At 42.6% G+C, this 62840-nt stretch overlaps 1 protein-coding gene and 1 long non-coding RNA gene across 2 annotated transcripts; both read right to left on the bottom strand.

Moving 5' to 3' along the window:
- Nucleotides 1–11170: 11170 nt before the first annotated feature.
- Nucleotides 11171–33768, bottom strand: LOC135113832 (protein lin-54 homolog). Its single transcript, XM_064029454.1, has 21 exons — nt 33648–33768; nt 30209–30413; nt 29550–29718; nt 29163–29365; nt 28498–28731; nt 27936–28124; nt 27118–27237; nt 25535–25630; nt 25179–25307; nt 24362–24532; nt 23956–24125; nt 23486–23723; nt 23120–23319; nt 22468–22646; nt 14489–14607; nt 14113–14249; nt 13758–13872; nt 13160–13349; nt 12800–12970; nt 12326–12501; nt 11171–11960 (listed from the first exon to the last, which is right to left on the bottom strand). Exons 2-21 carry the CDS (start codon nt 30356–30358, stop codon nt 11802–11804), a joined length of 3315 nt encoding a protein of 1104 aa, XP_063885524.1. The 5' UTR covers nt 30359–30413; nt 33648–33768; the 3' UTR covers nt 11171–11801.
- LOC135113834 (uncharacterized) lies at nt 21780–22454 on the bottom strand. Its single transcript, XR_010275089.1, has 2 exons — nt 22338–22454; nt 21780–22169 (listed from the first exon to the last, which is right to left on the bottom strand). It is a non-coding gene; the product is annotated as an uncharacterized LOC135113834 (long non-coding RNA).
- Nucleotides 33769–62840: the final 29072 nt, after the last annotated feature.

Here is a 62840-nt window from a genome sequence, read left to right as displayed (position 1 = left end):
TTTTGGCAGAGAAGTAAGTAAAAGATTCTCCGGAAGTTACAAGCAACAACAACAACAACAACAACAACAACAACAACAACAACAACAACAACAACATAAACAACATAAACAACATAAACAACAACAACAACAACAACAACAAGAGAGAGAGAGAGAGAGAGAGAGAGAGAGAGAGAGAGAGAGAGAGAGAGAGAGAGAGAGAGAGAGAGAGAGAGAGAGAACAGCGCGCACTTCACCCAAGCATGAAAGAAAGCAAGACAATGTGGCGCATCGATAATTTCGCAGACACTCCCCGTATCACTCTCGTCCTGCACTTTACCCTTACCGCAGAGTACACGGGAGCCCGCCGAGCCTCCCCTCCCGCCCTGGGCCCGCCAACATACAGGAGCACACGGCAAGGCGACACAAAGGCCGGGAAGAGCACCGCACTCAAAGAAGGAAAGATAGAAGAGTCGATACTACAGGAATGCAATCAGGAAGGCGCAACAAAGCTCCCGATAACACAGGAAAGCTTGCAAATATAGCTGCGTACATTGCCATACATCGCTGTACTATAAAAATTAACATGAGGGAGGAACAAACATTAACAGACCTGTATGATATGGTTTGATTTACTGTTTCAATTAAGCATGAACTATTGATATGGAAGGCGCGATGTAAATTCTATTAACTATTATACTTTGGGTTACTCCCGCTAGGTGTGGTCACAGCGAATTATTCGTCTCCATCTTACTCTGTCTGTTGCGTCTTCAGTTATATTCATCATCCGCTTGTCTTCCTTCAGTGCATCCAATAAATTTATCTTTGGTCTTCCCTCAGCTTAGTTGGTTTATAACCAGCACCCTCCTCCCCAGGTCTCTCCTCTGCACACCAGCCACTCTCAATCTCGTCTCTCTACTCTTGCCCTAATTGACGCACGGGCACGGGTTCTATGAACATTATACATGGAGGTATTTTAAGCGTGTTTTCTTACATAACAATAACGACAGAGTAACTTTTAATTGATATTTCATAATAAGCTTCCTCTTCAAATAGAATTATCTGCCGATAACTTTTCATAGAGCGGGAATATTTGAAGTTCCCTTGATTATCTCGTGGATTATCAACCATTCTGCGCTGAGTGGTGTTGCTTTTGTCCGCAAATTAGGTCTCATTGCTGTGAAAACGTGAAGTAGATAAACCCAGCTCTCCTAGTAATATAGATTATTCCATGTAACCTCGCATAATCCCGTGTTATCCACCTTAATGTATCGTGATGTTTTGGTCTTGCCTCTGCCCTGATCCGCCTCGCCTCAGTATGTCACTGTACAGATGGGAACAGCTGGTGTAAGCCTCCCCTTGCAAAACAATTCATATTTCAAAGATCAAAACGTTAACAGCATAATATAGCTGATTTGTACACATGAAGGACTATATAATAGCAAAGGTGTTACCCTCAGACTATTACCTCCATGACCCCTTGAACACACAACACAACCCCAGCGGCCCATTAATGTGGCGTGACAAAACTCCTATACATAAAGGGATAACAGATACATCACCCTAGACCAATATTTCCACAACTACTTAAAGCCACCAAACAACTCTTGCGGTCCACTCATGCAGCATAAACAAAACCCTTATAGCATTATATAATATATTACAGAATGCTACACATTAGGAGACAACAAATACATCACCATTGCACCAATATCCCCACGATTTCTCAATACCACCGGCAACGCAGCCGTCCACTGAAGCGACCATAGCAGAAGCCTTGCACTCCATTCCACCCACAATTTTGGCAGAGGTACTATCTGCTCCGCCACGCTGGCTGAGTATTCCCGCCTTGATGTGAGGAAAGGAACAGGTAAAAATGGCCGCATGCTGGAAATGTGGAAATGTTGATGAGGTGGCGGGCCTTCACAGGGTCCTGATAACACTGGTGTCAAAGGAAGGGCAAAATTGCACCCCACGTGACCACGCCTGTTTTGACACGCCGCGCTGGGAGGACTCAGGGACGAGCCGCTGTGGCGTTATGGAGCCTGGCCCCCTTCATTGCCGGCACCTGTGATTGTGTCTCCATCACACATACACACACATGCACAGGCGGCAGAATAACATTGGTTCATCAGTTGAAGGGAGGAAGGAGCGCCGCGGGACATGCCACTCGAGCACTCCTCTGATATTAATGTTATTATGGAACGAGAGAGAGAGAGAGAGAGAGAGAGAGGAGAGAGAGAGAGAGAGAGAGAGAGAGAGAGAGAGAGAGAGAGAGAGGGATGAGGATAAGGTAAGTTAACTATTGTTTTTTAACGCCAAATGTTAATCTGTTAGCAAATTTTTTTCCTAAAATGTTCTCTCTCTCTCTCTCTCTCTCTCTCTCTCTCTCTCTCTCTCTCTCTCTCTCTCTCTCTCTCTCTCTCTCCTCTCTCTCTCTCTCTCTCTCTCTCTCTCTCTCTCTCTCTCTCTCTCTCTCTCCACACACACACACACACACACACACAGGGACGGTGAACGTATAATATAAGAAAGGGAATATACCAACTCTCTCTCTCTCTCTCTCTCTCTCTCTCTCTCTCTCTCCAGCTTCTTTCATCCCATTAAGTACTCGCTCGACGGGAAAGACGTGGATTATAATAGCTAATGAAAGATCCCCTGAGCCGCCTCCAGCGTGTCTTGCTGCTCAGGCTAAGGAGAGACACAGTGGCCGCTGGACCTCGGAGTATTCAGACAGCCAAGAGGGTTAGTATTATTCATGTTAGGGTATGTCTCTTGTCTGTCTGTCTGCCTATCTGTCTCTTTTTTGTCTGTCTGTCTGTCTGTCTCTGTATTTACGTCTCATCTCCTTGACTCTCTCTCTCTCTCTCTCTCTCTCTCTCTCTCTCTCTCTCTCTCTCTCTCTCTCTCTCTCTGAAACCGTGCCTCCTTTTGTCAAACTCATAGATTCTTTCATTCAGCATGTTTATGTATCAAATCATCTGTTTATCTGTCTATCTATCTACCAATCTGTCTATTTATCTATCTATTTATCAATCTGTCTATCCATCTATCTATATACCTATCTATCTATCTATCTTTCTATCCATCTATTTATCTATCTATTTTATCTACCTATCTACCTGGCTACCCATCCATCTGTTCCCCCCCCCCCGACCCACCTGCCTGCCTGCCTCAAGTAATAACTAGTAGTAGTGTGCCAAGCAGTAACAAGGAGACTCCACTCCCCGCTGGGGCTCGCATCAACCCGGAGATAAAAGTAATAAACAGTAGTGTGTAATTTCTTAAAAAGCTTCAGCGTAACAGGTGGGAGTGGAAAGACAATTAAGGAAGAAGGATAGATCTCATGGTGGCCATCTACATGTGTGTGTGTGTGTGTGTGTGTGTGTGTGTGTGTGTGTGTGTGTGTGTGTGTGTGTGTGTGTGTGTGTGTGTGTGTGTGTGTGTGTGTGTGTGTGTCCGTTTGTTTGTCTTGTGGTGAAATGTTTAACTCGTTAGTGACATAAAATTGACATTGATGCAAATAGAAAAAATAATAATGCTGAGAGAGAGAGAGAGAGAGAGAGGAGAGAGAGAGAGAGAGAGAGAGAGAGAGAGAAGAGAGAGAGAGAGAGAGAGAGAGAGAGAGAGAGAGAGAGAGAGAGAGAGAGAGAATGTTATTTGCTGCACAATGTTTAATATATCAGCTGGTGTTTTTTTCTTTTTTCTTCTTCTCAGTGTTCTTCCATGAAAACATGAGATAATAAGGGAAGCTGCAAGAAGCCATCAGGCCTACACGTGGCAGCCCCTGTATGAAATACACCTACCTATCTCTACCTATCATCCCGATCCATAAATTTGTCTAATCTTCTTTTAAAGCTCCCTATTGACTCAACACTACAAACCTGATTATTGAGGTTGTTCCATTCATATACCACTCTATTTCAGAACTAATTCCTTCCTATCTCTTTCTTGAACCTAAATTTTTCAAGTCTGAAACCGTTATTTCTTGTTATATCCTGATTATTGATCATAAGAATTTTGTTTACGTCCCCCTTGTTATAATCCCTAAACCACTTAAAGACTAGTAGTTTGTTTTTGTTCCGTTCTTCATTGTTTTTCCTATGTGTCCCTTTGAAATCTATATAGACGCTCCCACAACATGCAGGTGAAAAAAAAAAAAAACTGTGCCGGAAATTCCATATCGTGTGTCCCCTTGATGACGCCGTGCGAGCCTCAGCCGTGCGTGACGCAATTGTCTGTCCCAAAAACACGAGCTCGAAACAAACCAAGAAAAAAAAAGGAAGGGATGAAAATAAAGTACTGCATCTAGGCGCTCTTATATTTCTTTTATTTTTCTTCGTAGTTCGTGAATTGTATTCTAAAATGTTTCCATGTCTTCTTATTTCCACTGGTTGTGACAGCTCTAGTGGAAGTTATTGGGATTTTTATGATTTTGCTGATAATTTAACAAATATTCAGCATCATCAGTGGAAAAAAAGATCCATGAGGACCAGGCTAATTATCTTTGTGACCTCTGAAAATACGGCACCCCCCCTCCTCTCTCTCTCTCTCTCTCTCTCTCTCTCTCTCTCTCTCTCTCTCTCTCCTGCCCTCCCACCCTCCAACCTATCCTTCCTCCCTGCCTTCCCTCCCTCCCTCCCAACGCCCACACTCGTCCCTTTGTCCGCGGCTGGTTTCCCCTATTGACAAATTTTCCAAGAGCTGAGTGGTTCTTTCGTATTTCCACATCCTCCAATCAAGAGTTAACGTGGCTTCCTGGTCAGCCAATGAGAATAGCAGTCCGCCTTGCCAGGATATTAGTGAGGCTTCCTTTTTAATCAATAAAGAAAGTAGCATCTCTTAAAAAAAAAAAAAAAAAAAAAAAAAATATATATATATATATATATATATATATATATATATATATATATATATATATATATATATATATATATATATATATATATATATATATATATATATATATATATATATATATATATATATATATATATGTAGCGGGACACAAGTCACCGCTCCTAGCACTCCGTTTTCTATTTCATTATCACCCTTCCGTTTTCACTCTCTCTACTGCACACGCTCTTGTCTTTCATATCTTTATACATTTCTCTTACTTGTCACATTCTTTGCACGCTCTTTAACACATGTGTTACACATCTTCTCAACACATCTTACTACTCCTTTCTTCACACAGACATACACACACACATACACTCTTTTTTTCCATAATTTTGTATGTGTCGTTTGTTGTGTTTAGTGATTGCGAGGCCAGGGCTGCCCTCATCGTCCGCCACACGCCCACAGACCTGATGCTGCGAGTTCTCAGGGCAGCGCCCCCGCCCCGCTGAACAGGTCGCAGCTCCTTTCCTAACCGGCGAGCAGCACTCCTCGCCGCGCCACCGCACCGCCCACCACCGGGCCCCAAGACTCCCCCACCTGCGGGCTGGTGCCCGCTTTGTGTATTATGTACATTCATGTATATTTTTTCCTTTGTGCAATATGTATATATGTATATGTTGACATAATACTCAATAAACCTTTAATAATAATTGTTGAATAAATAGAGAATACCCAGGCTAAGTTTCCTTTGCCAGAGCTACAATGTTGTAACACTGGAAACTGTTACCCTTAAAGGACTAAACACTGCTATGACCAAGAGGCATAGTTGGGAGCCTAAACTTCTCGCTTGAGCGACTCCCGGGCGGCCAAGTAGCACTTCACCTTCGCTACATATATATATATATATATATATATATATATATATATATATATATATATATATATATATATATATATATATATATATATATATATATATATATGGTACGTGCTCTCTACTTTTTCACTCCCTCTTTTTCTACTCAGAAAGTAAGTAAGATCAAGTTAGGTAGCTCAGGAAGCCTCGGGGGTAAGCTTGTTATGCAGCTGTTCCTTATTGTTTGAAATTAAATGTCCTTCCCCCGACTATTTGAATGTAGCCTATAGGGAGAAATACTTAGTTACGGAAGGTAGGGCCTGGCACCTCAGTGGGGTTGTTGTCTTTCTTTTGTCTCCCTTTGCCAGAGCCCCTCTTACATCCAAAAGAGTATAAAGTGAGTTACATAGCGCGCTATTAGTAAAAGTGACAGAATAACGGGTGATTGTAACAGAAAACTAAGTGAGGATAAAGATTAAGATGACTCATGAATATGCACCATTCATAAATTTGCATGTTTCTCTACATAGATTAATCCGAAAAGCAAGAGATGAAAAATGGAATCTAACTTTCTTTTTTCAAAGTATTGGATTATGCATCAATTAAAGTGTGTCACGACCTACACTGGTTTTATTCAATATCTCTCTCTCTCTCTCTCTCTCTCTCTCTCTCTCTCTCTCTCTCTCTCTCTTAGCGACATATGACATCACTGTTGCATCACATTAAGCCAGTCGGAAAATCAGTCTTTGTTAGGCCAAGTCGAAGGAATGGCGGAGAACGATCACTAGTTGAAGTCATCAGTCACTCAAAGAAAAGAAGTAAAATCGGTGATCTTTCTCTATCCATCATTGCCTCCGTCTTCCTCCTGCCTTTTGCCCGACGACTGGGTGGCAGCATTCAAGAATAGCACGCTGGAGTACCGCGGTGAAGCTCGCCATGCTCAGTGATACATGACAAGACAAGACCAAAGGCAAGTGGTTTTTGATAAAAACGAGGCTGCAACGAAGACAGCGAGACTGATGACCGTGTGTGTGTGTGTGTGTGTGTGTGTGTGTGTGTGTGTGTGTGTGTGTGTGTGTGTGTGTGTGTGTGTGTGTGTGTGTGTGTGTGTGTGTGTGTGTGTGTGTGTGTGAAGACTAACTTAAATCAGTGTGCTCTCTGTGAAGGGGAGGACTGTGTGTATGTATGTGCGTATGTCAAGACTACTTATAACTGACGTGCTGTCTCTAAAGGGAAGTAGTGTCGCTACTATGTTGGTGAAACCTCCACTCACCGCCTGGCAGCTTACCTCTACACAGTCATCAGTCCTCAGGTGTAATAATACTTTAAGTCCCCCCATTCCAGTTACCCATAAATCCACAAACCCACCAGTCCTTCAGTCCACCAACCTACCAATACCCAGTCTAACACAAAAGTTCACTAATCCAGCCCAGCCCCAGTGATCCACCATCCCACAGACACATCAGCTCACTGCCCACCAAGACACCACGCCGCCAGCAAACCACAACCCTGCCCACTAGACTCTCAAGCTAAGCCACACCCCAGTCCGTCATCCCTGCCAGTCTCGTCTACCATCCACTGAGCCGCCAGCACAGATCATCCCCGCCCGCTAGACCCACGAGCTACGCCACACCCCTGGCCGTTATCCCTGCCCTGTCAGAGCCTCGAGGATCTGACGCAGTAGGACGTCAGGGAAGCAGCTTGTCATCTTTGTGCCTTGAATACATTGTATAAAAATGTTGCTAAACGCTCGACATGCCTTGCCATTAGTTGGCACCCAGCAGCCGCGGGCCACGAGGGGCGGCCTTTGTTAGCTTCGTTATTATGATTCTGTGCTAGAGGTCCTGGCTGCGTTAGTGGCAGTAGTAGTACTGGTAGTGGTGGTGGTGGTGGTGATAGTAGTAGTGAAGGTAGCGGTAATGATGGTGGTGACGGTGGTAATTGAGATACACGTAGTGGCAGTGGCATTAATAAAACTAGTAGTAGTAGTAGTAGTAGTAGTGGTGGTGGTGATGGTGGTAGTAGTAGTAGTAGTAGTAGTAGTAGTAGTAGTAGTAGTAGTAGTAGTAGTAATAGTACTAGTAGTAGTAGCAGTAGTGGTGGTGGTGGTAGTAGTAGTTGTAGTAGTAGTAATAGTAGTAGTAGTAGTAGTAGTAGTAGTAGTAGTAGTAGTAATAGTAGTAGTAGTAGTTCTTGTTGTTGTTGTTATTGTTTAGCGGCAGCAGCAGCAAAAGCAGTACGGTGGTGGTTGTAGTAGTAGTAGCAGCAGTAGTAGCAGTAGTAACAGTAACAGTAGTAGGAGTGATAGTGACATCTGACGCACGAGAAGGGAGTACTGACAGGGACACCTCTGTACCTCCTCTATTTTCTTCCCAGTAAGATGACGCGACCACTGAGACGGGACCCGTGCCTGACCGGGGCACCGTACGCAGCGGTGGAATGACCTGCGTAAGGCGCGTGTGGGTGGTGGGGAGTGGGCGGGGCTGCATGTGTTTGGGGGAGACTGCTAAGGCGGGGTGCTACGTGGATGAGCGGGTGAGTGGGTAGACAGTGTGTGTGTGTGTGTGTGTGTAGGAGATCGGGCTGGAGTTTAATGGGTGGTTGGGTGGTTAGGTCGGTTGAGTGAGTCGATGGATGCTCTGTGTGTGTGTGTGTGTGTGTGTGTGTGTGTGTGTGTGTGTGTGTGTGTGTGTGTGTGTGTGTGTGTGTGTGTGTGTGTTCTTGAAGCTGTACCTGTATCACTAAAACTCTCGCGACTACCAGTGACATCGCATTTCTTTCGATTATAATAAAACTTAAACAATAATGATAATAATAATAATAATAGTAATAATAATAATAAAACAGGAAAATTTTTCCTTCTTGCCTTATATCCTATTAATCAGTAATTAATATGTACAAACACAAGCCTTAGTTTGTACTCACAAGGACAAAACCACTGCTGCCGTTGGGGTATTGTTGTGTTCGGCGAGGGTGTGAGGGAGGCGCGGGTGGTGTTTGCGAGGGGCGGTGTGGCGCGCGTCAGAGGCTCGCTCCCCTGGTGCCCGTCTCAACCCGAGAGCTCCAACTGTCCCGCCTGAAGCTGGAAGCTGCCGCCAGTGTGGACTGAGGTAAGATAAGTGAATCAAGGTAAGTATGTATTGTCGGTTGGACTGTTAGTAAATTGGTGTGGGTGTAGTGCTACATGCCTGCAGGCTGCTTGGGTAGTCACGGTGGTACTTGTCTATTTGGTTTAGTTTGTCTTTAAGGGCTTGGTAGGTTGGTATTTCTAGTTCTTCTATTCTGTTCCATATTGTCTTGGCTCTGTGGTGTAGGCGTATGTTAAGAGGTGTTGTTCTAGTGTGTGTGTGTATTTGTTCTGTTGTCATAGTGTACGGGTGTTTCTGGTTGGTGGCGAATCTCAGTGCTTTGTTTTGTACTTTTTGTAGTTTGCTTATCTGGTGTTTACTCATAGTGTGCGTTGGGATTGGTGGATAGTTAGTATAGGTAGGATTAGTGCTTTAACTAAGTGAATTTTTATTTTTTCTGGCAATTTATACAGTTTATATAGTTTCTGTAGTGCAACATCTGCTATATTCTTTCGTTCCTGAATGTGTTTGTAATAACCAGTGGTGGTAATGGATAGACCTAGACATTTGCCATTATTTTTAAATTCTATTTCTTCGTCGTTGATGATTAAGGGAAAGGTTTTTTTGGCTCCGAGGTGGAGAGGCGTGAATTTAATCATGTTTGTTTTAATTTTCCATTTTCTTTCATAGTTATTAATTACTCTGATTGTTCTTTCAATTTTTATGTTTAACATATTGTGGACTGAGGCTCGTATTATTTCTCTTATATAGTCACCTGTTGCTAAGGTTGCCACATCTCGCTTCATTCTCCACTCTGGGAAGAGTTTGCGAGTCACTCCCCTCTTGGAGGGTGTGCGAATAGTATGGTAATTGAGGCGTTCACGCACCGGCAGGATGGTGATGAAAGGCCTCTCTTGCCCTGTGTCGAGCACCTGGTGGTGAGACGCATCACTCACCACCCCCGACTAGCCACGTGAGAGGTTCCACTCTCTTGCACGGTCCACATGAACGTTTGTGAGTGAAAGATTTTGTTGGCTTAATTTGTTATCATAATAGAATATTGCCACAATCGTTGCCACATTACATTACATTAATATATACATTATGAATTGTGCCATCTATACAGTGGTTAAGAAATTAAGGGGCTGCAATTAAAGTGCAAATTTATAGAACACGACAAAAGATGTGCTGAATACAGGACCCTCAGACTGACTACCTCACTGGAAGGAAGAGAAAGGTATACGCAAACACGAGGGATAGAGTGAATCTGTAATGATGGAGTGCACAGGGAGCCCTGCGTCCTGGCATAAGGGACGGGCACTATTAGAGATAGTAGGTGGATAAGCCAGCTGAAAGGTAAGTAGAGTCTACTTGTGGGAAGCCCTTACAACACTCAATTGAAAAATAATAGAAAATTAAATTACAAAAATAAACAAATATAACAGATGAAATGCTATAAGCGCAGTAGATGGTAGGAAAATGTGTGTGTGTGTGTGTGTGTGTGTGTATCATCATCATCAGGTCGTTGCCGATTCCTTAAGATTAAGAATACGGCCTTCAGTGTTAATCTGGCGTCACCAAAGCAAGTAATAGCATCGGGTCATACGGCAAACACCTAACTTCTTGAATCATTTACCTGGCAGTGTCGCAGCTCCACGACCATTATTCTGAAAAACTTCTGTGCCGCACCTCCACTACATTCAAAGGACCTAGTTTAAGTTACATGGGTTGTTAAGTTTTTTTTTTTTTTTAACGGCTATAATGACAGATTATCATGATTTCTATTTTCCAAAGGTCTAGTTGAAGCTACATTGTTTTTTAAGGGTCTTTTTACGGTTCTAGTGACAGATTAATAAGACTTCTACATTTAAAAGGCTCTAATTGAAGATGTGTTTTTTCTACGGTTCGAGTGACAGATTAATTCCACTTTCACACATTTCGATTTTTTACTGTCCATGACCCGGCACCGTGTATGCTACACACGTGTGCCAAGTCTAGAAAGCCTTGCTCACGTGGGGAAACCACCTTTCTCAGTGCACGTACCATAAGACACCAATTAAGACTTTATACCTTCCTCGTGAGACGCAGAGCCTGAGTCCCGGGACTGATGGTACAGAGAAAGGCAAAGGGAAGGCATCAGTACATCCCACAGGATCAGTCAATCCCACCGAGCCATCTCGCTCTCCCACCCGCCTAATAAGCCTTCCTAGCCTTCACCCTCTGTCTTGCCTGCTTCCATGGTCTGCCTCCTGATGCTTCTTGAAGTACTTTTTTTTTCTTCTTCTTTCTCTCTTCCCTTAGTTATACTATGGCTACTTTTCGGAGAACATTTTCTTTCCCCTGCGAAAGTTTGCAGGGTTACGCTTCATTAGGACCACCCGCAGCAGATTTATGAAAGGGTTGCCTCTCATTAGCATATTCACTGTAATCAGCATTCTTTAATTACATCACCTTGACAGTAAAGTAGTGAACATCACATTTACAACACTGACTGGAGGAAGATGGTGAGAGGAGCATGGCAACTTTCAAAAACGCACCTTTCACCTTGCCAGATCACGCTGGTGCAAGCGCGCATGCACACACACATACATTTAACACCGAGCACACAGCATCCTACATCTTGCTGCTGGATTAGAAGGTAAGTAACAGAACAAGTCACCTGTAAGTACCATCAGTTTGTGGAGCCTACAAGGGTCAGTTGTGAGAGTAGACATGTATGTACACCAGACCACATGCAGGTGATGGGAGGTAGGACAGACAGGATGAAGGGGCAAAAGGTATGACCGTGGTAATGATGGGCTGATAACCTTAAAGTCTTCCTGTCCAACCTGTATCATAGGCATTAGCTGTAGTTAAGAGGATGAATTTTATGGTTCAATAATTTTATTGAGCTTCTTTATCTTGCACTTCAAATATTCTGTAATTTTCTTACATCTATCTTTAGTGTAATACTCAAAAATGTAAACCAGAACACATGTTGCAAATTCACATGCCATAACTCTTGATCCTGCATACTTACTGGAACAAATTATAACACTAGTCTGGAATTTGTTCTATCATTGCATCATTTGTTCATCCATAACCTTAGCCACCCATTCTGGATGTGCAATATTGGTTTTTTCAATGATGCCATTCACTTGGAAACAGAGAGACTGGATCTGCTTATCCCACTGAGGAAGGACATCACGTGCCTCAAAGTGGAGGATGCCATCAATCTGAGAAGGAGAGAACTTATCTATATCTGATCTATATCTGACACTGGTTTTTATGAACTCTCCAAAAGGAAATGGCTACAACAAATGTCACCTTTCATTCCTATCCTGGCATTTTTTCCTTGCATGCTTTAATCTTATTTTCCCCTCACTCATTTTTCTACCAACGGCTGATGATCCTAAGAGTGTGAATGAGTGCATGAGTGTGTGGTGCTTTGTCTGGGTCACCCCATGTGAGATTACCTGCCTGGTATAAAGACAGACGGAGAACTAAAAATAAGGATTCCTAAGGAAAAAGATTTCTGTCTTCAACATTAATTCAATCTTGTTGTGTTCTGTGTTCTTAAAGATAAAACAACTTTCCTTACCTGATCAATGTACCCATTCATGCGTCCCTCAGTAATCATCTGGCTGGCTATTTTCTCAGCTTTTGCTGGAGATATTTGAAGGAGAGCCCCAAGTTCAGAGAATGTTATGTTGTTATAAAGCTTGCTAGCTGCCAGCAGGTTGTGTTCTGTAACAGCTCTGTCCAGAATGGTAGACCCTAGAATTGTGGAAAAATTACATGAGTATATTCCTGCATTGTCTCAGGCTTTCCAAACACACATGTCTACCAGTGATATCACTGCTATGTGACCTTGATTCCATCACTCTGTAGGCTACTAATATGCAAGTTTTTTTTCTGACACACTTCATGAAATGCCACAATCACATATATAATGATGAACTGTTATTAGCTGGACAAGCCTGACACAAGCAAGCATGTATGTTCCCTTTCAAAATGATGATGAAAGAGATCATGATAAACTAATTTTCATCTTGGCAGCACAACTCCTACCAACCATCTGATGTGGTGGCCTGCTGATGTGGCTGCAGCATGTTCTGAAATTCTGTGAGTTCATTGTGGCGGATGATCCTGTCAAGGTGCATCTTCTCCAGGATATGATAACAGGGCAGCTTTTGGCAACGCTCATCCTTGAACAGCGTCCCCAGCATCCTGGATCGCTGCTGGCCTGCAACAAGACACACTGCTCTATCTTTCTCTCAAACTGACCTGGGCTTTCAGATTTCATTCTTCTTTCCTGAACCAGGATGAACAAATCCTTGAATGTTCAAACTACTGAACCATGCTAGTGGGCCATTAAATTTATTGAAAAGATCATCCTAAAAGCATGAGAATATGTCACAAGTCTTATACATACCTGCTGAAGCTAAGACAGTACAGATGAGAGCCTTCTTCAAAGCTTCCATCCTCTCATCCTCATGAATGATGGGTCGGTAAGACAACTCATTGTACCTCTGGGCTGCCTCTATGAACTTCCGTCGGTAATCCAAAACTCTTGCATAACAAACTTTGTAGTAGATGAGCAGCTGTTCATTCTTGGACTCTGCCTGGAATGATGCAATCACTGAGTATCAATGACCTTACATAATTCCAAGTTTAGGAAATGAACATTGAATAAAAATGACTTATACTTAATAAAGAGAAAAGGGCTAAGGCATGATGGAATGCTGAAGTTGAAATGAAGGATGCATGAGAGTATGGTTGTAAAGATATGACTGGAGATATTTGCCCAGGCCACACCCATAATGGAAGTCTTTGTCAGAAGGAAATGCAAGGACTAACACAAGAGCAGTGATTTCAGTGCCATGTCATATCACCATGGAGCAGGAAACATTAGTGCTCTTCTACAACTCTAATGGTGATACAGTGTCCTGGTTGTCTAGCTCTCATGATTCCTTTGAAAATCTGTTGTGCTTGCCCAGCACAGCAGAAGCTGGAGTGCTGGCCTGACTCACCTGCAGGATGCTGGCTCTGTTAATATATGCCTCTCCCTGCACTGGGTCATCATCCTCCAGATAGAGGCGGGCAATCTTGAGGTAGGTTTCCAGCTTATAGTCAACACTGTACTGCCTGAAGAATACATAAACATGATTCAAATAACAACAACAACTCTTCTTGTCTTCTTGAGAAAATATACAAATAACTACAGCTAATACAAATTGTGGATTAAATGTTTGCCTACTGCATGCATGCAGCTTCTAGATTATGATATGCAACCAAACTAGAATGGAAATCTTTAAGATAAACATTCCTGAATATCACAGTATTTGCAGTTCATATCAGTTAAGCAGAAATTCTATTTGTGCTTACTTCTGTCCTGTTTCGAGAGGAATTCCAGTAAGAACAGCTGCTGCTTCTCTCCAGGAACTCTCCCTCTCATATATGTCAGCAAGGTGTTGCCTGATGCTGGCCACTTGTTCCTTAAAGCTGATGACTTGAGGCTGAACCTGAAGGTATTCAAATGAGTGAGGCTTCTTTCAGATGTGTGGAGAAAACACACATACAGAAATTCATTAATAGTGAATCAATGTACATTACAAATACTTTGTTATTATGTTGTTTCTTTTCTTTCCAGCTTCTTCCTTAAATGCTACATCACATGTTTGAAATAATCCAAGCTGAATAAAAGAAAACTACTGCTACCAATGAGCAGCTGGTAGGTGAGAAATGTTCATGCATGACTTACTTTATCAAGAGTGAAGTGGGCTACTGTCTTTGCCACACCATCAGCCATGGATGTGAGTTGCGTAGAGACGTCTGAGAGCAGCTGGCGAGATATTACCAGACTGACATTCTCCTTCACAACTGAACAGAAATAACATAACACATCAATGATGATAAATGGTGTTGATGAATGAGATATATGTAAAATGTTTACAATAAGGAAAAAATACTAAGACAGAATGAACGTCATAAAATGACATTTAGCTCCGTGAGAGAGAGAGAGAGAGAGAGAGAGAGAGAGAGAGAGAGAGAGAGAGAGAGAGAGAGAGAGAGAGAGAGAGAGAGAGAGAGAGAGAGAGAGAGAGAGAGAGAGAGAGAGAGAGAGAGAGATTACTACACACATAAGTTTTCTGCTGCTATGTATCTAACACCTGCCTACTGCATAACTAAATGTATGTGTTCTCAGCTGAAGACCAACACCTCAGGATCAAGACAATGTATAGCTTATTCTCTTTGATAAAGGAGGCAGTATTAGGTTTAATCACTCAAAGTTAAAGTAACTTCATTGTTCATTAAATAAGGTTTATTTTCACCAATTAAATTCTGTACATAATTTCCTAAAGCCTTACTTGCTTCAATAAAAGCTTGGTGAGCCTGTAGTGTTGACTGTGCTGAGTTATTTAGCTGTTATTTTACCCTCATCCCTCAGAATTTGTCACTTGTTACCCCCTTACTGGGCCAAGAGAGTGAAATACACCGTGTTTACAGGGTAGCTGACCAGGTGACTCTTCTCATTAAAGATCTTACCGTAATTTGAAATATAGATATACATATAGATGTTGTTGTGGCTACGTAGGCCAGGTAGGCCTGGCTGCTCTCGCTACTCTCAGCCTGCCAGTGCCCTCACTATTACGTCTCATTGATAGATTGAAGTTGAGGTAGAAGCATCAGTAGAATATTGAGCAAAATAAGAGAAGGATGGACCAGGAAGCTAAGATGGAGGCTACCACATCAGCTGATGTAAACAACAGAGCCCAAAGTAAGACTGATATTTACCCATGTACAAAATGCCAAAAACATTGCAATATGGGTATTAAGTGCAATAACTGCAGCATGTGGACTCACTACCTATGCACAGAGCTGCCAACCTATTATGTAGTGGTGCTGACTAAATCCAATAGGAGATACACATGTCTATCCTGTGTAAAACTTAACTATTCAGATTATGACACTCAGGCAGAAGAAATAGAAGACAGCAAGAAAAATGAAAACACTCCTTTAGGCTCCCAAGATTTACCTAGTTCAGAAACAACACAAAGCACTGGAAAAGGGGAGAGTACAGAATCTAAGGATCAGAAAGGTGATGAAGCTAGGCCAAGCACCATAACTACTGAATCCACTACTATTACTCCTCCTCCTCCTGCCGACGCCACCCAGGTAGACAACCCCATAAGGCATCTCAAGACCTGCAGATACTATAGGAAGAATATTTGCAAATTTGGAGTTAGGGGAGAAGGCTGTAGCCACAACCATCCAAGAGCATGCACCAAGCTTTTTAAGGCATGGCCTGGATAAGAAATTAGGATGCACGCTTGGCAGGAGGTGTCAGGACTACCACCCAATCATCTGCCGAAATGCCATCCGGACCCAAACTTGCTTCGAAGAAAAATGTCGGTACCCGCACCCAAAAGGAACAACACGAAAGAGAGAGGACGACATCATAACTCATCCTCAGCAGAACAACACCCCAAAGGAGCAAGTAAAGGTGAACCCTACAATGGAAAAGCAGCAGGATAGACAGAATGCCACAGCAAACCAGTCCCAAACCATGGAGACAGAACAGAATCTTTTTTTAGACAAAGTCTTCCAGAAAATAACAGAAATGGAGAAACAACAACAGAAAACCATAGGCTACCTAATGGACAGACTGGAAAGACTGGAGATGAGGGACAGGGGGTGCAACCGAATGTACCACTAATCTCTTTCTCTTATGCAAACATCAGAGGTCTCTGTCCAAAGTCAAACCAGGTCAAACTCCCAATGCTAAAGGAACTAGCCCATCAAGAAAATTCAGTGTTTCTAGCACTAACAGAGACCCACTTGACCAGAGATCACCTGGATGCAGAAATCGCCTTTGACGGCTACACCATCTTCAGAGCTGACAGAATAAACAGAAGCCACGGAGGAGTCATAAATTATATCAGGAATGACATGGCGGCAAGTGCCGAGAATATGGGCACATTTTCCAACGGAACAACAGAGCTACTGACAATCTACCTGAAAAAGCTAGATCAGCTGGTAATTACAGCATATAGACCTCCAAACACATCATCAGAACAGTTCAAAGAGGTAATTTTAAGGATGAAAGAAATACTAGACTCCCTCCCAAGACAGACCACGGAAGTATTGATTCTTGGGGATTTTAACTTCCCATACATAAACTGGGAGGATATGAGGATTACCGGGGGCAGCCTTGAAGACAAACAACAAGCTATAGCCCTTACAAACCTGATGGTGAAGCACTTCCTTTCCCAAATAATAAAGGAACCTACCAGGGGGAATAACATTTTGGACCTAATCCTCACAAATAGCCACAACCTAATCCACTCATATGAAATCTGCGAAACTATCCTGTCCGACCACAACTACATTCATGTAAAAACAACCAGCACGGACAAGCCTAAGGACTATTACTACGAAAGGAGAGCAGCAGCTGAAGACCACATAGGCAACCTGAACTTCTACAACCCCAATATCAACTGGGAACAAGTCAGAGCAGAAATGAGAGCCACAAATTGGGAGCATCGACTACATATGACCAATATAGATGACCTCCTTAAGGAAATAGTAGCAAGGTGTCGCGAAATCTGCCTCAGACACATACCACAGAAAGCAAGAAAAAAAGACAAAAACATAATTCCCCGAGACCGTAAAATCCTCATGAGAAGGAGACACTCACTCTGTAACAAGCTTAGGAGAACAAGCTTCACACCTGCCAAAGAAAAAATCAAATCTCTAATTGAAGAGGTAGAAACCAAGCTTAAACTATCTCATGAGGAACAACAACAGAGAGAAGAAAAAGAAGCAGTATCCCGTATTAAGGAGAACCCAAGGTACTTTTTCTCCTATGCAAGAAAGAAACTGAAGGCCAAATCGGTGGTTGGACCACTCTATGGAGTGGATGGAGAACCGACTGCGGACCCCAAACAAATGGCAAATATACTGAGGAGCCAATATGAGAGTGTCTTCAGCAACCCAAATGAGGAAAAGAGGATAACCAACCCAGGACCTTTTTTCACTGACTCTTCCAACACCCCCCAAACACTTTCCTCAATCAGCATCAGTGAGAAGGACATAACAGAGGCAATAAAAGCCATAGCCCCTGATGCAGCAGCTGGACCCGACGGCTTTCATGCCCAACTGCTAAGAAACTGCAGCCAGGAACTAGCCAAACCACTCCAAATGCTGTGGTCACTCTCACTGCAATCTGGAACAGTGCCTGCAGCCCTCAAGTCTGCCATCATCACACCCATACACAAGGGAGGCAGCAGAGGCCTAGCCAGTAAATACAGACCAGTTGCCCTGACATCCCACCTCATCAAGATCTGTGAGAGAATAGTACGGAAGAGGATGGTGGAATTCCTAGACAAAAAGAAAGCCTTTAACAATGGACAACATGGTTTCAGACAGGGCCGCTCATGCCTGTTCCAGCTACTACAACATTATGAGAGGATCCTAGAAAGTACACAAGATGGCCACAATGCTGACGTGATATATTTGGATTTTGTGAAAGCTTTCGATAAAGTGGACCACGGGATACTCCTGTACAAACTCCGAAAACATGGAATAGTGGGCCCACTTGGAAGATGGCTACACGGCTTTCTGACTGGGAGGACCCAACAAGTATCAGTCCAAGGTGAACTCTCTGAACTGAGCATTGTACGGAGTGGAGTGCCCCAAGGCTCAGTGCTGGGACCACTCCTATTTTTAATCCATGTAGGAGACATTGACGACAACCTGGAACATGCCGAAGCATCCTCCTTTGCAGACGATACCAGGATAAAACATCAAATAACATGCCCAGAAGATGCAGCCAATATTCAGGGATATTTGCACAAAATACTGGACTGGGCATCAACCAACAACATGCTCCTTAAGGGCGACAAATTTGAACTGATACGCTACGGGAGAAACGAAGTCCTTAAAAACTCAACATGCTATGAATATAACAAAATCAGCCAATAGAAGACAAAGAGCATGTCAAGGATCTGGGAGTCCATATGAGCAGCGACGCAACTTTTTCCCACCATATCAACAAAATAGCCGAAGCAGGAAAGAGCATGAGTGGGTGGGTGCTGAGAACCTTTGCCTCCAGGGATGGGCAGTGCCTGAAGACTCTATGGAAATCTCTGGTACTCCCAAGGCTGGAGTATTGCTGTCAACTCTGGTCCCCACACAAGATCCAAGAAATTACTACCCTAGAAGCCATCCAAAGAGCCTTCACTGCAAGAATCCAGGAGGTACAGCACTTGGACTACTGGGAAAGGCTCAGTGAGCTGAAATTGTACTCGCTACAGCGAAGAAGGGAGCGATACTGTATACTGTACGTGTGGAAAATATTAGAGGACAGAGTACCAAACGTGGGGATCATAGTAAACCAACATCCGAGGAAAGGGAGACTCTGCTTCATCAAGGGTGTCCAAGGCTCCATACAACGAGTGAGGACACTGACCCACAACTCCTTCACCCACAATGGACCTCGTCTGTTTAACTGCCTCCCCCAAGAACTCAGAGATCTGAGTGGAACTAGCCCTGAAACCTTTAAAAGAAACCTAGATAAGTGGTTAGAAGGGCTACCAGACCATCCACCAATACCAGGATACCCCAGCTGCCACCACAACACCTTGCCTGAAGTACTCCAGGAACAGGAAAGGGAAGAGACAGTGGGATCGATGGGGACAGGCGGAAGCCGACTTCAGCCCTGCTGTTAATGGGCAGAATTTTCGAAAGTATCGAAAGTAAGTCCTTCTGCAACATCACTCTCATTGCCTGCTTTCAGAATGGACTCCAGAACAGCCCTGTATCTGGAAAACAACAAATCAATTAACTCCCAAGCAGGAGGGGTCTAGGGGCTAGGATATGTTTGAGAAATTTGAAATATTAAGGTAAATTTCCTTAGATTTTTAACACCCTTATTTCACTTATTTTTCATCCCCCCCAAAAAAAACCCAATTCTCCACAGGTCCCCAAGCTTGTTTGAGGGGTTAGGGGAGGTTAGCGGTGGAATGGAGGGGACGGACTTCTTATCAAGAAATACCGATTTGGTTAGCTGCTGAGGCATTTTATATAAAACATTACCTAACTTAACCGCAGGGGGATGGGGAGCTTATGCTTGACAAAATTGGTCCACTAGATACTCGAGTTAGTCTCTGAAGATTTAGCATTCAAGCTTGAGCACTTAAGGGGGGGCGGGTATGGAACTGAGCTTTACCCACCCTGGAAAACGGTCATGGGGCGTAAGTAAGTGATCTTACTGTGCTGAGGCCACCGTTGAGCTGCCCCTGGCCAGGCAAGCCTCTGTGTGTTCCCGCCTCCCTGAACCACACCACCATTCTACACCACATACCACTCACTTGTCATGGTCCTTGTGGGAGCCGCCGGACGAAACAAGCGCCTGCAGCTGTTGACGAATCTGCACAGCGAAAGCCATTGCCGTTTTTCACTGAAAACAGAAATGCGACACACACCAACAGCGACGGACAAGACTGAGACGAGGCAGCGAGGCGCGAGCGTCAGCTGGACCTGTGACGTCACAACAAAACAACACTACCATCATCACTATCATCATCAGCAGCAGCAACAGCAACCATTCATATCTCCGCCTACTACCCTTAAGGGACCCATACACGTTCAAAAAAAGCGTCAAAATTTTGCATCAAAATTTTGATGCAAAATTTGAGTGTGTGTAGGACGTTTTGATGTCAAAAAAAGATTTGAAGCAAAATTTTGATTGATCAAATCCGTTTGATATTTTTTGACGAGTCGTCAAATTTTTGATGCGTGTGGGGGCTCCTGTCAAAATTTTGATCAAACTGTTTAGTTCGCAGGTGACTGACGAGGAGACAGGATCGTCATGTCTGCGAAGGAGGAGGCCGAAAAGAAATTTTTGATTTCTTTTCGATTTGATATATATATTCTTCTTTGATTTGATATATATATATATATATATATATATATATATATATATATATATATATATATATATATATATATATATATATATAATTTTTTTCCACTATATTAAATAACACCCGAGTCATGTCACTATTTTTACAGTACAGTTTACGTAAAGGTATTTTATTTGTGTGAAAATGTATAAAGTATTACCATCCGCAGTGACCAGCAAGTTTATCCAAGTGTATCTATAGTTGTTTGTGCCTGGCCAACCAACTGCATACTGTCAGTGATTGGGATGGATTGTAGTTACTCCATGAAATCTGCTTATGAGTGAATCAAGTGCCAAATATAATAAAAAAAATAAAATAAGAAAAGAGATAGTTTGGCTTAACTTCACATTAATCAGCTCACTTACTTTATCCTTTCACTCCTGAGTACATTAAGTGGAACTAAGGACACAAATGAGAAATTACTTTTCAGTCTTAAGCTTTAAATCAGGTTAATAACTGATAACAAAATGTGAGATAAGAAAACCCGTTTAAGACAATGTCCATGTGTATTACTATATGGACACTCCAGAAGAGTGGGATGGCAAGTAGGGAACAAATAGGAGATATGATGTGGCATAAACTATAATGTATGGGAATGGATGCGCCTCCTGTTCACACTAGTTATAAACGTCCCACTTTGAGGTCCTGAGAAGGAAGCAAGACACTTATGATGATAATAATGATGAACACTGCTTCTCATTCTGCACAGCATCCAGTAAAAAGCACTATAATTTCTAGGCACGGTTATTGAATTATAAGTTTAGCTGTCAAACTCAAAATTTATTAGCAAAGGAAAGAACAATGTGGAAACTCATGAATGAAGACTTTTAAGCATGAAGAGAATCTTGTTAAGTTATAAAAAATATTTGTCAGGCATTAATACTTATATAATAATGTAAAATATTATATATTTGTATATATTACTTGAAATAACATAATGCACAATAAAACAAAATAAAGTTATGAATACTGGGGTTCCCTGAATACATTACTGATACAAAACAGGACTGCATGTAAACCATCAATTTACTTTCCTTATCATTCCTAGAAGTGCTGTTTTATAAAATGAGAGAGAGAGAGAGAGAGAGAGAGAGAGAGAGAGAGAGAGAGAGAGAGAGAGAGAGAGAGAGAGAGAGAGAGAGAGAGAGAGAGAGAGAGAGAGAGAGAGAGATTGATATAAATTAGTGATGAACACTGACACATGGCTGTGCTCATCTGACTGGCAACATATTTGCAGGCAATTATTATTATTATTTTTTTTTTTCAGCAAAACAAGGAAATGATCAACTGTCTAGCAAAATGCAGTTTAGGCTCTTTATCCAACACCTGACACTGATGAGAACAAAAACTAGAAACTTTTGTGCCTCATTTTGGGAGCATTTCTTGTGAGGGAAAATGACCTGCCATATCAACATACTACTGAAATACACAAAATAATATCAATGCATTGAGTTCAGTGCTACGTGTCACCCAGCCCTGAAAGACAACAAACCACTTCATTAGTTTACAAAAAACATTGCAATACTTTATTATTTAATTTTTGTGTGTATCTCCACTATTACTTATGTATTTCTCAATGTATCTGGCCATGTATTTATCTAGCTTAACTAAAACTGAAAAGATATGCATGAAAGCACTACTCACACACAACCATACAGTCTTCATATCTTCACAGTTTAATGTTAATGGCATGAGGTGTAATGTGGTGCTCAACAGAAATGTACAGCAGTGCACGGAAAAGGTGAGTCAGGGACGAAGCACTCTGTTCACTGACCTCTAGATCGTGACGTGTAGCTGCCAATGATCTGCATTAGGCATCGTGAGAACTCCGAGATGACTGTTTGTTCCAACTGAGCAGCTGACACCAAGGCTCCCTCTGCCTTGTCTGCCTGTGCTAGCAAACACTGGCATGTTGCCTCCACCACCTCCTGGTTCATTCGATAGTAACCAGATCTGCAAAAAAAAAAAAATAAATAAATAAAAAAAAAAATAAAACAAATAAATAAATAAGTAAATAAGTAAATTAATAAATTAAATAAATAACACAAATTATCATTTTCATCATTTTTTTCTCTGTTACTTTCACACATCCTCTAGAATCTTTCTTTTCTGCTTGAATTTTCTTCCCCAAATGACATTGTGTTCATAAAAACTTGTGACAAATTCTTCTTGAGGACTGTGTATCTCACTGTTTGTTATGTGCTATAAGTCATCTTATAGTTATCTTACCACAAACTGGAATTTTTAAGAGATGTATGGTATTTATGAAAAGATTAAAGCAATAGCTCTATTACCAAAGCAACTTCATGGCTTCTTTGATATCCTGCAAAAACTACTATGGCTCCTCAGATGCTCTTTTCCTGCTACAAGTGGGCCAACATTTCTTAGGTTTAAAATTTGTCTTGAAGTACTCAAGTAATGCTTACTTTGAAGAGGTAGGAAGAATCATTTTATTGGGTGAGTGATGTGAGAATGAAGGTAATTTTGATTTAACGGCCTTCTGCTGATTGACCCGTGCTTCAGCACATTTGGCCAGCTGCATCAGTCCCTTCCTCTCCAGTGCTGGTGTCATGTCCACATTCTTGCAGCCCACACACTTGCACATGTTGGAGCATGGGATCTTGGCCTGCAAATAATCACATATTAGTTAAATGATAAAATGGTGCAAGTAATTACTATATATTTTGTTTGTGGCAGGTAAAAGATGCCTTTTGTATCTACAAAATATTGACAGCAACAAAACAAATACCACCTATGCATTTACTAAAAATAATCCATAAAAATACACTTACCTCATAACATTCACAGTAGTTCTTCAGGCACCCAGACCGCTTACAGTTGCAGCCTTTGTTGTGTCTCCTTTCATTATCGCTTCCACCTTTGCCAATCTTTGGCCGGAAAGCTTGGGGATTTCTATCCAAACATGCCTTGATTGCTTTCTGTCTATCCTCCTCATGATTTAAATTGTTGAAACAGTTTGCACAATTACAGTTGTTGCAAAATTCTCCATTTGCAAAGCAATCACAGTATCTAAGGAAGAAAGAAAAGGTCACTTCAGTACATGCAAAATAGCCTCCATTTCGCCACATGCTGACGAACCACCAATGTGGGAAAACAGTTTACTCATACATTCTCAAAATGGGTACCGGTGTATTGATAGGAAAGGACTCAATGAGCTTTTTTGTAGTTCTGATGTCAAGAAGGAAGGCATGAAGAGGATATGGTGGAGGGGAGCTTTTTTAAAGTAAGCAAGAATACTCACAATTTAAGACACTGGCTCTTTTTACAGTTGCAAGGTTTTCTTAGTCTGATCCCATTTGCATCAATGATTGTGCGAGAAGGCTGTGGCTTTGTGGTGTGTGGGATAATGGTTCCTGGAGGAATCTGGTTTGATGCTTGAATTGTGCTGTTGCTTGTAGTGTTTGACTGAAGCTATAACATAGCAGAATTTAATTTAAACTTTATCCTATGTTAGGTAACAATTTTGAAATATTTTGTTGTTGTTTTCTTCATGATGAAGAGTGCACCAGAAATTACAGAGACGCAATAAAATATCTCCCAAATACGAGGTCCACCAGAAGCAGGATGTACCAGTATGTCACCTGCCACCTAAGTGTTAATATGATAGCTTGGTGTAAGTGACAACTGCAGTGTGAGCACCAAGGTACCTGTGACATGTAGTGAGCTGGGATCATAACCATTGAACCTGGCTGGGTGTTGGAAAGGACTCCTGGGGGCAGGGCAGAGGCTGGGAGGGTCAGGTTGGTCTGAGGCATCCCACCTGACACATTGGACGAGCCTGAGCCGGACACTGGGATGATCACCCGCTGCTTGTTCCCCTGCATAGGAGTGGTGAGGGGATTAAGACTGAAGTTACTTGAAGCAATTTAATTCAACATGAGAAAAAATTACATGTACACCAACTCATCATTTATTTGGTTCTACTATTTCAAAGGGGGAATTAGTTTCAACTAGAGGTGCATGCCAAGTATACAGTACTGTAACCATCCTACCCATGGCTAGTTACCTGCCATGTGTACTGCTACATACCATACCAACACTGCCATCACAGCATGGTAATCATAACAGTAAGAGCAAAGTCAAACTTACAGTCTGATTGGGAGCAATGGGCATAGCCTTAATTTTGACCTTACCCTCCTATTAGCACCTTCAACTTCACTCATATGCACTTTCTTTACAAACTCTTTGCTCTTCATCTCAATATAGCCATACCATGTCTGTGTGTTCCTCTTCACCCATTTCACCACTCCACAACTTATACAGCATCCACACTTGCTCATGCCACATCTCATACACATTCTCATTGACCTCAGCCACCCATCTTGTCACTGCACATGCCCCATTCAGACAGCTTGTTACCACATTACACACTCTTGATTCTTGTGCCATTCCTACATTAACTAATTATTCAACCAACAAAAATCAAATTAAAATGTTAACAATAACAATTAAAAAAAAAAAAACCTTATTGGAGAGAATTTGCACATTTTGCTGCTGTGCTGTCAGTTGCTGCACTTGATTGGCTGGAATCTTGATGACCTGCTGTCCCCCAGAAGTGACAATCTGGCCACTCCGGACGGTGCTCACTGTCCCCTAAGGAAGACACCAGACACTTGCTTCCCCTTCAACAGCACATCACTCTCCCAACTCTCCCTTTCCCACTATCAACTCAAAACTTACATTTCTCTCTCTTACAAATAATTTAATTTACATCCCTGTCCCAGTTTGACATGCACATCTCTTTCACAGCTTCAACTTTCCCTCATGGTGCTGCAAACATTGCCATAATGAAACAAGCACAGCCACACAACACTACTCACCTGTCCAGGTTGAGGAATATTGCTCTTTATGACAATCTTCTGAGGACTTGAAAGAATGTTCCTCACAGCTCCACCACTGCTCACTTGAGTTAAAATCTGCAAAGACAGTGTCCAGATACAACTCTAAGCACCTCAGTTAAACTGTTGGCATGAGAATACACAGGATATCAGATAGTCCTTCTGTGTCAACAAAGTATTAAGTGAGGGCAACATTTTGTGAAATACAGAAATTGCTGGATGACAACATTTATGATGAATTCCTGGCTGAAAAAAGTACACACAGCATACATTCTAATAATGAACAGTGAGTGGAAGTCACTCACACATTCATTTTTACATATATCTAGATACAGATTATAATCTCTTAGATGACTTAAGGGAGTCATAATTTTAGTGTATCTGTTGTAACCCAAGAATCACCAAGAAGAAATCAAACACATGAGCTATCACCACCCTGACAGATGAGAGACGAGATGTGACCATCGAGATCAACATGCGGCAAGTCATCACAAGACTAACAGACCCAGAGAACAGCAGTAGATTACAAGAAGAGGTACCAAGGTGGCTGTCACAAAATTAGTACACAAGGGAAACAGAGGTCACCAGCAGCAAATGACATGGACAAGATGGACAGCTGGCACAACATATGAAACGCTGCCTCCTTGTTCCTTATTAGATGTGATTTACCAAAGTTACTAAAAATTTAAAAAAATGGAAAAATAAACCATGATTGAAGTCTGAGAAGATAAATCTAGTTACTTGAAAAATTAGGGAAAAAACAAGATCGTGCAATATGGAAGCATGACATACCTAAATATTAATCTCAACTCCTCAAATACGAAGAAGCAATATAAATAATGATGAATGTTGGATGCATCCACTGACGACTCTCTACTTGATGCTTACATAACTTGTTTCTAGGATGGTTAGAAAATTCAACAAATGATTACACTATTAACTGCACTTTAGGATGGCTGGCACTTAGCCACCAGTCACAGGCAGCCATTCATACCATTCATAGCCAAGCAACACACAATCCTGCACCATAACAATGTTTAGAGGGATAAATGGTAATGTTGCTGAACTGATAATTAACAATGACAACTTAGCCAAGCAACACACAATCCTGCACCATAACAATGTTTAGAGGGATAAATGGTAATGTTGCTGAACTGATAATTAACAATGACAACTTATGTAGGGAATTACAGATAGAAGTTTGCTTAAATCTTGTATTCCTATGTATAAGAGTTTGCACAATAGCTTCTGCCCATCCTGCATGTAAAGCCTTGTTTGTAATATGTTGGCTAATAATGCACAATATTCCATCCCTTCATGAAAATGCATACAGCTTTTCTCTGTGACATCTCACCTAAAGATTCATAATTCTTATCATATATATTTTTAAAATGGAACCTCCAATAAGAAAAATATATTCACATACAGAAAATAGCATAAATATAGAAATAAGACTTAAAGAAGCACAAACAAGACAAAGGCTGGAGCTTGCTGATGAAACACACAATAACGGCAGCCCCTTATAGACAAGCAGGGAGGAAAGCAGCCACTGCCGGACAACCCACCTGCTGTGTGGAAGGAGGGGCTGGGGCAATTTTGGTGGGTGACTTGGAGGACACAGGGACCAACTTATTGGGACTCTTCACAGGGGACACTCCACCCATACTCACCCGCTGCACAACAATCTGCTGAACGGAGGCTACATTAACAACCGGTATCTTCCTCCTTGCACGGAGCTTCTTTCTTCGAATCTAATCTACAGAGATGCCTGTTTCTGGCAATTCCCTTACAGGATGTGGATGGCCATGGCAAAAGTCTCCATCTGCACCTGTCCATGCACCTCATCCCTGCACTCTACTGTCCTACCACTCTCTTGTCCTTGCTCTCATATATTCTAACAATCTATCCTCACACTTTATTGGGGAATGTCTCCTTAATTGTATTCATCTTTACACTTTCTTTCCCTGTCTACTTTCAGACCTCTAAAGATTACCAACATAGCTTCTTGTAGTTGCAGAATGATATCCAGAATTCTGTTCAATTTTTCTGATGGCATTTGAGAGGGAAGCTGGAGCTACACCACAACTCCATTTACCTTTCTGGGATTTCTGATGCCTCACTTTTCTGGAGATATCCCTTAATCACCTTATTATTATTATTCCTACCATAATTACATCTAGCTCTGATCTTCATCTTAGCTAAGTCTACTTCATCAAATGGAGGAAAATGAGTGCAGGCTGATGGTGTCATTCTGTTGGAGAGAGAGAGAGAGAGAGAGAGAGAGAGAGAGAGAGAGAGAGAGAGAGAGAGAGAGAGAGAGAGAGAGAGAGAGAGAGATGCTGCATCAAGACAAAACTCAGGTTCACCAGTGTTCCTTCCTGACCTTGTTTGGAGATTGGCCCTGTGGCTTGGAGGATGGCAAGAAGCCCACATGCTGTGCCTGCTGCAAGGTCAGCTTGGCAGGGGAGGCTGCAGTATTACCACTCTGGCTGGTGATGAGGCGCACCTGCTGGCTCCCAATGTTGCTCATGCCCCCGCCAGCCTGACTGCCGATGATCACCTTGGTCACCGTCTGCACAGGCAAGGCAGGCATGTCAGCATGTCAGTTGGAAACGTTTCTCTCACAGCTACATCATCACAAGTCCTATATGCTCTCAAACCAAAGAGGGTTTATGGTCAATCAGTTATGATTCACATTCTTCATAAAAGGGTAAAGGAAATCATCATTAACATTTTAAAGATTAGTACAGAAAAGTCCTGACTAATAAGCTGTACTTCCAGAGTATGTGCAAGAATCAACAAACCACAAGTCCCTGCATTAACTATATATCTATATAGCTTATCTCTATCACCATGTATCCTGTTATGAAGCTTTTTCTGTCTAGAGCTAAAGGGAACACTTCAAAGACTACAGACCACTCTCCTAAAACACGGCTTCCACTCACACCACTGCTGTTGTGTGACTGGGTCTGCGATGACTGCTTGAACTGCACCGTCCGCACTGGGTGGGCCTGCGAGGTGACCACCATCTGCTGCCTCACTCCCCCACTGAGCTGAGATGTGTTCACCACCACCGGCTTGCTGTTGTTGCTGCTGCTAGGGCCCGACACTGTGCTCACCACCTGGCCGCCCGATGTGATGATTCGGTTGGCCATGGAACCAATAGAGATGTTATTCTGCTGAAATATATAAGTAAAAATTGGTCACCTTGCTTTTACTCCTGAGTTCCGTCTCATTGAGAAATATTACTAATTTCGATAAAACATTCAGAAATTTCTCCATTATTTGTTGGGTGCTGTAATTCCCACACTACTACTACATAAAATGTACAGTCAATACCTGACAGGTCCAGCCTGGATCTACTGATATACACATCAATATATTGGTATTGAGATGGCAAAGAAAAGCTGCCACACCTAATATAAATGATGGAATAAAAGTACAGAGAAGGCATCCTTAGTCCCTACATTCATGTGTTTCTGTCACCTTTTGCAACATCTAGCCATAATGTAAAAAAACAGGGAGACTACTGCAAGTAAGGGTACAATGAAAAGATAGTAGGAATAAATAAGACACTACAGTAGCACTACAGAAGCAGCTGTAGCCTCACCTGGTTCTGCTGCAGAACTACAAACTGGCCCAAGCTGCTCTTTATGAGCTGTGGCGTCTCTGAAACTATCTGGGAGGAAGAGGAGTCACCCGAAGACACAGAAGCCAGCAGAGCCGAGGTGGTGGCAGCCTCACCGCCTGTGGACATCTCCTCTCCTGCCATGCCAATCAGCTCACCACCCTGCTGCAGCATGTCCATTTCACCTGTGCGGGAGAACCAAAAGTATGTAACACACAGCAGACAATAGTGAGTGATACATTCCCTGATATTGCCTCCTGTGGATAGAGATCAAGGCCAACACACAATTACGTATAAGTGCTGGAAAGGACTATAAATTTATTTTTTTTGTCCTTGTATGGCCATGACAAATCTGCAGCTGATACTCACCAATGACCTGGTCATGGTCAGTGAGGGTGTCCACTTCCATTGGCTGGTGGTGAGCATGGGAGTCCAGCTGCTGAGACTCTTCCAGCACTCCACTCTCACCACCCTCCACCTCCACAATGTTGCCCACTGTCACCCCATCAGAGATGAGCACTCCAGGAGTGTTCACCACCTGGGATCAACAAGTAGAGTAATAGTTAGGGATCACTAACAACACTAAGGGATCACTGTCTAAGAATAGTGTATAATGCATAGCAATTATAATACTTCTTGGCGTGCAGGATTTCAGCATGGTAAATACAATAACCTTGATCACTTGCCAGTTTTTAGAAATGTTAGAAATGTCAACTTCTGAGAAGTCTAGTAAAAAAAATTTGAGAATGATCTAGTACAGGATTTCAATACCCAACTTTGGTTGTATTCAATCTATCTCTCCAGTTCTTAGGCTTTTGTTGTATCTAATTCCTTATGATCTCAATCATGTCCTCTATTGGCAACTTATCTTTCACAAAATATTCAACACACTTTGCCACCACAATCATTGAAAAGAACCTGTTTTCCTCTCATCTACATCACTGCCCCAGCATCCTCTGACTACTGCTAGTAATACACCAAAAATAAGTGAAATCTGAAAGCTTGCCTCTGTAAGCAGTAATACTCACATGACCCTCAGTTGCCTCCTGCAGAGCCTTCAAGTCTGCCGGCTGGATGTTGCCCACCAGACTCTCTAGGTCTTGGGACGTCAGCTGGCTCGTCAGCTCCCCAAGTGCCGAGGCATCAATGAACACTGTGCTGCCCCCCCTCACTGCCATCTTTGTGGATGAGCAGGATCATAATCTTTGGCGATGTCACACACAAACACACCAACTACCAAACAAAGGGATAAATTGGATAAATATAGATACAAATGTAGCTCAGGCTCTGTACAGATAGGTACTAACACTTGTTCACCTTCCCAACTCATCATGTGACTAACACCTCTAAACTCCAATCAAGTCAAAGGGTGCATTATTGCCAATATGGCTGAATAAATTACAAGATCTCATACATCTTTAAGATGCATGTTATTGTTCGGGAGGTGCTGTGGTGAATAGGACAGACAGTGAGAGCAATGAAAGTGCACTTGGAATGTGTGGCATGTCAGTAAAATGTGACAAAAATGCCAACAAAATTAGAAGAAAAAGGCCCACTGAGGTGCCAGTCCCTAAACCAGTGGTTCTCAATCTTTTTTCAGTGATGGCACCCTGAATTTATATAATCCTTTCTGTGGCACCCCTTTTTCACCATCACCCCTCCTCACATGAATTAACTTCTGATATAAAATTGTACCTGTTTGAATTACTTTAATTAATGATTTAAAATTATTATCCGTACTCAAACGCCTGTTGTTGTTTCCTCAAGTTCCTTACAACAGAAAAACTGGTCCACTATTTTAACATTATGAATGTACCGAATGAATGCCGATAGTTGAGCCTTACCTCCAATATCTGTGGACTTATCTATCTGAAGTGCAAACATTTCACTTTCCTTTACAGAGGCACATACAGTTTCCTCTACGTCTGCTGACATATCATGAATCCGTCTGCTGATGGTACTATCCGAGACGGGAATTTTTTTCACTTGTTTTTCTGCTTCACTTCCAAACATTGTTTTTACAATGGTACTACAAGCCGGAAGAATTAGTGTCTCTGCTATTGTATGAGGTTTCATGCTTTTAGCGACTAACTCTGCAACTAAGTAGCTGGCCTCTTGTGCTTTATCAGAAACTTTGATTGTTTTAGAAAGCATCACCCTCTGTTGTTTTTGTTCATTTAAAAGTCCTTCAAAGTAGGATCGAGGCTTGTTGGCAAGATGACCATGTTTCAAAGATAAATGCCTCTTTAATTTGCTGGGTACCATCGCCTCATTAGCTAATTTATCACCACAAATAACACACAGTGGTGTAGGATTAACCTCATCGCCACACCAAAAGAATCCCAAATCTAGATAATTATCCAAATAGGAGCGATTTTTCCTGCTTTTTTTGGAAGTTGATTTGTTTGCTGTTGAAATGGCCAAATCCTTTTCACTCGTACTTCTACTTTCGTTTCCTTCTTCACCCTCACCACTATCTCCATGTTTTCTCTTCTTAATGACAAACTTATCCATTGTGAGTTTAAGTTCAATACAGCTGCACATTATCAGAAGCAGCAAGGAATACACCCGTACAGCTCGATGTATAGTGCCTCACTGACAAAAATCGGACAAGTACCGATCACATACTGGACGACCGACGAGTATAAACAAAGAAAATTGGGTTACCCAAAGAGTACTATTACATTCTATTGACATTATTATTATTATTATTATTATTATTATTATTATTACTATTATTATTATTATTATTATGCTATCAGTAGTAGTAGTAGTAGTAGTAGTAGTAGTAGTAGTAGTACAAGTGTGCAAAAGGAAATATCTACCTATATTTTAGTAAAATATTAGAGCAAGTAACTTCCTACACCGACATTTAATTATAGGCAGACTGCTACAAACTGTTTTACAAATGTACCTTGAAACGATCTAGCCAAGACCAAATTCATGGCAATCATGTGGCACCCCTAGGCGCTGTCCGTGGCACCCCAGGGTGCCGCGGCACCCAGTTTGAGAACCACTGCCCTAAACAGTCAGAAATGATCATGAAAACTGGAGGATAAGTGTCTCAAAACCTCCCTCAAGTCATAAGGAGGAAAGACAGAAGAAGAAAGGGAGTTCCAGAATTTACCAGAAAAGGAAATGAATGATTGAGAATACTGGTTAACACTTGCAATTGAGAGGTGGATAGAATAGGGATGAGAGAAAGTAGAAAGTTTTATGAAGTGAGGCTGCAGGAGAAGGGGAGGCATGCAGTTAGCAAGATCAGAAGAGCAGTTAGCATGAAAATAGTGGTACAAGATAGCAAGAGACACAATATTGTGGCAAAAAGAGAGAGAGATTGCAAAGTCTGTTACAGTGTTATGAGTGGAACTCCCCATACATGTAAGGCATACTCCTTACATGGATGGATAAGGTCCCTGTACAGAATCAGCAATTGGAGGAGATAAGAAAAAAAACTGGCTTAACTTTATAGAAGCTGTTTTAGCTAGAAATAAGACATAAAGTTTCCAGTTTATATTATAAGTAAAGGATAGACTGAAGATGTTCAGTGTAGAAGAAGGGGACAGTTGAGAGTCAATGAAGAAGAGAAGATAGCTATCTAGAAGGTAGCATCATGTCGATGTTGAGGAGGAGGAGGAGGAGGAGGAGGAGGAGGAGGAGGAGGAGGAGGAGGAGGAGGAGGAGGAGGAGGAGGACGACAAAGATGAGGAAGAGGAAGAGGAAGAGGAAGAGGAAGAGGAGGAGGAGGAGGAGGATGAAAAGCATGGATACAAGAGCAAGTTATGTCATTGCCTACAAAGATGCAACATCCAGCTCTGGATTAAAAATGAATATGGAGAAAATAGGAGGGAACAGAGAAGGAGCTACTGTCAGTTGGCTCAGACACCTGCATTTTGGTGACGAAAAGAAGACGAGGCTTATTAGAGGGGAGGTGGTGTTCTACAGATTGAAAATTAGATAAGGCGGCAAATGCTGCATAAATTAATGAAGAAAAAGTTGAGTAGGGTGTCAAGACACTTAGGTTCGATACCTGAAGAAGAGTCCGACCTGGGGACATTTGTGGTCTCCTTCCCAGACAGGGACTCCAAAGCTTGTGTAAGAGCCACCATCATAAATTTTGAATTCTGAGTGAAGGGTGTCTGCATATTAGGTACATGTAGAGTTGTGTGAAGGGAGAGAGTTGTCTTTAGAGGGCAGGGTGTGACTGGCCCCTTGCACTGTGAGTCACAAATGGAAACATTCAGTGTGGTCACAGCTGGGTCACTGGAAAGTTTACAGCATCCCTGATCCACAACAACACTGGGAGTGATTATCATTTTGGCATGTGTCAGAGGAGGAAGACAATATAAAATAGAACAGTGCTGGAATACCTATCTGAAAGAGAGACACCTTCACTTAAACCCCTAATACTTGCATGCTAGATACTCTACACTGACAAAAAAACAACTCAGGGCAACATCACTATACCTTACACTACACGTAAAACAGCCGACCATCGCTGGGAAAGGCAGGATGATGCGGGAATTTAGCGATAATACGAGCACAGGGTCAGGAACACACGCGGTGAGGAGCAGGAAGGAAAGTGAACGGAATGTGGCCTTGGTACTGTCTCATTTGTTCGGAATGTGCGCGAACCAGATGCGTGAGTCTTCTACAGGCGATTTCAATGCAACTAAGGATCATGAAGTGCTGTAGGTGGAATATAAGGGTGAAGTGGTTATCTGAGTGAGGTTTAGGTGAGTTTTTGAGTGTGTATAGGTGGGAAAGACGAGCTGCTGTGAGTTTTAATTAGTGTTTCGAAGCTTCAGTCGAGACAAAAGGTACACGTTGCCGGAGGAAGGATAATACTTAAAATATTCATACTTCCTCACCTTATCTTACTTACTCACTGACTCAGCTCATATTTAATATTGTGTAATGTAATGCGGGGATGATAGTAAGGTCAATGTTGATGTTGTCTTTGTTGTGGAGTAATTTATTGTGCATTATTCTTGTTCGTCTGTCCGCTCTCTGGTGACTCAACGACAGCCTATCATCTCCCTGCATTTTTCTCGTGCCCCGTTCCTCTCTCCTCTGCTCCTCACTCTCCCCATCTCTCCTACCTCCATCCACTCTCCCCCTCCCGTCACCTACCCCCTCATCTCCCGGTCCTCTTAGCTACTTCCGCTCTCTAGATAGATAGATAAAGAGGTAGACAGACATACAACTAGAAAGACAGACATAGACGAAAGATAGATAGACAGACAGACAGACAACTAGCAAGATACAGAAAAATAGACTGGTAAATAATGAAGGGTTCTGCTGTAGAAGGTGAGACGCAGAGGGGTGAAGGAGGCACTGAAAACCCAGCTATCACCCACACTCTCCTGTACCACGACAGCCAGCTAGTGTAGAGAAAATGTGGAGAAACAAAGTATAAAGGAGCGTTTTACTTTAACATTCACCTTCAGAACAACACTTTGACGAGTCCTTTGAAAACCAACATGCCAAAGAGAACCAGGTCCACTTCTTTCTCTGAGGACCCGAGTACCTCACCGCCCTCGTCCTCTTCCACGACCATCTCTCCCCCGACGTGGCCCATGAGGTCAGAGGATGAGGGGTATATGGTCTTCTTCCAGAGGCGGGACGACTGGGCCGAATGGCGACCTACGCGGGTCTGGTACGTCTCCTCCGAGGGCGTGCAGGCGCTGGTGGGGCAGTGGAGTAACGCAGTGAAGTGGCCGCCCAATGGAGTGGCCTGGTGGATCAGTCTCCTTTCCTCGTCCAGCGGCGTGATGGGCGATCGGACTCCCTCACATGAAGACTCGATTCCTTTAACTTCGGATTCAGTTCCCCAAAATTCGGATTCGATTCCTCAAAATTCGGATTCGATTCCCTCTAACTCGGACTCGTCCCCCTTAAACGAAAACTCGACTCCCTTAAATTCAGATTCGGTGTCCTTTGACTCTGACTCGATTCACTTAACCTCAGACTCGACTCCTTTAAAACTGTTCTCAATCCCCTTTAGCCTGAACCTGAGGCTGTGTAGGGAAGAGGACAGCGTCATCATAGTGCGCTCAGAAGATGATGATGAGGAGCCACCGAAGAAGAGGCCCCGCTACTCATAAAGGTGAATGAGTGGACAGGTGAACAGAATAGCACAGGTGGGTGGAACAGGTGGACAGGACAGGTGGATAGGACAGGTGAACAGAACAGAACAGAAGGATAGAACAGGTGCATAGGTCAAGAAAATGATACAAGTGGATTAAATAGGACAAGTGGATAGAATAAGTTAGGTTAATAGGACAGGTGAACAGGTGTGAGCGTCCATTAGGTCCCCTCAGGTACAGATAATTACAGGTTTTGCTTACACTTCTTTCTTCCATCTCCGTTTCTCTATCTGTATTTTAATTAAGTTTTGTAATATCATCTCGTAAGGAAAGTTTGTATTTTACTTCATGAGCATAAAAACTACTTCTTATTTCACTTAATTTCTTATTGATGAGAATTTTAATTGTTGTTTTATCATTATAGATAGGAACATTAATTTACAGGAGGAAAAGAAGAAGGAAGAGGGCTAATGAGAAGATGAGAAAAGGAAGAAAGGGCAATGAGGAAGAGAGGATATTTGGGATGTGAGAGCGAAAATGGTAGAAGAGAGAAGCGAGAAAAACTGATGAGAAGGGAAGTGATGGAAGGAGAAGATGTGATTGGGAAGAGGGAAAGGAGGGGTAAAGGGGGAGAGGGGAGTCGGGAGGGAGAAAGCCTTATGAGGGAGGTGAGGGGAAGTGGAAGGAAGGAAATGTGAGAGAGATTGAGGGAGAGAGGAAGAGAAAGAAGAGAAGGAAGTGGAGTTGCGTGGAGTCATTTCCTTCACTTCCACACACACACACACACACACACACACACAGACAGGGAAAGTCCTCATGTTTTAATTACTTCTTCCCTCATTACTGTTATCGAGGAGGTGAGAAGGGAAGGAAGAGGGGACAGTAGAGAAAGGGGAGGAAAAGAGGGGAAGGGAGGGGAGATAGCAAAAGGGAGAGGGAAGGAAGAAGGGTGAGTGTTAAGGTTTAGTGGTGAAAGTAGTAGTAGTAGTAGTAGTAGTAGTAGTAGTAGTAGTAGTAGTAGTAGGAGGAGGAGGAGGAGGAGGAGGAGGAGGAGGAGGATCATTTCAACATCAGGTTTCATCTCATTTCACCTTGTCTATATCCTCCTCCTCCTTCTCCTCCTCCTCCTGCTCCTGCTCCTCCTCCTCCACCTCTTCCTCATATTCCTTCTCTTCAGTGTCAGCGCGAGTCTTTTTACATTCCACCTAACCACCAATCCTCCTCCTCCTCCTCCTCCTCCTCCTCCTCCTCCTCCTCGCAGCATCTCTGTACAAACGTCAGCAGTCTAGATAATATGCAAACTTCCCTGACTCCAATTTGTCTTAACTTTGTTCATTTGTCCGTCAGTTTCCTGCGGCTGCCTCCTCCTCCTCCTCCTCTCTCTCTCTCTCTCTCTCTCTCTCTCTCTGCCACTCAATTTCTTGCTTCTACCTACCGACCGCATGGGAGGGTGAAAGAGAGGGTTGGAATTCTCTCTCTCTCTCTCTCTCTCTCTCTCTCCTTCCACCACCTGTATCTCCCTCCCTTCCCTCCTTCCCATCAATCTTCATTCCATCTCTCCTCTCTCCTCTCTCCTCCTCCTCCATCCCTTCCTCCTCCTCCTCCTCCTCCTCCTCCTATCATTCTCCTTGTTCTTCTTTTCAGAGCAATAAGGAGTAGTTTCCCTTTTCCCTTCTTTTCCCCTTCTGCCCTTTGCTTAGTAACTTAAGGAGGGATGAGTTGAGGGAACAGTATGCCAAAAATTAAGGGGAATTTAAAGGGAATTAAGGAGTGAGGGGAAAATTGTTCGAAATATGTAAATGGAAAGGAGTGAGGGGAATGAGAGGGGAGTGAGAGGGGAGTGAGGGGAGGTAGTAGAGGTTTGGAATCGACAAACACAGAGCCGCCCACACCACAAATGTCATGGGAGAGGGGAGTGAGAGGGGAAGAGAGAGGGGAAAGGGGAAGGAGAGGGGAATGACCAGGAGATATATAACTCCATAGTGCTGTTCCCCTCTCCCCTCTCCCCTCTCCCTCCTGCTCCCGTCTTTTCCTCCTCTCTTCTTTCTTCTCCCTTTGCTCTTCCCCTCACCCAAATCTTTCCCCTCGCCTTCACCTCTTCGTGTGTGTGTGTGTGTGTGTGTGTGTGTGTGTGTGTGTGTGTGTGTGTGTGTGTGTGTGTGTGTGTGTGTGTGTGTATGTGTGTGTGTGTGTGTGTGTGCTTGAACCAAACACCTACACGTCTTAATTTTTTTCCCATCCCAGTAACTAATAAATGCATCTGACCTTTCCCCACATTTTTCCCCTCATCTCCTCCCCTCACCCCATCACCAAGCTTTTTCCTCTTTCTCATTATTAAGACATGCCAACAATACCGTCAAAATTCCCCCACTTCCTCCTCCCCACTTACCATCATTCCTCTTTCCCTCTTTCATCTTCCTCCCCCCCCTCTCTCTCTCTCTCTCTCTCTCTCTCTCTCTCTCTCTCTCTCTCTCTCTCTCTCTCTCTCTCCCCTCGCCAGCATTGTCCCGGGGAGCTTGAGACACTCCAGGCGCCTAGTTAAGGAGAGAGAACAGGTGAGTTATGAGTGAGGGGAGAGGTGAGGGGAGAGGGAGAGGGGAGACAGAGGGGAATAGGTAAGAAGGACGACAGGGAGAGAGAGGGGAAGGAAAGGATAAGAGGCAATAAAGAGATGATTATGATGATGGCAAAACCAGGTGAGAAAATAAGGGGAAAGTGAGGGGAATTGAGAGTATGAGGGGGAAATATGAAAGTGAATTGAAGGTGATGGAAAAATAAAGTTAAAATAAAAGGAAACAAGGAAAAAAGAGGGAAATTTAACAAAGAAAGGGGAAAAGGAGAAATGTAAAAAAAAAGTTACAGAAAAGATGGTGAGAAGGAAAGTGAGGGGAAAAAAGAAGATGGGCGAGGAAAAATGAGAGGGGGAAAAAGATGAGAGGACAAATGAGAGAGGAAACTGAGAGGAAAATTATGATATGTAGTAATAAACGTGGAGGGAAAGTTTTATATTATATCCTCTCTCTCTCTCTCTCTCTCTCTCTCTCTCTCTCTCCATAGGGTAAGTAGAAAACTGCTCCTTCCCTCACTTTTACCTCCATCTTTCTCGACTAAATCCCTCCTGATTCCCTCCTTTCCTCCTTCCCTCTTCCTAACTCTTTCTCAGCACCTCCTCATCCCTCCCTTCCTCCTCTTCCTCCCTCTCTTCCTCTCCTTCTCTACCTGCCTCTTCTCCCTCTCTTCACGATTACTACTATAATCCCCTCTTCTCTCTCTCTCTCTCTCTCTCTCTCTCTCTCTCTGTGGAAGAAAAGGAATGAAAAGAGCAAAAAAGTAAACAAAGGAACAGAAATTAAAGAAACGAAGAAATACAAAGGAAAAATCAGAGAGAGAGAGAGAGAGAAGGTATAAGAACATAAGAACATAAGAAATAAGGGAAGCTGCAAGAAGCGACCAGGCTTACACGTGGCAGTCCCTGTATGAAACACACCTACCTATTTCCATCTGTTATCCCCATCCATAAACTTGTCTAATCTTCTCTTAAAGCTCTCTAGTGTCCTAGCACTAACAACATGATTACTGAGTCCGTTCCACTCATCTACCACTCTACGAGTATTTGAGAACCAATTTTTTCCTATCTCCTTCCTAAACCTAAATTTTTCAAGCTTGAACCCGTTATTTCTTGTTCTACCCTGGTTGCTGATCCTAAGAATTTTGCTTACATCTCCCTTGTTAAAACCCTTATACCACTTAAAGACTTCTATCAGGTCCCCTCTTAACCTACGTCTCTCTAAAGAATGTAAATTTAACAGCTTCAACCTCGCCTCGTAAGGAATACTCCTCATCCCCTGTATCCTTTTAGTCATTCTCCTCTGTACTGATTCTAATAGACCTATATCTTTCCTGTAATGTGGGGACCAGAACTGCACAGCGTAGTCTAGATGAGGTCTGACCAGCGCCAAGTATAACTTTAACATTACTCCCGGCCTTCTACTTTTAACACTCCTAAAAATGAATCCTAGTACCCTATTTGCCTTGTTTCTGGCTTCTATGCATTGTTTCCCTAGACGGAGTTCAGAGCTAACTATAACTCCTAAATCTTTCTCGTACCCTGTACCTACCAGAGTTTGGTTGTCTAATGTGTACCTATTGTGTGGGTTTCCTCTACCTACGCTAAGCACTTTGCATTTATTGATATTAAATTGCATTTGCCATCTATCCGTCCATGTGTGCTGCAATGTTAGGATCCCATCACAATATATGCTCTGACAAATATTTGGTGTCACCGAAAACTTTGACGCTGAATGAACATCTTCTTTAGTATTTAAATACAGAAAATATTTCACGTTGAAAGGCACCAGTCTGGGAGGGAAGGGAGAGAGAGAGTGAGAGAGGAAGAGAAGGAGGGAGGTATTGAGGGAGGACAGTGTGACAAGCTGTGACAAGACAGGACTACCAACCCTTCCTACGTCTGTCACCGCCTGTGCATTTCTAGTATCTCTTTCTATACCTAACGCTCTCTCCTTTTCAATGGCCATGATGGAAGTTCTACAAGGCAGCATCAAACTCCTGACAGTCCTTCATACATCTGTCACCACTTGTGCGTACATTTCTCTACCTATAACGCTATCTCCTACACCTCTCCCAGTTGGATAGCCACGATGGGGAATTCTACAAGGCAGCATGAACTTCATGAAGGTACAAAAACAAGGGATTATCATTACTATAACAGGCCCAGATAATTTACAGTAAAGCCAGCTATTAGCAAATGTCTAATGGTTTCTTTACAGTGTGGTTTGCCAGTGGGTTAGAAACAATTAATTTAACGATTTGTCACCTCAACTCACACCATAGCTGCCATTTTCTTAGCGTGATGTTTTCTTGTTGTTTTTGTTTTCATAAAAGTTTCTATGTGGAATAACTCAGCCCAGTGGATACACGTAGCACCTCGTTACGTTTTCTGAGACAAAATGTGGTATGCAGGAAAAAGAAATGTGTGGTTTCAGTGCTTGGTTTATTTTATTTCTGTGGAGTGTAGGTTTGATACCGTCGTGCAACATGCGATGAAACCAGTGTTCAGTTTGAGTGCGGTTGAAAATTGTTATGCAAACACTGTTTATTTAGTGTCAGTGTACGTCGCTCTCTCTCTCTCTCTCTCTCTCTCTCTCTCTCTCTCTGCTAGCAGATATTTCCCATCTATATAATCAGGAATTAACAGAGGAACGGAAAAACACCCGATGGAGAGAGAGAGAGAGAGAGAGAGAGAGAGAGAGAGAGAGAGAGAGAGAGAGAGAGAGAGAGAGAGAGAGAGAGAGAGAGAGACGAATTTACTTTAACGTAGCTTCATTTCCGTCATAATATCATTACCTTCGTTATCAAAAAAAATTTTATCTTGTCTTGACAACTCTGAGATGTATGCTTGACACTGTGTGTGTGTGTGTGTGTGTGTGTGTGTGTGTGTCTGTGTGTGTGTTCTGGATCTGTGTGTACTTTGGAATAATGTTTGGTGTTAGGTATTGAAAGCTTTGACGTGGTAGATGACAGATGATTTTTGTTTGAGTTAATTCGTGCAGACATTGTGCTTCCAAGCCTAGGACGAGCGTGTGTGGGAGTAGGAGGGTAGGAGGGAAAGGGGAAGGGTAGGACGGGGGATCATAGTGGAGCAAAGGACTAGACAGGACATATATATATATATATATATATATATATATATATATATATATATATATATATATATATATATATATATATATATATATATATATATATATATATGTGTGTGTGTGTGTGTGTGTGTGTGTGTGTGTTTTGGATCAGTTTCATGTTTCAATATATATACTTTTGACACTGCCATATGAATGTATGTATGTATGTATATGTATGTATTGCATGTATGTATATCCTTTATCTGTAATCATACATTTACAGATAAACGTTCACCTTCCGCAGGTATGTCGTGGTGGAAGAGTTGGTAGCCCTGCACATGTCCATCCGAGAATTACGTCACAGGTGGGCACAAGCCGCAATCATTCGCCGGCGCCTCCCTGCAGTCTCAGGTAGCAGCGGCGATGCGTAGTGCTGTTGCTTTGTACTGAGTGAGCGTGAATGAACCCTCGTGACGATATATGGTGATGGACGTGTGGGCCTTTACGTTGTGGAAACAGAAGGTGAGATTTGTCTTGATTTCCACCGTAGTATGAGTTAAATTGAGGTGAAGGAGTGAGAACTATGCGGGTAGTTAGTGGGTAGGCTTGTTTGGTAACGTCTTGTCTGGACTCTTGAAGCTCTCTGGGAGTTGTAATTAATGTTAATGCTTTGTTGCTTATTAAACTTAATGATCCCAGAGGCAATATCGTACATGTGCAAGGTAGGTGTGATTGCAGGGAGTGGTGTTACGTTGGAAGTAGGGGGGCAGGAAGAAAACCCACACGCACGCTCTCTAGCTGTATTTCACGAAGGCGAGTAAACAGCAATACATATAGGAAATATAGGCGGACAGGCGTACAGGTGAAAGTAGGCAGACATGGGCATGAGAGGTCAGGCGCGCAGCTGCTCTCTGGCTTCCCTGTTTCGGCAGGTTCGTAAATCACCTCGCACACCCTCGCTTCCCCACCTCCACGTGAATCCACTCATTACATACATACTTATCAAGCAATTACAACGTCACTGAGTACAAATCGGGCATAGTATTCTGGTCGTTACAGTGGGGAAAACAGTGGTGGTGGTGACTATCGGAAGAGCGAAGTGACGGAACAAGCGGTAGCGGACAGGAGTACCAACCTTTGCGATACATCTGTGCTCTGCTTCCATTTTCAATTTCGTATATTCTATTTCAGTGTGTCTCAAACGATGTTCTGCCGTACCACTCACTACTGTATTTAGTCGTTTCATTCATTTTGTTGTTCAGAGTGAAGAAGATTGTAAAAATGTACTTTTAAGGCATTACAATATTTGCCAGCGCTGAATCGTATTTCGGATATGTTGGCACCCTTAAATGTCGATGCAAATATAACACGTAGGTAATAAGACTAATGGAATTCTGCCATAAGTACTGCTTATTTGCTATGTGTGAAGTGACAGAAGCACGTGCAAATCTTATTCTGAATCTCTACTTTCGAAATAAAAGATACGTGTTCATGCTGATTAAAGTGGGAGAGAGGAAAGGGAGGAGAAGGATAGAAGGATCTCGTCTCCTCGACTTTTAAAGCTCCCTCCCTCTGGCTCGTTACTTTGTGGTGTTTATTCGATGTTTGTTCAGCTTAACTGTTCCATTGGCATTATCTATTAAGTAAGGAAGATACTATAGCAGTGGTGTAGTACTGATTGATCTGATGGTGGTTATCTATGCTAGTGGAGAACCACCTGCGCAGTAACTGTTCCCCTCAACAAGTCTCATTTTAGCGTAAATCAGATTATGTCACGATTGCGTTGTTGATGAATGGATATCCGCACTCTCTTCTCCTCTTATTTTCCATTCCATTTCGACAGTACCTTTTGTAGAGGACGGTGATGTCTTGGGGTGTGTTGGCAGAGGTGCGAGTCGCCATCATGGCTGACGTCATCAAGTCTGCTGGGGAGAAAAATAATGCTGCTTCGCTGTTTTTTTTTTTATTCCACTAACTTATTACTTATTATTTGTGGAAATATAAATTATTTATGTGGAAATAGAAGTGGAAAGAGAGAGAGAGAGAGAGAGAGAGAGAGAGAGAGAGAGAGAGAGAGAGAGAGAGAGAGAGTGTGTGAGTGTGTGTGTGTGTGTGTACTATCCTCAACCGTATCAAATACTCTGTTCAGTAATCCACCTACATTATCCTGAATCCCCCGCCACACATTACTGTACACACAAGTTCAATTTTCTCTTAATGGAGTGGAGTGAGAGTAAACAGTGAGGTGGAACTTGTAACGTGGCCTTGCTGGGTAGTGGACAGTGGACACCCTGCTGAGTGGCGCTTGATGGGGTGACTGTCTCTCTCTCTCTCTCTCTCTCTCTCTCTCTCTCTCTCTCTCTCTCTCTCTCTCTCTCTCTCTCTCTCTCTCTCTCTCATATTTATATTAGAAGAATCCAACTTTGGGAATGAGAATAGTTCGTTATTTTTTTTTCGTGTTTCTAGTATTTTATTTATGTGGATTTTACTTGAGTTAATTTAATGTCGCTTTGGTCATCTATTTGTGGAAATTTATTTTGTGGAAGTGTGAGGAAGAAGAACAAGCTTATTAATTTAAGAAGGATATTGAAAGCCAGTCATTCTTCCCCTTTCGTGTGATTTTGATATACTTAATCCTTATAACGACTTGCTTATATTGGAGGTTCAGCCTTGCATCATAAGCTTGGAAAGATCAATTATGCAAAGGAGGGAGAGGAATATAATATTAGTTTGGATGCTAGCAGTGACTGATTGTCTTTACCTAATCCTTGTAATTTCAACACTTGGTGATGTTCATACTGGTATGATGTCTTCAATGAATCTTACAGGAGGTCAGAAGTGCTTGCAATGGGATATGACTAGGAAATCTTACAGTATTAAAGTGGTATATTTTTAATGCTTTCTCAAATACACTTGTTTTACAGAGAACAAGAATGGTGCCTCATATTTTTTAGAACACTTGCGTCAAGGTGATCACGATTAGTACCTTTCAGAGAAGAACAGGGAACAGGGAAAGTAGTTAGGAAATTACGTATAGTTTGGATGGTGTTGACAGTAGTAGCTATACGTGATGCAGAAAGGCAGGACATTTTTTACGGATATGGTGATAATAGGGAATGGGAGAAACGAGGTCACGTGGGTCATTTTGGAAAGTGGAAAGTAGGTCAAATAAGACAAAGATTCTAGAAAACGGCAGACATTGAAAAAAAAATGAAAATATTGGCCAGAGTATTCATCTGCTGCTGCTGCGGTACTAAAAAAAAAAAATGAAAAGCAAAGTTGAGCTTGTTATCGTCACACAAGAGCAGAGGGCTCCAGGACGAGACCTTGTGTTTGTAAGAGTTAAGAAATATAAGTGATCCTCGTAATTAATTCAGTGAGGGTCGTTAGTCTGCCAAAACATGCGAGAGTGAGCACCTGATTAGCCTTGGTAATACGATGATTGGCTGCCGAATAACTCGCCTGTTTAATTCATTCCGTTCGTGCCGCCATCACCACGTGTAGTGCACATGTGGGGAGTCCTGGTGCACTAATTACCATGAGAAAGAGAGAGAGAGAGAGAGAGAGAGAGAGAGAGAGAGAGAGAGAGAGAGAGAGAGAGAGAGAGAGAGAGCAAGCTGTTATTATTATACTCGGAAGCTAAAATATCCTAGTGTAGAGGGGTACTGACCTGTGATTGCCTTTTTAGCGTGCCTCAGCATCAGTGTTTGGTGGTCCCAGCCACCGGCAGTGTGTTGAGACTTAAAAGTGTCCAGGTAACGATGAATTATTTATGGGTCAATATTAAAAAAAAACTGTTTTTTTATTTGCTTTTCATTCTCTTAGTTGAGGGGCGGGGAACACTTAATGGGTGGATGACCACCATCAGGGCCGCCATTCCACCGCATTCATGGCCACCCTACCCGCGCTCATCCAGTCACGTCCCCATAGTGCAGCGCCCCTCATCTGTATGTATGCTGAAGAGACACGGAAAAATGAACACTCGTGTCTCTGTGAAATATTGTGCGCCATAAAGTCTCTTGTCCTCAACGGCTTTTTTTTTTATTCCTTCTTATAATAATTATAGAAGAGTCCTCTTGCCACACATAAAACTGGGTATTCATGTATATTGTTACGGTAGGATCAGGAACGTGGAAATAAGGATATTTAACTCTGTGTGAAGTGTTGTGCTGACTAAAGTAGTGTGTAGTGCCTCATCAGATAGCAAGACAGTGTTGGAATGCTTCAGGGAGATAAGGGGAGGGGGGGCGACAGGGATCCAGTATGGAGGAGGAGAGTATTAGGAACCGGAGCCAATGCAAACTTGTTATAGTCACCCTGGAGTGGATTCCAAGGAACGGCTGGTGGACTAAATAAAATTAATTCATATAAGACATAGCCATTGGGTTTTTTTTTTCATGTTGGGAAGGATATTCACTACGATTACCGTATAAAACTGCAACACTTTTTTGTTTTTATCTTGCTACCAAAGCTGTCATTTGTTTACTGACTTACATAACACACTGTTGTTCAACTCTAGACTTTTAATTTTATTTATTTATTTATTTTTATTTTGTCGCTATGATTAAGTGGTTAAATTACGATTTGTTATTAAGGTACAAATGTATATTTGTTACTTCATCACCTGAGTGTGGAGTACAGGTGCATCACAACACCTCCCCACCTGTCACAGTACTTAACACAGGCATGTCTTCCACTAACCACAACAAAAAAAAGAAAAAGAAATAAGTAGATAAATAAAATGAATAAAAAAAGAGGAAGAAAAACGAACCAATCAATTGAAGCAGCCAGAGGCATTCGTGGAGACACAAGACACAGCGCAGTCTGACCCTGACCATTGTCACGCGAACAAAACTGGTGCATTTTTTACTTCAGTTTGAACTGCACCGAATGTGACATGTGGACAAGGACGGCCAGGGAGAACGTGTCCCCACTGAATCTGACTTGGATGAGGACGCACAACATTATCAAACATTTCTACGTCTTATCGCAACATTTCACAGGCTGTAGTAATAGTCATTGTAGTTTTCTAGGTCTTTATTGGGATTTTAATTATTATTTATTGGGATTTAATTATTATTTAACCCAAACTAATTATCAGTGTGGCCTTTGATAACAGGTCTGTGATTAAGCTTGTTCACTGCTTATGACACACACCTTTGTATGATGAACTACTCTCTCATTTCCTTCCCTTCATTACATAATGGAAAAAAAAAATTCTTCTACTGTAATTTGCTGTCTTGTACATACGTATGTGATTATTAAAATTGTGTGCAGTACTTTGTGTTGCAAAGTTTAGCGCATTACAGTGAAAAAAAAAGATCTATTTTCTTTATCGTAGATGCCTGTTATAGTTACATACAGTGCTTTTTAGTGTCATAAACTGCAGCATTAACACAGTAAAATAGCCAAAGAAAACTCTCATAACTCACAAACACGAAGCAGCATGTACACACACGTTCCCCTTGCTCGTGCCGTGTCAGTGTGTGCATGTGATGGCGCGATGCATCTCCCACCAACCTGGACGCCACAGCCTCCTTATTTTTCATTACTGGCGCGTAGAGTGCGGGATAACTCACAGCTTGCAGGGGGAGATTGATGGCACCTGTATACAAGGTGGAAGATTATTTTATACGCGTGGTATATTGACAGAGAATTTGTAGGTGGCGTGTTTAGTAGGTAGGAGAGAGAGAGAGAGAGAGAGAGAGAGAGAGAGAGAGAGAGAGAGAGAGAGAGAGAGAGAGAGAGAGAGAGAGAGAGAGAGATTAAATGAATGATACTTTGACACAACTACAAGATATGTTATCATTACCGCAGAGAGAGAGAGAGAGAGAGAGAGAGAGAGAGAGAGAGAGAGCCCCTGGGGAGCTGCACCAGCCCAGGTGCAGAACGTAGCACCATCAAAGACAGTTTCTGAACACATACATTGGCTGGTAGAACGAGTTTGTTACCGTGCAGCCAAGTGTTGAGGGCTGGACCAGGCAGCAGTTCAACACTGCAGTGAATGTATGGTTGCAACAGACAGACAGAGAGAGACTTTCAGATAGAAGGCATTAACAGTGACTTCTTTAGCCTAAATTGTTGTATGAAATATGTAAAGTATATGTACAACAACTCTGTAAACACATATCATGTAGATTTGTATAAATAAAATAAAAGAGAGAGAGAGAGAGAGAGAGAGAGAGAGAGAGAGAGAGAGAGAGAGAGAGAGAGAGAGAGAGAGAGAGGGTAATTCACATCATACTAAATGGAACGAATAATTTTCAGTATTCATAAACGTTGGTTGTTTTAGGAATAATTTCGTTGGCCAGTGGTTGTTATGTTTTGAGTTAATTCCCTCACCGTCAGTCACGTTCGCGCCAATGCTCCACTCAGCACACTTGTCCCTCTGTGCGTCCCCGGGGCGACAGTTGTTGGGTAGAGGGACGTGAGAAGACACGGGATTTCTCTTGCACGTTGAAAGCTTGGCTGATTGCAAGGACGGGGGATGGTAACGTGAACTTGAATATTGCTTGTCCAGTAAATGGCATTAAATCTTACGTTCATTGTTCTTTGGGCCGTAATAAAAACATAGATATATATTCCTATAAAAGTAAAAAGAAAAGTATCAATGGTAACGATAAAACAAAATTCTAATGACAAAAGAAAAAATGAAAATAACTGTCCTATGAAGGGTAATTGAAGGCTTCAGTTAATTAGTTAATTTTCATACGAATAATAACGAACACTTAAACATTTTATACTATGAAAAAAAAAAGTCAAACTGAAAATTCATTGGCCTTTCGTTAATACGTCAAGTAAATTAGCCGGTTAATGAAAATATGATCGAGACAAAATACTTGAGCTCGATACTGGATTGCACTTGACGTGTCCATTATTTACCTGTGTTGCACCTCTAATAAATATAAATCTTCAGGTAAAATAATATAACCATTTCTATGCCGTACATGTCAGAGAGAGAGAGGGAGAGAGAGAGAGAGAGAGAGAGAGAGAGAGAGAGAGAGAGAGAGAGAGAGAGAGAGAGAGAGAGAGAGAGAGAGAGTCCTTATATCAGGGTACAATCAAGTAAGGAAGTGACCGCGACCCAACCTGGCAAAAAAAAAAAAAAATGTAAATGAACACACCTGATAAGATGCTTGACCCACTGTCACTCAAGACACGGCGGAAAAAAAAAGAGGAAAACCCAACAATTTTCCAACAATACAGTGATTTTCCTTCATCGCTGTAGGGTTGGGTGAATGCCACTTCCTGATTTCAGCTTGACGAAATCATATCATACCTGGAGGAGAGAGAGAGAGAGAGAGAGAGAGAGAGAGAGAGAGAGAGAGAGAGAGAGAGAGAATGTGTGTGTGTGTGTGTGTGTGGACAGACGTAGCTTCATATGTGCATTGTGTTTACCAGTAGCTGCTCACACATTTATTATAAGTCAGTGTTAATAAGGAAGCTCTGAGACACACGGCCTTTCATCAGGAGTCATTAGCCACTCCCTCGCTGAAGTGGGCTTTATCTAGGCGTGTGATGCATGTGACACTCAGCTCTTCAGTCACAATTTGACGGTGTTCTTTTGGGAGCACTGAATGATTATTTAATGTCTAAGTCCATTATGCTTTGCTCTTCTGTTGGACCGGTTGACTGTTGAATGTCTAAGCTGAAGTTATTTTCGCCGATGCTCGCTGGATGGACTTTGTTGTATTGGGACATAATATCTGCTGAGTGTCGGCACAGTATTTTGATCTTGTGTGATTAGGTTACCTTCGTTATGCTAATGGTCGCATTCTTCCTGTGGTTCAGTTTGTCTTTGCTGTGTGGTGCTGGTGGCGATGGTGGTTTCTGTCACAATTACCAACATTTTCTTCGCTTGGCCGGAGTGTCGTCTCCAAATCAAGCATGCCATCACCACTATTTAGCGATGTCAGGTTGTTTTAATATTAACTTCGTCTGACATTTTCTTACCAATTTACTCTTCTCAGTAAGTGGCGTCTTGCCTCAGCTGTGCCTCCGTGCTGGCAGGGTGGCAGCGTGCTGACGAGTCCAAATGTTTTACACAGATTTTCGAAGATTTTTTTTCTTTTTGAACTTTACCACGTTTGTTCTTGAGTTCGTGTGTGTGCGTCCTTGAAATTAAATCCGTATTTCGTGGCCTGTGGTATTACTTTGCAATACATGACCCAACCGCTGTAAAAAAATCAATCGGTGTATCAATAAATCTACCTATCTACGTTTACTGTGAGGTACGACAACCTGCCCCACGCGTTGCGGTCACCCAGGAACAAATGCTTCAATAGTGAGCAGTGTAATGTATCGTATATTTGTAGTTATAGGGGGAGACTACAGTTATTTAAAAACTGAACCAAAGCAATCGTGAGCAAGTGAGTGAAAGGTCGCTCCGCCATCTCCACAGAGCCGGTCGTGCAGTTGTGTGTGAATGTTATAAACAAGTGTGAAAGCTGCTGCAGTGAAGCTCCCAGCACTGTCCGTCAAGCCCCAGCAAACATTATGGCGTGGAAAGCGAGCGTTGGGTCTACACTTTCCAATCCCGCGCGTGACCGTCAAGTAATCAGTCCACTGACACACCGCGCCGACACGCTGCTTACCATGACGCCCTACACACCTTGACACGCTGCACATGACACACAGCATGTTGCGTCTGGCGCAGTGATGAGACCTTTCCCACTCTGAATAACTTCAGGGGGGTTGTTATCGCAATAGTAAAATGCAGCTGCAGGGTTTTTGTTCTCGGCAGTGAACAGCGTTAGGCGGCTTGCTCTGCGAATTGGCAAAACTTCCCGTCCGCACGACTGTCACGAGGCACGCAGGTCTGGTGCAGTGTGCCTTGCCGCCCTTGGCTGTAGTGGTGGCGTCGTCTTGATGCGCCTCGGGCTGTGAAGGCTGCAGGAGTGAAACCTGTGTGTCTGATCTGGGTCTGAGCTGCTCACCTGCCGTACTGACGCTTCGGTTGCCACGGCGTACCCTCTGGCTTACAGGAAAAGGGTCTGGTACAGGTTTAAAATATAATGTGGAAAGACAGCAATGAAAGCAGTAAGTGGGATTAAATCAGTCAAACTCTCTAGTGCTTGAGGTTTTATTTCTGTTCAATAAAACCGTCGCGAAAAGGTTTATGTGACTAGAAAAAAAAAAAAAACATGGGAAAGAAAGAGATAAGATTATGTTGAAATAAAAAAAAAAAATGGTGAGGTGCTTCAAGGGAATATTGAACTCTTCTCACACCTCAAAAAAACAAAAAAAACACTCGCATCTAGGAAAACCAATGTAGTGAATAAAGAGGAGAAAAAAAAAACATGAAATTAATAAGATCAGAACCATTAAACTGTGGATGAAAAAGAAGGAACATCCAGAGAGAGAGAGAGAGAGAGAGAGAGAGAGAGAGAGAGAGAGAGAGAGAGAGAGAGAGAGACGCCAGTAGACCTGAAAAAAAGATATGGAATGCCATGCAAAGGGAGGGGTACGGGAAGTGAAAAAGAACGACAGAGAGAGAGAGAGAGAGAGAGAGAGAGAGAGAGAGAGAGAGAGAGAGAGAGAGAGAGAGAGAGAGAGAGATGATGAAAAGAGTGATGAAAAGAGATCAAAGAGGACTGAAGAGACGAGATTTTTTCCCATGCAGTTGAAGAGAAGAGTTGAGGTGACAAGAGGAGGATGAGGAGGAGGAGGAGGAGGAGGAGGAGAAGAGTAGAATGTCTATTGCCCCTTCGTCAGGTAATTCCCGTCGCGGCGTCAGTGGCAACGGATGTGACTTTTCTGGTGTTTTTTTTTCTTTTTTTTCAATTTTTTCAACTAATTTCATCGGTTGGGACGTGCAGGTGTGAGGAAGAGGGAGTGTGGTGTGTGGGAAAGGGAAGGAGGCGGGCAGGTGTGAGGCATGATGTACTGTTAGGTAGGACAGGATACAGTGCGTGTGGGGGATCTTGTTAACTCTTTTGTATAAAACTGAGATGGAATAGCAGTTGTCTCGTTAGGAAAAAAATAATTAAATTAATGTAGCAGTGTGGTAAAGCCCACTCACTTTTAATGTATTGCTGTCCTTCATCCCATATTTCCCTCTCTATATAGTGTTCTTCTTTACTTCCCCACTCTTTTCTTTCCGTTCCGTTCCGTTGTCTCGTTTGTTCGTGATGCGTCAAGATAACAATACCATATTCTTTGTTTAATGTAAGCTTATTTCAGTGTGAGACTTGAGTTTGTTTCCTAATGTTACCAGCTCTCTCTCTCTCTCTCTCTCTCTCTCTCTCTCTCTCTCTCTCTCTCTCTCTCTCTCTCTCTCTCTCTCTGTGTCTTCACACTCGTTGGCAGTTGAAAAGGGACGCTGGAATCGGCGAGGAAGGGGTCGTCTTCCCTTGGAGGAAAGATTGTGTTCATGTGGTATGATTCAAACGGAGATACATGTTCTTGAAAATTGTCCTATTTCTAGTCACGTTAGAGAAAGAAATAATGTAACGACAGTTAGTAATTTATTTGTTGATAGATCTGATTATATAAATGTTTGTAGAATTGTACATGAAGTATTGTCAATATATTAATGTTGGATATGTGTTTGCTTTAAAAAAAAAAGTTTGTTTGGATAAATTCTTGTTTTTATATATATATATATATATATATATATATATATATATATATATATATATATATATATATATATATATATATATATATATATATATATATATATATATATATATATATATATATATATATATATATATATATATATATATATATATATATATATATATATATATATATAAACGTATAGGATTACAATTTAGTTTTTAGGCATGTCTTTTATGGGTTTTGAATATTTTCAGTGAATTTCTTGTCTAATTATTTACATTCCGCTGTTTTATTTTTATAATGTGTCTTGTTTTTATTTGGTTGCTATGTCAGGTTTTTATGAGTTTGTGTTTTGATTTTATGCAACAGATTTTATTTTCGATGATATATTTTCAATATCGTAGTTGCAAAAGTTTCCTCTGTATATTTGTAATTTGGACTATTTTTTTAATGTGTTTATTGGTGTGTACTTCCCTTTGGTCAATCAATCAATCAATCAATCAATCAGTCTCTCTCTCTCTCTCTCTCTCTCTCTCTCTCTCTCTCTCTCTCTCTCTCTCTCTCTCTCTCTTTGATGCCTTCTGATGTTACGTATTAACAGCTTCACAATCGCAGCTGCTCGGTACATTTCTAATAATCCCAGAGCTATTAAGAAGATGAAGTGTGTGATACTGAAGGTCTTGGCTGTGCTCCCTAGTGATGATCCAGTAATTTTAATAGAAACCCTTCATTCGTGTAACATTATCGATTAAAGCAGTGAAGTGGTGCAGCGGAGAAAGGACAGGTACGTGCGCGTATATATGATAAAGCGCACGGCTGGCTGGGTAGAGCTGTCTGGTGGTTGTGGTGGTGTAGGGTGCCAGTCGAGTGTAGTGCTATGTGGTGTGGTGACGTGCGGTGCGGTGTTTCCGTGTTGATTCCTGGTGTGACGGGATGAGTAGCTACACCATCACTTCTGGTTACTACTATTGCCGCCACCATCACCACCGACAACAACGGCAATGATATACAAAAATAACATCAGCAACATTATCATAAACTAGCAATCCCTTGTACAGTACATTACAAGAACACCACCACTACCACCACCACCATCACCAAGACGCCAAGCAAACGTTCCTTGACAATGCCGCTAATGTGAAAAGAAATGCTCGGAATTCCTTGGTACATTTTGTAGCACATTTTCTACCACGCCATTACACAGAGCAGCAAGTCACGGGGTCACGCCACACTAACGACAAGGCAACAACACAAATGTGTGTTCATAACTTGGTGTCTGAGCTGCTAAACTGACTCACCGACATCATGTCAACAAAAAGAGAGAGAAAAAAGGGAATGATAGTCACTGTGTTTTAGCTTAATGATACCAATACTATGTGTCACACAAAAAACATGTATGCCTCTTATCTTTCAGTAATAATGGCATCTATGTATGTATTTTTTTTTTTTTTTATGTAGGAAGGATACTGGCCAAGGGCAACAAAAATCTAATAAAAAAAAATGCCCACTGAAATGCCAGTCCCTTAAAAGGGTCAAAGCAGTGGTCAAAAATTGGTGGATAAGTGTCTTGAAACCTCCCTCTTGAAGGAATTCAAGTCATAGGAAGGTGGAAATACAGAAGCAGGCAAGGAGTTCCAGAGTTTACCAGAGAAAGGGATGAATGATTGAGAATACTGGTTAACTCTTGCGTTAGAGAGGTGGACAGAATAGGAGTGAGAGAAAGAAGAAAGTCTTGTGCAGCGAGGCCGCGGGAGGAGGGGAGGCATGCAGTTAGCAAGATCAGAAGAGCAGTTGGCATGAAAATAGCGGTAGAAGACAGCTAGATATGCAACATTGCGGCGGTGAGAGAGGGGCTGAAGACAGTCAGTTAGAGGAGAGGAGTTGATGAGACGAAAAGCTTTTGATTCCACCCTGTCTAGAACAGCAGTATGAGTGGAACCCCCCCAGACATGTGAAGCATACTCCATACATGGACGGATAAGGCCCTTGTACAGAGTTAGCAGCTGGGGGGGTGAGAAAAACTGGCGGAGACGTCTCAGAACACCTAACTTCATAGAAGCTGTTTTAGCTAGAGAAGAGATGTGAAGTTTCCAGTTCAGATTATAAGTAAAGGACAGACCGAGGATATTCAGTGTAGAAGAGGGGGACAGTTGAGTGTCATTGAAGAAGAGGGGATAGTTGTCTGGAAGATTGTGTCGAGTTGATAGATGGAGGAATTGAGTTTTTGAGGCATTGAACAATACCAAGTTTGCTCTGCCCCAATCAGAAATTTTAGAAAGATCAGAAGTCAGGCGTTCTGTGGCTTCCCTGCGTGATATGTTTACCTCCTGAAGGGTTGGACGTCTATGAAAAGACGTGGAAAAGTGCAGGGTGGTATCATCAGCATAGGAGTGGATAGGACAAGAAGTTTGGTTTAGAAGATCATTAATGAATAATAAGAAGAGAGTGGGTGACAGGACAGAACCCTGAGGAACACCACTGTTAATAGATTTAGGAGAAGAACAGTGACCGTCTACCACAGCAGCAATAGAACGGTCAGAAAGGAAATGTATGTATGTATGTAAGAATGAATGTATGTATTCAGCCAAAGGTCACACGGTAATGATAAGAATGGATGTATGAGAGTATAGTAGGAATAGAAAAAAGAAAAAAAAACAGTACAAATATTGTATAATATGCGATTGTGCATGATTCCAGTGAGGGGTTCTGTAAAAGTTCACATTCCATTCACGCTACGAGCCCTCCTAACATGTCCACAGTACAGCGAACGATAATTGGCGCCTCTGGACCGGACGTGTATGGAGAGACATGTACGTGACTGAACCACACACACACACACACACACACACACACACACACACACACAATATGTTTATCATTGTTTCCATTAAATTATGAAAGAGAGTTGTGAAAAATACTAATTCTCTGTATGCTCATCCAGTAGAGTATTTGAACTCGACATGTTAGATATGAAGTGAAGCGCGACAAATTGTGCTCTCTCTCTCTCTCTCTCTCTCTCTCTCTCTCTCTCTCTCACTAACGCTCGTACAGCCTCGCTGCTTCTCTGTCTCAGAGCAGTGCACCCTCGGCTCGGTCAAGACAAAAGACCCGTGTTTGATTCCCGGGACAGAGAGGCGAAGCTTCTTTCATCTCGAGGCAGTGTTTGCCCGGCGCAGACTTCACTACCGGGGGAGCGGGAATGAGCCTCACCCGCGCTTCTCTCCAGGGAAGAAAGGGTTCAGTGTTGTTAATAACGATGGCCCCGGTTCGTGGTAGGTGAATTTTTGTGATGTAAGCTGAATATTCTGATCATAATAACATTAGTAGTCTGGTGGTGTATTGGTGAGCACGCTAGAGTCACATGGATCTTCTGGCCCTCCCAGCCTTCGTTCCCTTTGCCCACCAGTGTCCCTGCCCCACCCTCCTTCCCTCCCTCTCTCCCTCCCTCCCTCCCCTTACCAGAACGGGACACAACCGCGGCAATAACAGCTTTTCAATAAACCCAATGGTCGGCTGAATATAATGGCATAGCTCGGCTCAATATGCATTTCCTGGCTCTCAATGCATCACTGCTTCAGGCGCCGCGCATGCAGCAAGCAATAAGCCTCTGAGATTCCCTATAAATTTCATCAGAGGCTCCACTACAATGATATGAACGCGGGAAAGGAAGAGGGAAGGGAGAGGAGTCCCTGGTGTGATTCCAGGCTGCTCGCTTACAAGGCGTCTGGCGGTGGCGTGATCAGGGACACCGGCAGGGAGGCAGGGAGGCAGGGCGTGGGAAGTGTGTGCACCAGCGAAGTGAAAACACGGCCCCATTGGAGACTTGTGTGTGAGGCGCGCTGCCAAATCATGGACGTGGAAATTTTAATGATGCAGACGAGATGAAGGTCGTTGTGCTGCGCGGCACAGAGAGGGTGTGGTGGGAATGGTGGTGGTGGAGGTGGACAGGGCGTGGGTGGTGAGGGAGTTAGGGATCGGGGCATTAGGCTGGGGATACTGTAGTCGATTACACTACGTGCTATCTTTTTTTTTATTTACTTATCTACGTGTGTGTGTGTGTGTGTGTGTGTGTGTGTGTGTGTGTGTGTGTGTGTGTGTGTGTGTGTGTTTATAAAAGCAGTGATAGTTGCAGTAATAGCTATTGGTTGCAGCGTCGTGCCTCACATGCAACAAAATAATCACAGGTGACCTGCATTCTCAGCCACACACACGTCATGCTCGGCCTTTAGGCAACAAGTAAAAAGTAACTTTTATTTTACTAAGTATATATATATATATATATATATATATATATATATATATATATATATATATATATATATATATATATATATATATATATATATATATATATATATATATATATATATATATATATATATATTGTACCTGTCTTAACCCTTTCATTCCGGTGATCATATATGAACGATTGCATCAGTGCGTCCGTAGCGACGGCGATCGTTCCCGTAATCAAGAATTTTCGCGCCTCAATTTTGAGCTCCAAGCGCGGTTTCTCGAGTCAGATGGCGCGTGGAAGTGTGTGGCATCTGTTTCCACCCGTAGTGTTGCCACTAGCTCTGTATATTTAGCGGTAACTAAGCTATTCTCCCATTCTGCACCCCCCATCAAGCCATGCCTGGTTCCCAAGGAGCCTACTTTCCCTGGAGAAAATTCCGTATCCAGAACCAGTATATCATTGACTGTAATGTTCATTGTAATAAGTTAATCATCATTTTATCTGTAAAACTTAAGTAAACTCTAAACACACATAGTCACAAATGTACACATAGCTTATCCAACAATAAAGCACTAAGGCCACAAGTTGAAAGCAATGTATGCCACAGCAAACCGGACGCTCGGTGACTGTAACCTTCTCCTATATTTCTGTATTTCGTACTTACCCTTGTTCCCCCCCCCTGCACTGTATTTCATCCCCCTTTCTTAATAAAATGTTTAAAATGTTTAAAATCTTTAAATGTCCCATTCTGAGGGCGACACTTGGCAACCCCAGCGACCACCCGTGTGGAAAGCACCCTGATAAGAGCCGAGGGACCTGATAAGAGCGAAGGACACGGACAGCCTGATAATAGGGAAGCATCTCAGATCCTTCCCTATTATTGTGTGTGTGTGTTGTGTGTGTGTGTGTGTGTGTGTGTGTGAGAGAGAGAGAGAGAGAGAGAGAGAGAGAGAGAATGTTATTTGCTTGAAACTTGATATATACTCTCTCTCTCTCTCTCTCTCTCTCTCTCTCTCTCTCTCTCTCTCTCTCTCTCTCTCTCTCTCATTTGAAGTGTACAATTTCTCTTCCAAGATGAGAGAGAGAGAGAGAGAGAGAGAGAGAGAGAGAGAGAGAGAGAGAGAGAGTGTGTGTGTGTGTGTGTGTGTGCGTGTGTGTGTGTGTGTCTTCTCCGGGCTGTTTCTGATTGACAGATCACACAGCGAGATCCTTGATAAGCCATAACTAACCTTTTCAGAGATCACATGGAGCTACAAAGTACATCATTGTATTCAGAATAACACAGAGAAAAAAAATATTAGTATCCAAACAGTCTTCTGACAATTTCTAGTTTATGATTTTTACCCGTCATGGCTTATGGGAAAATAATTTAATCACCGGAACATAAGGGTTAAGAACGTTGTGATCACGTATACCTCAGAACATCTGACAATAGTCTTACGTATATCTGGCTGTGTGTCTATCTGTCTGTCGGTCTTTTTGTTTTTATGTAGGAGGGACAACAAGGGCAACAAAAAACAGTGAAAAAAAAGACTACTACTGAGATTGCCAGACACAATGCGCAGTGTTCGGCTGACTGTTTGTCCCTCGCCTTATGCTTGTTAGTCATGCATGTGTCCCCTGTATTCTCATAAGAAGCAGAAAGAAAGCAAGTAAAGATGCAGTCCCTGGTGAGCCATAACGCCCTCACCACACGCACCGGTGTTGACCAAGACGCTCATCACTTGCTATCAGGCCGCGTCGAGGCAACTCCTGCTTCTGCCTTTCCCTCTGCCAAGTCTGCCACTGCCGAGTCTGCCTCTGCCTCTGCAGCCGAGTCTTGGCTGAATGAGTTGTCCTTGCCAGCAGATAGCACGTCAGTGTTATCTGCTGGTGCTCTGACTAGATAAAATAATTAGCTAAGAGCAAAGAAATGTCAAAATTGAGATTCAATTTAAAAGACATTATTGCATTATTTCAAGCCATGAGTTGTTAGGAAGCTTGCGCGTCTTGCTTTGTACCACTGGCACGATGTCTGTGTGTAAACATTATTCAGTGAAGGAAGCGCGCGCCGTAACACCAGCCCTGTCTCTCCTGTGTCTGCTTCACTTTCTCTTTACTGTCATCAATCTTCATATAATTTATTCCCATCTCTGTATTGATGAACATATTCGATACGCTGAGGTGCAATGGCCAGCACAGCGCGGAGGATTAGGAAGATTGATGTGCGGCTTAAATTCTTCATGGACTCATTTTTTGTCGATTAAATATGCAAACTTGTATCGAGAGAGGTGATGCCTGACGCGCTTCTCATTTTTATGTAGGAGTGAATGATGGCTGAAGCACCGGAATTCCGATGCTTCATAAATCGAGGAACTACCTTCTTAGGCTCTTAGGAAGTGTTCCGAGGCTCAATGTGTGAAAGAAGCCGTACTGTACACACAATTTGTGGACTTAAGATAGACCCTGGGAAGCACCTCTTAATTCTTATGCGGATTTATGAGTTATCTATAGGAGGACGCTGTCTAAAACTTTTACAGACGTGCATACACTACAGTGAGTATTTCTCATCATCATGTCAGTGCTCAACACCAAAGTAAAAAAGGAATTATCTTAAACACTAATGCAATAATGTCTTTTACACTTACTGTATTTCCGGCAATGCTTCAGGTTTCTCGTGTCAGTGTGTGTGTGTGTGTGTGTGTGTGTGTAATTAGTACTTTGTATGTGCCAAGATATTTGCAGTTTTGCTTTTGTGTGTATTTATTTATTTATTTATTTATTTTATGAACATAAAGGAAGATTGATGGCTAGGTAAGCAGGGAGAGAGAGAGAGAGAGAGAGAGAGAGAGAGAGAGAGAGAGAGAGAGAGAGAGAGAGAGAGAGAGACTGTTTTCCAGATTCCAGTGCCTTTAAAAACAAACACACACACACACACACACACACACACACACACACACACACACACACACACACACACACACACACACACACACACACACACACACACCTGGTAAATGCTCCCTCTTAATCAACGTCAACAGCGTGTATGTGTGTTGCTTATCATTTTTTTCCTCCGCCTTTACCTCCACTTGTTCCTTTCTTTTCCTCCTTTAACATTCCTCCTACTCCTCCTCTTCCTTCTCCTCCACCACCACCACCACCACCACCACTGATGCCTCGCGCCTTATCACCTTTCATCTCTGCCGTCACGTTTTCTTTGCACGATGTATGTTGCATTACTTTTTAAAATTTAAGAGTTTTTTGTGCCATTAATTTATTCTTATCTATTCCATCGACGAATATACCTTGGCGCGAAAATCCCTTAGTGTAACTCTCTCTCTCTCTCTCTCTCTCTCTCTCTCTCTCTCTCTCTCTCTCTCTCTCTCTCTCTCTCTCTCTCTCTCTCTCTCTCACATCAGTGTATTTCAGTTCTCTTTTGACAGGATATTTTCGCGGAGTTTAAGAGTCCCTGCGTTGTTTTGTTTGCCCTTCTCCCCAAATCCCTGTGTCAGTCTTACTTTTCTCGCCTGCCGCTCTGTCCTCTCCTTTCTGCCTCCCTCTTTTATCTCCTCTCGCAATCCGTCCCTATTTCGCTTCTCCCTCCTGCCTCGCCACGCCTCCGCATTCCCCGAACTGGGAGTCGCTGTGGCAGAGGGCGCAGGACTCTCTCGGGCGCCACCACGCAAAGATTCAGTGCACGTCTTTTGTGGTGGTGGTGATGGTGGTGGTGGTGATGGTGGTGGTCGTGGTGGTGGTGGTGGGACACGCGTTTTTCTCCTCCACTTTTGTAGCTTTGTGTGTGAATGAAGAACAGATTTAGTAAAGAAAGGTGTTGTTGTTGTTGTTGTTGTTGTTGTTGTTGTGGAGTTTATTAATGATATTTCTACCGGTGCGATTTGTTATTATGTGATTCTTCATCTTTTCTATTGAGATATTTTCTCATATTGTGTATCTCTTTATCTTGTGAAGAAAAAGACGGCGGCGCTGAATTTTGTTCACTTTCTCAATGAACGAAATAATTTCCAGGAGAGAAAACGCCCAAGTGTGTGGAATATCAGTGGACTCTGACTGTCTCTGGTATTCTTTCAAGGCAGAATTGTGTCCACATTTAAGAGTGAGTTGCCACTTAAATGGTGGAGTCGTTTTGGAAACTCATCAGGGATAAACGTGTTCGGTGTAAGAGATTCCACCTTTAAAGAGCGTGGTGGTGGCAAGAGTTCACACAGGAATATTGCATCAGGGGAGAAGTCTTGCACATCTTAGCTCAGTGACAGCGAGGGGAGAGGAGGGCGAGCTACAGCTGGGAGAAGCGAGTGGAGGGGAGCGAGGGAGCTGTCAGCAATGTCAGAGGTCACGGAGGAGGGATAAAAGGGGAGAGGCGTGAGGTAAGAGGCCTTTCCCTGTCTTAGGCCTGAAACGCTTCCCTCTCACCACAACTGTTTTCAAAGGTCACAAAGGTCATTAGCCGAATATTGAAGAGTGATTCTCCAGTTGATAATGTAGAAATCTTGTTAATCTATCACGAGAATCATAAAAAAAATAAAAGATGAAAATTTTTTTAACCTTATCTAAGAGCCTATTGAAAGTAGTGGAGTTTCTGGCAGAAATGTCTCATAATTCTGGTTTTAGTATGTTACCAAAGGTTTGAGGTGCCGTGTCCTGTCCTTTTTAGCAAATAAAATCTTAAGAGAGCGTCGGATGAGGATGCTGTTTTGGCAGTGAATGTTTGATACCCCGAGCTAACTGGCAAAAATATGCTTTGGTCTCGTGTCTTCATAATAGAGGTAATGTAAACTTGCTAAAATTTACGAGTACAGGCACTGGCAGCGAGACTAGATGTCGTTATGATGGATACCCCGCCCACTCATCCTTTCGTGGCGTCGATGTGAGGTTAAGTAGGACCTGAGAGAAATCACCCATCCAACCAGCATTTCTGTCGTTTTGCCTCACTTACACACACACACACACACACACACACACAGTATCCTTGGCGCCCAGTCCCCCCGAGCCTCGCACAGTTAAGCCGAAGGTAACAATTTTCTGTCTCTCCCTGTCAGTATTTAGCATAATTTCTAGGGTTTTCCAGGTGTTTCCAGGTGTTTTCCTAGACTCCTATGCGGAGTAGGGGGTGGTGGAGGGGAGATTTGGAGTATGAGGGGTATGGAAGAGGAGGAGGAGGTAAGGAAAGGAAAAGACGAGGAAAAAAAAAACTTTTCGGCAACATATTATTATTTTCCTTTTATTGATGGAATTGGCATAGTTTTGATATTTAACTTATTAACAGAAAAACATACTAAGTTATAATATATAATATGATCTGTTCTAGCTGTGCTGGTAAAGGAGCTGGTAAAGGAGACCCGAGGCTTGGTTGCATTTCTTGTTTGTTTGGTGTTGGGTGTCTTGTTTGTTTTGTCCTTGAGTTAGACGCGTATTCACCACCATCGCTCACCTCTTATCCCATTCTTTGTCAACACCACGTATTATTCCATACATCACCAGGCCCGCCCATCACTGCCACTACTCCTCTCATCACGTCTCACCGCCCGTGCCTCCGCCTGCAGTTACTCGGGGTGGCAGGGGGGAGAGGGGGGGAGTAGAGGGAGTGTTCTGGGCAATCACGTGTTGCCATATTGGAAAAGTTAGTTATTTAAGTGCAGTTAGGGAGTATAACTGGAACATTTTAACCAAAGCCTATTGTAGTGCCAGCCAACTCTCTTTTACCCCCACGAAGAGAGAGAGAGAGAGAGAGAGAGGAGAGAGAGAGAGAGAGAGAGAGAGAGAGAGAGAGAGAGAGAGAGAGAGGGTACATTCTTATTGGTAAAGGCGACAGAACTTGTTTTTCATTTAGAAGTTTCCTGCATCTCAGTTATAGTCTCTCTCTCTCTCTCTCTCTCTCTCTCTCTCTCTCTCTCTCTGTCGTCCACCTGCAGCCACACATCCCGCCTCACCTCGCCACCCACCTCCACCCGCACATCCCCACCCCGCCTCGTCCGCCACCCACCTGCACCCACACACCCCCGCCTCGGCCTCCGTGATTTGCTATAACCTGTACCTATTTTCTTTATCCTGCCGATTGCAAATGAAACTCTTAATGGCTATGTGTTGAGCGTAATACGAGTAAGTGAACCTCCCTCCCTCCCTCCCTCCCTCCCGCACCCTCTCCCGCCCCTCCTCCTCAGTACCGGCGTGTCATTAGCGGCCTAATGAGACAGAAACAAGTGGACAAAACAAATGTCAGAATATATACCATTTAGCACGCCGCCTCAGGTGTCGTGCCCCGCCATGTTTACAGAAGTGGGCCTAAAATTAATATTCATTTTTATTTATCCATTTGTTTATTTACTTTTTCCTTTCCTGTCGCATTCTCTCTCTCTCTCTCTCTCTCTCTCTCTCTCTCTCTCTCTCTCTCTCTCTCTCTCTCTCTCTCTCTCTGCCTTACCAGTCATGGTTTTGAAAGCTTCCGCAACTCAAAACATGAAGATTAGATTTGCCTTGATGCCGTTGACCTTTTGGCTGCGAGGAAAAGGGAGCGATTAAGAGAGTGGAGGACAATATATATATATATATATATATATATATATATATATATATATATATATATATATATATATATATATATATATATATATATATATATACGCACAGAGTGTGTGAGTGTGTGTGTGTGAAGGAAGGCAATGACAGAACAAACACATAAAAATGAATCATTACAAACAAAAATAGACGCAACGTAATCCGAACAGAGAGAGGTTAGGGACAATGGAGCTGCCCTCAGAAGCCAGTCTACTGAAGGGGCGGTGCTGGTGGCGGTGATAAAGGTAGTGGTGGTGAGGGTGCGTCGGGATTCACGGGCGAGTGGAGGGCTGAGTCACGAATTGGAGTGTCGGAGAGATGCAAGACAACCAGCCAGGCGTGAGGGGGAGAAAGGTGCCGTGAAGTTGTGGTGTTTGCAGCTCACAGGCTCTCCACTGCAATTTCTACGCCTTATTTAAGTCAAAGCTGGCTCGTCATCAGCTCGACACTCTTAATGCAATAAATATGCACACATAAAAAAAAAAATACAGTAAGGTGGTACTCAGGTAGAATATAACAACCATGCTGACAATCCCTTTTCTTTGCAGGTAAGTGTGCCGTCATCTGTGTT

Source organism: Scylla paramamosain, chromosome 26, assembly GCF_035594125.1.
Source record: "Scylla paramamosain isolate STU-SP2022 chromosome 26, ASM3559412v1, whole genome shotgun sequence".
NCBI classification, from domain to species: Eukaryota; Metazoa; Arthropoda; class Malacostraca; order Decapoda; family Portunidae; genus Scylla; species Scylla paramamosain.
This window is presented reverse-complemented; position numbering and strand designations above follow the sequence as displayed.

What these genes read in the sequence shown, in the direction of transcription:
- LOC135113832 (XM_064029454.1), bottom strand. Translation starts at nt 30,358, where the DNA reads ATGGCAGTGAGGGGGGGCAGCACAGTGTTCATTGATGCCTCGGCACTT. An exon ending in CAGCTCACTACATGTCACAG is followed by an intron (nt 24,126 to 24,361) that starts GTACCTTGGTGC and finishes GCTATGTTATAG; the next exon opens with CTTCAGTCAAACACTACAAG. An exon ending in TACTGTCTTAGCTTCAGCAG is followed by an intron (nt 12,971 to 13,159) that starts GTATGTATAAGA and finishes GTCTTGTTGCAG; the next exon opens with GCCAGCAGCGATCCAGGATG.